The sequence below is a fragment of the Pleurodeles waltl genome, chromosome 2_1, assembly GCF_031143425.1.
Source record: "Pleurodeles waltl isolate 20211129_DDA chromosome 2_1, aPleWal1.hap1.20221129, whole genome shotgun sequence".
Lineage (NCBI taxonomy): Eukaryota > Metazoa > Chordata > Amphibia > Caudata > Salamandridae > Pleurodeles > Pleurodeles waltl.
Window position 1 is genome coordinate 552,892,781 of NC_090438.1, and position 72,089 is coordinate 552,964,869.

The window sequence follows — 72,089 nt, forward strand, 5'->3', positions numbered from 1 at the left end:
AATACATCCTGCTGACAAACAGTTAGCCAACAAACACTTGCTCAGCCAAGGAAAAAAAACAATGCCAAAGTTTTCACCAACAACCGTAGGTTGTCACATTAGTACACAAAATAGTCACAGACAACACAACACAACTACTGCCATCAAAGATACGTACAACAGTGCCTCCCACATCTAATTGATACCATTCTGTGTTTCTCTTTCAGCTGATCAGGGGTATGGCATCCAGCCTTGGATAATGACACCATATGGGAACCCAAATACTGCTGCTGAGCGGGCATACAATGACGCCCACAAGAGGACACGCAGCATTGTGGAGCGGACCTTTGGGATCCTAAAGTCAAGGTTCCGCTGCCTTGACATCACTGGCGGTAGCCTACTCTATTCCCCAGAGATGGTCTGTAAGATCATACTCACTTGTGCCATATTACACAATATTTGTGTAAAAAGGAATATTCCCCTTCTTGACCTGGACCCAGACATGCCTGAGGATGACGAAGAGGAGGATGCTGGCCTGCAACAGGAGGGGGAACAACCTAACACAGCAGCAGGAGTGCGTAGGAGCCAACAGCTCGTCAATAATTTTTTTTCATAATTTATTATAATCACTTGTATTCCACACTTGTAAATAAACACAGATAAGAGACACCACATCATGCTTTGGCCTATTCATTTCTGACCACCTTTAGTTTGAAATTGCTGAAGAAGAATGTTGTCTCATTGAGCAAGAATGCTATAACATTCATCACACCAAAAAAAAAACATCACAAATGTATGCACAGAGGGTAGGATGTGACATGATACATTACCATACACAGAGCCCAACAGGAGTACAAATGTGGCAATTACACATGCCGGATCCAAACAACTGAAACAGTCTCTCATCCAGCCCAAAATTGGAGGTCATTTGAAAGTCACATCACACGTGTTCAGAGACAGGGTGGGACCATCCATGTGTACGTGACCATGTCATCAATGGCTTCTCTCAAGTGTGTGATATGAGCAATACACAATAGGTACAACATCAGCTGCCACTAACTCAGGAGGAGACCTTGAAGTCACAGTGACAACATACACCCAGACAGGTGATAGTGGATCCACATTCCAACACACATGTCCACATATGTCATACAATCAACCTAATATTTGAAAGTAGACCATCACAGTTGTGTCCCACTTTGAACCTAGCAGGAAGATTGTAACATGCCACTAAACCAGTTTATGCAGAAAGGGACACAGACAACCACAAAAATATTCTCATTATCACATCGGGAACCCTGAGAGTCTTGCAAACATAGTCATTGGAAAATGGTATGCAAGTTTGCTCCAATTCATCATTACTGCAAACGTCAAATGGGCTAATGAGATGAATGAATGGTCAACAGTCATTCATACCATATGGCCTTACATTAACCTGCTGCTGCATGTTTGCCATGATATAATAAATATACTCCATGGATACAGTAGCTATTCTGGATGGTCAAATCCTAGGGTGCTGGGGGCCTAAGTCCACCTCTACCGCCCCCAAAACATACAAGAATCTTGTACTTGTGAACTAAACACATGCATAAGGCACATGTGTGGCCTACATGTCATAAGTCCAACACAAATCTGAAACACAAAATCATAATGGGACATGGTTAGCCCCATAAAAACTGTAAGTGACTCTTCCACTCCCTGTTAGGACTACAGATAAAATCATCACCATCATAATTGTGGACACATTTTGGAGAAGGAATACATCATGGTATCCCATCCATCATTTCAAAATAGCCATCAGCAATTAACCCAAATATGTTGACAAATATGGTCAATACATTAGTTAACGTATCCAAAACATTACAGTGTGAATGCCTTCTATACATACAACAACGGACATGTGTCATATCCAAACACAAATGTTTATCACATCGCACCGTTTGACCATGACAAATCACCTTTCCAAAGGTAAAAACATGAAGACTTAAGGAAAAAATTGCTCCAAATTCTACGCATACAGCATGGGCCTCATAATTTGTTCACGTACATGAGTGCACAGAATGCAGAGTCAAATAGAAATGTATCCAAAAGTGTCACATATTTAGCCATCAAAGTATAATTTACATCATCAATTTTTTTGACTCAGCATCATGTGCACTACTGTACGTTGAAAAAAAATGACACCCATGATGTATGCGTGGTAAAATTGACGCTACATGGACAATATGTTGTTCATCTCATGTACTTAAAAAAATATTAATATTCATATCATATTTTTTGACTCAGCATCATGTGCACTACTGTACGTGGAAAAAAAATGACGCCCATGATGTCTGTGTGGTAAAATTGACGCTACATGGACAATATGTTGTTCATCTCATGTACATTAAAAAATATTAATATTCATATCATATTTTTTGACTCAGCATCATGTGCACTACTGTACGTGGAAAAAAATGACGCCCATGATGTATGCGTGGTAAAATTGACGCTACATGGACAATATGTTGTTCATCTCATGTACATTAAAAATTATTAATATTCATATCATATTTTTTGACTCAGCATCATGTGCACTACTGTACGTGGAAAAAAAATGACGCCCATGATGTATGCGTGGTAAAATTGACGCTACATGGACAATATGTTGTTCATCTCATGTACATTAAAAAATATTAATATTCATATCATATTTTTTGACTCAGCATCATGTGCACTACTGTACGTGGCAAAAAAATGACGCCCATGATGTATGCGTGGTAAAATTGACGCTACATGGACAATATGTTGGTCATCTCATGTACATTAAAAAATATTAATATTCATATCATATTTTTTGACTCAGCATCATGTGCACTACTGTACGTGGAAAAAAAATGACGCCCATGATGTATGCGTGGTAAAATTGACGCTACATGAACAATATGTTGGTCATCTCATGTACATTAAAAAATATTAATATTCATATCATATTTTTTGACTCGGCATCATGTGCAATGTAATGCGTCAAAAAAAATGACGCACAATTGTGTATGCGTGAAAATATGACGCATAACGGGAAAATAAAAACGGCGGCCATTTTATGCAGGAAGTGATGTAATAGGATATCCTGTTTACCAAATCTGTACTGGGAGTTTACTTTCACTTTCACTTTGCAGTCTCAGATTTATCTAGACTGTGTGGTTGTGTGAAAGGTGTTGTCCTGTGTTTTACTGCTTTAGTGTCCTGTGTGCCTTGTATTTTGTCTTTTTGTCAATCTATTCTTGTTGTATAACATTGTCTCAGTCTGTGTAGTCTTGTTTTGTCTATTCCTGTGATAGTTTGTATTGTATGTGGGAGTCTGTTGTGAGTAGCATAGTTTGGGGGGTTAGTTGGGCTATTTTTCTACTTTTTCTTTTTCTTTCACACCTCTACCTTTCCCCATTTCCCACTTTTACTTTCATATTTCATTTTTCCATTTTTAGAGCTGTCAATATGTCAGGTAGGCCTCGCCTGTCCAGGATGGGTGAAGATGAATTGGGGGGATTCATATGGCTAGTTAGCCATTTCCTCCCACTGATGCTGGAGGCTGGGGGCCGTGTGATACAGGGGTATCACACGGAGGCTAGGAAAATCCGGTGGGAGAAGGTGCGCCATCACCTGGTCCGGGTCTACGAGAGCCTGCGAAATGTCCATCAACTCAAGCACCGCTGGGCAGATCTGATCACCAGGGAACAGGACCTGCTGGACCACCTGGGACTCCGGATTGGTGGCCAGGTTGGTGAGTACAAATCAATTACATGGGAATAATAGAAATCTGTGTGGGAACATGTGATGATTGTTAGCCAATCTGCTAAATAAGTAGCTGACTGTGTGTAATGCTAGGGAAACCTAGGCCCATGGTTATACACATATATCCCCATTTTTGCAACACTTTTTCACGCAATAACAGCAGAAAATTGCAACATCTATCTGTATTTTGCTAAGTAGCCCCCTCTCTGCATAACAAAATGATGCAAATGATGCGCTACAAAGGTATACATATGTGCCCTAATGTGTATTTGTTGCAGAATGTGTATAAAGACCAATGCTACCAGTCCGATGGCTCATTTTTGCAACACATACCAGATGACTGTAGCTGTATGTAATGTAGTGTTGCATTTGTGTCAGAAAAGCAACACGTGAACGGCTCTATTTGTACTCTACTGGTCTTAATGGCCAGTGAGTAAGTCATGTAGAAACAACATACCTACATATGTAGACGCCATAGCTAGACAGAAATTTAGAAACACATGATGATGCTATACATGTGTGTTGGCTTCACGTCACATGAAGGTCGTTATGTTGTCCACACATATGTCACATGTGTGTGTGGTTGCTGTGTGTTGAACATGTCCACCTAGCCTGTTTGATTGTGAGTGGTCATGTAGTCCTCATGGAACCAGTTTTGGAATGTCTCTCTGGGAAGCACATGCTGAGATGTATGGATAACATTATTGGTGGGGCATACTAATGGAGGATTAACTTGGCCGACACATGACTGTCCTGGACACTGCATGTGTGTAGTAGGGTGTGTAACTGTAGCAGGAGACTCATCCAATGATAATGTTGAATACAAAGTCATCCATGCAGTATGAGCATGTCTGAAAGTCTATCATTACCATGTCATATTCACACAGTGTCATTGTAACTGAAATTATTTGTCAGTTCACCCAGTCTGAGTATATTCTTCCTTTCATGCTTTACAGGTGGACCAGCCCCGTACACCGTGGGAGAGGTGGCACATTTTGACGACCCCGATACCTACAGTGAGTGTCGCCTGAGTGCTATTTTCATTGTTTGGTAATGAAGCATGATGGATTACTGTGTGTTCAAGAGAATCCATGATTTGATGCGCTGGCCGTTCTTTGGCATTGTTGTTTTAGTGTGATATCAAATAGGACTTCTGTTTCTGTAAAGCAATACCTAGCCATCTCTCAGTTTGAGGGGCTGTAGGTCATTCCAGTTGGGCGGCAATGGGGAATGGGATGACTCATTTGGAATACACTGGTCAATGTTAGACTTGGTCAGGGACTTGCCATGAACTGAGTCTGCATATCAGACTGACAGTCTCCCAGATAGCTTAGGCACATGGCTTTGATGACAAGTGCTTCTTCCTAGTTGAGGATGGACTGTGTACACTGTAGGTCGGATCTTCCGGGGGCATGTACTTCCACAAGGTGAACTAGAAGTGTGTGTGACTTGAGTGCAATGGCCTAGGTGTTCTGTCGAATCATGAGAATGGGTGTTCTACCTCCTCTGTGTGTGTTGTAAAACATGCCTCACTGATAGTATGTCATGTTGGCCTAAGTCATTTCATTTTGACATGTGTGGACCTGGGATGTGACAATGTTTGGCTGACTACAACGTGTTGCTAGCCCTTCATAGGTGTTGTGTGTGAAGGCACATACTTGTGGAACTTTCTATACACTCCTGGGTGTGCATTGAACATGGGATTGTTGGTTGTTCTTCCCACACCACCCACAAAGACTGGGATGTTACTGTGAAACAGGGTACCTAGGACTGTAGCAACCAGTATGTTACACGTACTTGACACCTTTTGTGACTTGAGTGAGTACCTAGGGCCAGATGTAGCAAAATGTCTACACGTTGCAAATGGCATAAATTTCTGTTTCTGAGTTGCAAACGTCTGTTTCCTATTCCAAAATGTATTTGGTGGTCATGAACATATTAGCAAAATGCTTTGCAAATTGCAAAATATTAAGGGGTTTACCAGACCTACTTGCAACTCACAGTGGTAGGCAATCCCATTTGCAACCGAGTACGTGGTTGCAAAGTGAGTCGCTGTTATCATCCACTTGAAGTGGATGGTAACCCACTTGCTAACTGGACGGGGTCCCCATTGTAACCCTTCACCTTTGTGAGTGGACCGAAATAATCCTGCACAAAACAGCCAGTGGTCTAAGGGACCACTAATTACCGTGAAACAATCCAAAATTGAATTTCTTGTGATTTTTAACTAATTGCAGCTCATTTTCCTTTCAGGTAAACGGCCTACACTTGGGGGAAAATAACCTGCTTTATTTAAAAGCAGTCACGTCCATGGAGGTCTGCTGTTCCTAGCAGGCCTCCATCCCCGTGAGTGCCCATAGTCGCTAAGGTGGCGCAACATGGAACCCACATCATTGATGTTCATGAGGTGGGTCTTAGGGACCCCATGGCGACTCGCAGACGGTGTCAGAGACACCGTTCTGCATTGCAAATTGCTTGTTGCATTTTCCAAATTCCGACATCTGGCCCCTAGTGTGGACATTTGATTCTGGCCCAGGGGTTCAATCTTAGCACACAACTAATTCCAACTGGCATTGAGTGAGGAGTGTGATTGTTATCACATAGATTGACATATGTAGTGAAGTCAGTATGCGGAAGAGGTGGTGCCATAATGTCAAATGCCTAAGGTATGATTTGGATGAGTAGTTTAGGGTGATGTCATCCATCATGTAGAGACATGGATATGCTAGGTGTGATATGCCCTTATGTATGCATGCTTCACATGTACTTCCTCTGAGCCTTTCCGTGAACTATGTTGTAACAATTGCTGCAACCAATACATTTCTACTAATGGACAAATGACCCATTGTGGTATTCCACCCACTGCAAATCCAAAGCTAAATATTTGCCTTTTCTCTTCACAGCTGCAAACCTGAGTGCCGCAGATCGCAACCATTTTGAGCGCCGTGCAATGAGATACAGGCACATCCTGCAGGTGTAGTGTGGGTATCGGAGGATGGCCCGCAAGAACCATTCAGATCGGGCATCCGGGGCGTGGTGGGCCACACCACAGGCTCCCCCAACGGTGCCACCAACAACCACCGACACTACATCCACCAGGTCTGCCCAAGTGGACCCAGCAACGGACCAAGCATCTTCCTCCAGACCTGGACCCAGCCGTGTGGTGGTAGCAGGACTGTCCCGTGGCCACACAACTCCTGCCACAACATCCACCTCCACTGGCACGCAAACCAGCACTGACCCTCCTGTCGACCCAGCTGCCTTCCAGGCATTGTCCCGAAAATTGGACAAGTTGATTAAAAAGGTGGACAACCTGAGGGAGGACATGAATGATGTCAAAAAGAAGGTGCGCTCCATCAGGCGCACACTACGGAGGGCAAATCTGTAGTACTTTTGCCCTCCTGAACTTTTACCCCTCCCCTCTCACCTCTTTCCTATTTTATACTGTTAGTTGGGTTTGGGGGGTTAGTTATAGGATAAGTATAGGTAATTAGCTTAGTTAGTGTTAGGTAAGAGGGTGGGGGGTCCTTATTCTTTCTATCTTATATTTTTGTGTGGGTGGGTGGGTGGGGGGCAATGTTGGGATTCCTGTTTAAAAAAAAAAAACAAAAAAAAAAAAATATATTTATAAATAAAAAAACAAAAAAATTTATGTTTGTTTAGGATAGTATAGTATGTGTGTAGGTTAGTAAGTGTTGTCCTGCATGTGTCTTGTCTCATAATGGTGGGTGGGGGGTTGATGTTTAGATCGTTTCGTTACATGTGTAGAGTAAGTTTAGCTTAGGTTAGTTAGGGACAGTTGTGGGTTAGTAGTAGTCAGGTTAGATTAGTGTAGGTTTAACTTTCCCTTAGTTGCATCTTTTATTACTTCTTTGAAATAAAAAATTTGTTAACCCTTTACATGATGCGTTAGGTGCTACATTATCATGGCCTTGACATCAGTGTAGCAGAATGTTTTAGTATGACATTTGTGTCCTATGCTCGCTATCCCCAGGCTATTGAGGTTTAACATGCCAGCTACCTGTGTGCTAACTTGGTAAGTATCCACCATGTGGGAGACCCACCATTGGTAGTGTGCATTGATCATCAAGGTTTTGGGTTGGCATATATCCTACTTCACAAAGAGTGCTTCCAGACTTGTTATTGTAGGTAAATAGATAGGTCGGTCAGCAGTGTGAAGTTCAGGGAGATCTTTGTAGATGAGGATTTGTTCACACTCTTGTCTTGTTGCTGTCATTGCTGACCTACATCATGTGTGTACTGATTCAGCATGACTTTCCTTCATGGAAGTATACTCCGTAAGGGTGATTGATGCAGTGTAATTTGTTTATGATTCCTTACATTTTACAACATTATTTCTAATTTTAGTATTGCATGGTGCCTACATTTCTCAGCCACCATTAGGTGTCTAGAATAGCTATAGATGGTGCATCATTCTGTCCAACACAGCATGATTGTGTGTGCTTAGTCCCTTCATCAGTTATTTTCCTCAGTATAGTAAGGCTATGATGCAATCCTGGCCACTGCACAGATGTTTCTGTATACATGAAATCAGGACAATAGTATAGAGAATCTGCATGGTTGCCACACAGCCACTTTGGAGTTATGTACTGCACAGTTGAAGTGTGAAATAACACAGAGACACAATAGGTGTGCAAGTGATATTTATTTTTAGGTGGAGTAGTGCAAAATGTCCATTCACAATGTTAGCTGAGTCCGTTCTGGTGCATTCTTACATGGTGAACCTACAGACGGGGTGTGGATGATGCTCCTGACATGCTGGGGTGATGTCACAGACAGTGTAGAGGAACAGGAATTGCCAAATAGTAGGAGAGAGACATTCACTGGCAATGGGGACAAGTCATACAGTGGATTGCCGAACAGTCATTGAGTGTAGTTGTAGTGAGACTGGCATTTGTCAAAACGTAGGACCTTGGTCAGAGTAGGCCATGGTGCAGGGACTAGGGCTTCCGGGTACTCTTGCGTGTGAATGTTATCTGTTCCATGTCTTCTTCTTCTGATGTGTGTGTTGCCTGGTGTGTCCTTGTTGTTTTTGGTTGTGAAGGGGCAACACACACCTCAGTGTTAGAAGACATGGAGGCAGACATCCCGGGGGCTGCTCCCTGTCGAGTAATGAAGGGCAGTACTGCAGCAAGGAGGGCCTGCTGGTTTTTCAGAATGGCAGCCACATCCCGATGGTAGGCAGCCAGGTCGGCCCTGAGGGGTTCTATGTTGCATTCGTGCACATGTTGACTGGCTTGCAGTTGGAGTTGTTGTGTCAACTGGATGACAGCTGTGCAGATTTCCTTCTGTGTTTTTAAAAGTTCCTCCAAGAGCGTTGTTCGGGCTTGCATTGCAGCTGCCTGATCAGCAGTTGACAACATGCACGAACGCACCCCCTCAAGGCTGGCTGCCATAGTTTGCATCCTCACCCGCACCTCCTTGGCCAGCTCCCGCTGGACCCCAACGACTGTTCTTTCGAAGCTGGTGCCAGTGTCGTCAGAGTCCTCAGCTGTGTTGGAGCTGGCAGTTCTTACAATTGGGGTGGCGGGTGGTTCTCCTGTGGTGGCTGCTTCTTCTGTGCTCCTCCTTGTGACTGAAGGTGGGGTTTGGAGGCTTTCAAGGACCATTTGAATGGTCTCTTGTGGGAGGTTGATGGTCTTGTCATCCATGTCATCAGGGAACTCATGGACAGGCATATCGGCAGGAGATCCGTGTTCCTCTGCAATGAAACAGGGTACAATTAGTGTGTCTGTGTTGTGACAATTTTGCACTAAGATACAAGCCTTTGGATGGCTTAACTTTGTACTCTGTGTTTGTCTTGGTATCTGCTGTCCATCATAGGGCATTGTTGTAGGCCTATGGCCCACCTGTTTGTCACATGTATGATATGGAGCTATCAGACATGTCTGCCAGGTCGCCTCTAGGTGTTGCTTTGTAATTATTTAGGAATAGGCGTTTTTTTGTCCTACTCCTCCCTCGGTGTTTAACTATTGTTATGGAGGGACATTTTGTTGGGTGGGCTCTCATTATCCTACATGTGATTCTTGGCTTTCTAGGCAGCAGGATAGCTAATGGTGTGGGGGACTAAGTCTGACCCACTTGTAAATAACTCTGTCACCCTGATATTTCATTTTGCTCAGACTAACTAGCAGTGCCTCTGGTCTCCCACATCAAAGGAATGTTTAGACATCCGAGCGCATGACATCTTTGGAACTTCTCAGGGAAGTCGTGGTCACTCGGATCCGACACAATTATGTCTTTTCCGGTATGTTCCCATACACAAATGACAAAGACAGTATTTGTTTAATATGAGGTTTCCTTGTACAACTGACTTGTAGAAATTTAGGTGTGAGCCCCAATAACCCAAACAATACACACTGTTAGAATTGAAATAGTCCGCAGGAGAGTAATAAATTAGTACTAAGCTATCATGGTGCCTAACAGTTTCTACTCTCCCTCTGCTTGTTCTATGTATAGCACAGCATGTTAAGTTTGGAGCTTGCCTGTCTGAATCACAGGGGAGACTTCATCCCTCATATCAGAGGAATGGGCTGTGATCTGGTTGTGCATCAGCAGCAAGGCAGGCAGCATCTAGTTGTGATTCTCTGTTTGGAAACTCCCTCTTGCGTGTCTTGGGACAAGGAAGTGATTTTAAAAGTCATATGTCATGGTGATGACAAAGTTTCCCTACGCAGGAATGCCAAACCTTAACCCCTACCACATCTATCAGCAACGTACCAGACTGTATCCTTGACTGGGGCACAGAGTGAATATGTTCTGGCAACCTCCAGTGCAGAAGTGGGCAAAACAGTGTGATTTGACTAATTGACAACACCTTAGGACTGGCTATTTGCTACATTAACTGATAGGAAGGGCAATGAGAATCATTTAGTGCAAAGTGCTCTGAGGCTCTTAGATGTGAGCAAATGAGTATAAGTACATTCAGGGTAAGATACACAAAGGCCTCCAGCCTGAGGCTAATGCGCAAAGTATACGTTTCACTTGCCACAATACACTTTGACTGACTGTGGGTGTTGTGACTGCCCTGGCAGCACACTTGCCTCTCAGGCCCTGCCCCATACTCTTTTTATTCACATTGCATGAACTGTACATGTTACGTGGCATTTCCTATGCATGTCAATGTTAGGATGTGGTATGGATGTAAACATTGCTGATGTTTGAAGATGATGTTGGGTCATGTGTGTCTTACTAGATTGGCCTGTTTATCGTATGAATGTCCTATTTGTTTGTCCAACTTTGCAGGTGTGTTTCATTGACCAGTTGCCTGTGTCCCCTCCTCAATGTTGTTGTCTGAGCAGTATGACATTAGTGATGTAGCCTTGTTAGCCAGGCACGTGAGGGACCCTGACGTATGCAGCATGTGTGTGTCCTTAGTGCTGTGTGGCTCCTATTGCTGGTTACTTAGGCTTATGTATGTGTCAGGTATGGACATTCGGCATTTGAGTGTACTGGTGCCTTTGTCTTATTTCTAGGAGTAGTTGCGGATGTCAGCCTCACCCCCTAATTTAGGTATGTATGTTCCAGGGGGGGGTTCCTGCCATTTGGTACTATAGCTGCACAGAGATGAGAGGTGTTATTGTCAACTGTTGTGGCAGTTACATTGCAGTTGTAGTTTTTACTACTGCATTACAGATAGGGACCTAGTTGATGTAGAATAGATTTTGCAATACAAGTGCCTGGATGTGGATTTGAGGTAGTGGCCTTCCCACCTGTCACTGCTTTCCCTTGGCTCTATTGTTGTAATTACAGGATGTCCCCATGGGACTGTTGTTGTTGCTGTATTTTGTCGTGCCCCAGCTTCGGTCAGTGCTGGGCATGCCCCCCTGCCGTGCCCCTTTACCCATGCCACTTCATATATGTGCTGACTTACATGCATTGTGTAGTAGGTATCCCCCCCCCTGCTTAGAGTCCCCATTATTGCATTTGAATTCCCCATGCGACTTACCCTGCATGTGCGTTGTGTCGTGGTAGTCTGCGCTGTCCAGTCCTTGAATCCCTGTGACGATCTCCTCCGGGATGACGGCTGCGACCATCTCCTCCATGAGGTCCAGGGCCTCCTGTTGTGCTGGACTCCCCCCTCCAGTCTGCATTGCTGCCTTCCTGTTCCTGGCCATTTTCTCTTTTGTCCTACGTTTGCAGTCATGCCAGCGTTTCTTACACTCAGTGACTGTGCGGCGTTCTTCAGCCACACTGTTGATCTTTTCCACTATTTGTTTCCATATGGCCTCTCTCCTACTGAGTGGCAATTTTGAGGAGATGAAAAGTTGGTGCTGGTGTTCCGTCACCTCTTTCACCAGGATTTCCTGCTCCTCTTCACTGAAGCGACACTTTCTTTTTTTTTAAAAAATGTCCTGGTTCCTGTATGGTTCCTCCTGGCTGGTTCCTGGTCTGCTCTCATCCTCCTGGGGTCTGTTGGGGCATCTGGGATCCATTTTGGCTCTCCTCTGCTGAAAGGGCAGTTTTTGCGCAAAATTTTAACGCAATAGCGTGAAAAAAAACGGCATTTTCACAATTGCGCTGTCGTAAATCGACCCACAGTGATGTGCGTCGCATTTACGTTGGTTTCATTTACGAAAGACCGACGATGTGTGCGTCACGAAATAATGACTCCCAGCTGTTGGTTGTGCCGCCGTACGTCAAAGTATAAATTTGACGCCCGCATGGCGCTTCAAAATGGCGTTAGACGGCGCTAATTTTTTTGACGCAAAACTGCGTTAGCGCAGTTTTGCGTCAAAAAGTATAAATATGGCCCTCAATGTTTCTGTCTCTTTCGGGTAAGGTGTCATTACATGATTACATGCATTGCAGCTGCTGGTCAACGCCATCCAGTCTGGTCTGAAAAGTTCAGACCTCTTGCCTCATCAATTTCACTTCATTTGTGAGGTCAGACATCTTGGAATCCATTGCAGATAGATGCATGTCAATGCCCATGATTTCCTTCAAGAGTAAATCTATAATGGTGTCTGGCTGCTTAGAAATGCTTGGTGCCTGCCCTGACTTGGAACCACTCATAACCTCTGTGTGTAGTAATTGGCAGGCCAACAGTTTTGTTAAGCTTCATGTGGATCAAAGTGAGGCCCTCAAGCTCTGTGGTAGAATGAGCAGGGTTTGTGAGTGGACCCCCGAAGGACTGGAAAGTGCACTCTGAGGGAGAGAGGTCAACAGCAAAGGTCAGCTGCCCGACTACACATAGGGCAATGATCAAGGTAAAATCAGTTAAGGAAATAACATTGCCCTTTACATATGACTTAATTAGAAGGACCACTGGATGCAAGATGGAGTCCACATATTTGGAGAGGGGTTCTGTAGTTGACCCAATTGTAGTTACTATAGGTGTATATGGAGAGTCTCCTTGGTCCTTGTAAATTTTGGGTACCATATAAATGCTTGCCATACGTGGATTTGTCACATTCAAGAATTCATGGTCTTTATTACACATAATGCCTGAATCCAAAGCCTTTGTAGTGAGTTGGAGAATCTTCTTTGCAACTCTTCTTGTTGGATGTATTTTTCACCTCCATGTAATGGTCTGTGCTATTTAACATATGTCTCATTTTCTCTTCATATTGTACTGATCCCAGCAGCACTATTCCTCTACCCTCATCACTACTTTTCACCGTGATGTCTTTGTTGACCTCAAATTCTGCAAAGCTTGATATTCTTCCTTTGCCAAGTTAGGTTTCGGTTTGGGAATATACCTCATAGCCGCTTTACGTTTTTGGAGAACTATTCTTTCATATGTAAAGGATACTCAACATATGATTACAATCATTGAGGATCTGGCTTTTAACGAACAGACAGACCGGTTAGTGACTCTGGATATTGAAGCTCTATACAGTAACATACCCCAGGAAGCAGCAATAAAAACTATAGAGCACTTCATGCAACATCATTTTAGGAATGTCCCTACTGACTTCATCATAGAATGCCTTAAAATTGTACATCAAGAAAAAACTTTTGAATTTGGATACACTCTGTATAACAGATCAAGGGAGTCAGTATGTACACTTCTTGCTCTTGGAGCGTAGCTTTCTTCTTTATGAGTGCATTTGAGGAGGTACATACACGTAACAAACAGGTTAAATTTTTCCAATAATTTAGACATTGGTCCCACTATATTGATGATATCTTTTCATTTGGGAAGGAATAAAGGAAGAACTCTTAGCATTTATAGAATGGCTCAATCTGGGAGATTTTAATTTGAAATTTACAGCTAACATCAGTTAGAAGAAGGTCGAGTTCCTTGATATTTGGATTTGAAACAACTCTGGCAGATTGGAAGTTGACCTGCATATTAAACCAACAGCATGTAACACCATATTACATTTTGACAGTTTCCATCCAAGGAGCCAAACCAGAGTATTTACTTTGGCCAATTTCTCAGGCTAAGATAAAATTGTACAAACATAAAAGATTAAGATGAACAATCAGGCCAGATGAGGGAAAAGTTTATAAGCAGAGGATACCTATACAATTTAGTGAGGGAAGCCTATAAGCCGACTAGATTCTGTGACAGACAGCATTTATTGTGCAATGAGAATCAACGGACAAATAGGAGGCTAGTCTGTGTGACCACACATTTAGTACTCAATAAGAAGGTAAGAAAAATTATAAACTCTAATAGGCATATCCTGAACACCAATTCAAGGAAAACAGGGAAAATAGAAAAAACTACGGACAGGTCTCAGCCGATCAAAGAGTACCACAAGTGTGGACAATGTATAGCATATAGCACTGCCATAGAAATGGATACATATTCATAAAATGGAGTCAGATTGTGTTTGGATGAGTTCACTAACTGCAAAACTAAGAATTGTACATATCTATTTGTGAGTCCCTGTGGAATTCGATATGTGGGAGAAACAATCTGCCCCTTCTCTGTCCAACTTATGGAACATAAATCGCCGATTAAGACTCAAAGATTGAATGCCCCCCCAGTGAGCCACTATATGGAACTTCATCATGGACATGAAATTATAAAATGGCTAATTATTGGAAGAATAACCCCAAAAGATGGTGTGCACAACACTGAGATTAGAAAAACTATGCGAAGTATTTGGTATCTTCACTCTGGAGACACACAATAGGACTGAATAATGAAATTCCCTAGGAAAATGCCATTAGGTATAAATCCTAATAGGTGAATCAGTTGACCCTTATGAGGTTGAAAGTCCTACTGCTAGGTACATTCACACTATATTAGCCCAGGGGAACTGCAAACGTGTAGTAATGGTTCAAATAGTGTCACATTTGGAATTCATACCATGTACCGTATACCACAAATAATTTTTTAATGGCGGTTAATATACAGCGATATACAGGGACATAGTAAGGGAGACAGAAAAGACAAAGAGTGGAACACAGGAACACCATGGGGGTCATTCTGACCCTGGCGGTCAGTGTTAAACCGGTTGCCAACCCGCCAACAGGCTGGCGGTCCAAAAAATGGAATTCTGACCCTGGCGGGAACCGTCAACACAGGCCGCCGCTTTAACACTCCGACCGCCACAGCGGCACAAACAAACAGCAAGGCGGTCACCGCCAACAGCCAGGCGGCAGACAATGTACCGCCCACCCTATCACGACTCACCAATCTGCCACCTTTTCCGGGGCGGGAGCCCCGCCGATAAAAACACGGCGGAAACAGACATTTCCAATGGAAAATGCTCACCTCGACACACTCCACGCGGAATCGGAACAGCATGGAACCGGAACTCCACATCCTCCCAGCCATTGCCTTCCTGCTCATCTTCCAGGATCACGAAGGTCGCCGCTGACGACAACGGTGAGTACTGCACCTACGACACAGGGGAGGGGGGAGGAGGAAAGGTTACGGGCACACACATACGACACCCACCCACCCCCACCCTCTCCCTCACCGAAATACCTACACACCAATGCAGATTAAAAAGTCAGAATGACACCCCCAAACCCCCAAAACAAAAATGCAAAGACAAAAGGCAATGATTGTAAAAATAGAACTATATTATAGCAATAATGAAGTATAGCGAACTTAGAAATATATACAGAATTATTGCACATCTAGAACTATATATATACAAGTAGCAAAAGTCCGGCACATTTTTGCAAAGTTCAAATGTCCATGGGCCAATGTGCAGCAACACATGGGCAAAGCCCACACACGAGATCGAGTCCATTGGAGAGAACACTGCTGGGGCATCACAATAATAAAATACTGGCACCTCAGGGGGAAGGGGGAAGGGGCACCTCAGCCACATGAGTCCACGACGCCAGATCCACGAAGGGCCTCCATGCCCACTGTGCCATCCTGGGGAGTGCAAAGCCACAGTCTCTCAAGTCTCTACAGTGGGTGGATTGCCCACTGTGCCATCCTGGGGAGTGTAAAGCCACAGTCCATCAGGTGGATTACAGAGTCCACTGGTCATGGAGGAGGCATGGTGGGCAGAGTGCCTCGTGAAGCCCTGCCCGACACTGAACCGGGCATGCCAATGGGCCAGCGGTGCTTGACAGGAGGGCCCTGTTCAGCGGTGCTTGACAGGAGGGCCCAGCGGAGCGGTGCTTGACAGGAGGGCCCTGTTCAGCGGTGCTTGACAGGAGGGCCCAGCGGAGCGGTGCTTGACAGGAGGGCCCAGCGGAGCGGTGCTTCTCACGGCGGGCCCTGTTCAGCGGTGCCTGTCTTGGCGGGGCCCTGTTCAGCGGTGCCTGTCTTGGCGGGGCCCTGTTCAGCGGTGCTTCTCATGGCGGGGCCCTGTTCAGCGGTGCTTCTCACGGCGGGCCCTGTTCAGCGGTGCCTGTCTTGGCGGGGCCCTGTTCAGCGGTGCTTCTCACAGCGGGGCCCTGTTCAGCGGTGCCTGTCTTGGCAGGGCCCTGTTCAGCGGTGCTTCTCACGGCGGGGCCCTGTTCAGCGGTGCTTCTCACTGCGGGGCCCTGTTCAGCGGTGCTTCTCACGGCGGGGCCCTGTTCAGCGGTGCTTCTCACGGCGGGCCCTGTTCAGCGGTGCCTGTCTTGGCGGGGCCCTGTTCAGCGGTGCTTCTTATGGCGGGGCCCTGTTCAGCGGTGCTTCTCACGGCGGGGCCTGTTCAGCGGTGCTTGTCTTGTGTTTCGAGTGAACCACACCTGGCCAATACTTCCCGCTCAGTCAGCATCGGAACTTTCCGTTGCGGGGCCCTCCTGTGATGGAGTCCTGGGGCCCTGGGTCTTCTCCGATACCCCCGGAATGGGGCTGGTGGGGCCCTCATGGCCAGGTCGGCTGCTCCCTGCCTTCAGCGCTTTGCTGCCCTTGCCCTCCTTGGCAAACTCTCCGTGGCCCTTGGCTCCCTTACCCGATGTGGCAGGTGACGGTGCAAGGCTACCCTCCTTGGGGGCAGGCGTATCAGGCCTCTCGGGCCTGCCCTTCAGTTTTTTGCTCCTCTTCCCAGGGGGGGGGCTGGCTGTGCCTTTGCTGCTGGCCAATGTCCCTGCCCAAGGAAAGGGCGGACTCCAAAAACCAGGCACGACGTTCTTGGTAGTTGCTGGGCTGGTGGTGGCTGAGGTGTTTTTGGAACTCTTACGAGATGGAGGGGGTGGGTCAGGTGAGGAAAAGATGTTCACTTTAGAGAGGAATAGTTTTTTAGGAGCAATGGGAAGGGTAGCTGGAGTGGATATGGGAGTGGAGGAAGAGGATGTGGTTGTAGGAGAGTCAAGTCTGGTGTCTTTGGGTGCAGGTGCTTGGGCTGGAGGCTGACGTGAGGTGGCTGGCTGTTGGTTGGGTGCCTGCCTGCGTTTGTGTGGGTTGGAAGCGGGGGTGACAGACACACTGGGAGAGGACACAGGGGACGTGTACATGGCAGTGGGGGTGGTGACTGCACGTGTGCGGACTGGGATGGAGGGTGTGCTGGTGATGGGTGTACTGGATGATGGTGGTGTGCATGCAGGTGTGAGTGTAGACGTCACAGGGAGGGAGGAGGGAGACGAGGAGGTGGGGGACACAGAGGAGGTAGTGGCTGTTGGCATGTCTGCATCTGTATGTTGCTTGTGTGAATGCTTGTGTGTTCTGTGGTGCTTATGTCTGGATGAGCTTCCCTTGGGTGTTGAGGTGTGTGCAGGCTGGTCTGTAGATGTGGATGGGATAGGCAGAGGAACAGGGGAGTGGGACTGGGTGGAGGGAGTTAGAAGAGGGAGGCTGGAGACAGGGACAATCGCTGCCGTCAGTGCTGAAGCCAGAGCGTTGAACGATCGCTGCTGGGCAGCCTGACCCGAATGAAGGCCCTCCAGGTATGCATTGCTTTGATGCACCTCCCTCTCCACACCCTGGATGGCATTCAAAAGGGTAGACTGCCCAACAATGATGGTCCTCAGGAGATCAATGACCTCCTCACTGAGGGCAGCAGGGGTGACTGGGGCAGGGCCTGAGGTGCCTGGGGCGAAGGAGATGCCCGCCTTCCTGGCCGTGCGGGCACAGGCCGAAGGCCGAGGGGCTGCTGGGAGGGCGGAGCTGGTGCGCTGGGTGGCGGCTGTACCTGTAGTTTTGGTGGGCACGGATGTTGCCGCCACCGCAAGGGAGCTCCCATCTGAGGACGTGTCGGTGTCACTGACATCTGCATGGGTCCCGGTGGTGGAGCCCCCCTCGCCCTCCGTCTCACTGGTCATGTCGGAGTCCATTGCATGGCCCTCCGGGGCCATGTGAGATGCAGCTCCCTCTTGCGCCGATGCCAATTCTCCTCCGCCTGATGATGCTAATGCACACATTCACAGAAAAACTAAAAAAATTGGGGGGGGTGGAGAAATAAAGACAAGTTGAGTGCATGCATTGGGGACACCGTTGGCGGAGAGGACAGACACAGAAGCCCCCTGCACTACGCTGCTCACTTGGGGTACACTACTCATTCACTGGGACATGCCCTACAAGCCTATGGGCGACAACTGCCCACACAGAATACACAGGTCCATGAATAGCGTTACTAGGCACCCTACAGAGATGGGGGGCGGGGGCACAGGACCATACCTCACGGAGGGGCCTAGCCTACAGAAATCGCCCTGGCCTAGGGATACCCACAGCCCTCCTCCCCACCCAGGCACCTCCACTGCGCGCAAATATAGCTGAATGTGCTGGTACTCACCCCCTTGTATCTGATGTGATGTCCTCAAGCGCCCATCTAAATCGGGGGAGGCCATCCCCAGCAGAGCCTCGGCGGTCTTCCTGCTCCCGCGGCAGATGTCCTCCCACCTCTTGCGGCAGTGGGTGCCCCGTCTGTTGTGGACCCCCAGGGCCCGGACGTCCTTGGCGATGGCACGCCAAATATCGATCTTCTGATGGGCGCTGACCTATGTGACATGTACAGGGGGGGGAAAAGAAACATCATCACTTTTCTGCATGCTCGATGTGAGTGGCCCCTCCTCCCCAAACTTGCCATGTGGCACATGCTCTCATCTGTCGTGCTATGCATTCGTAATTCACTCCCCTCCCCTCCATCGTACATCCACCCCACTCATCACAGGCATTGGCCACTATGCATTGGCCCCCGTGTACTCACCTGTTGGTCTGGAGGACCGTAGAGTGGCGCATACTGGGGGAGGACCCCGTCCACGAGCTTCTCCAACTCTTCGGAACTGAAGGCGGGGGCCCTTTCCCCAGTCGCAGCAGCCATTGTCACTTCCAGACCGAGGTCACAGCAGCACTTGCAGTATAGGTCCTCTCCTGTTGATGCTCAGGTCTCGTGTGATTAAGCAGAGAGAAAATGGCGGTCATCGTCATTGGCTCCTGAAACCCATAGGGTTCAATGTTAACCAATGCTGCTTTGCGCCGCGGTCTCCGACCGCCTACCGCCACGGCGTGCCACGCCAGCGCAATGACCTCACTTCACATTGTCACACTTCACAGGTCAGGCAGCCGCCATTTCAAGGGCCCACATGGCTTAATTCCTACTGCGTCACACATGGCTAGGCCTTACATCGACACTCATACAAGCCATTCAATCCAGAGAGATTCGTGTACTGTGCAGGCTGTGGGAACTTACCTGTGGGTTGATTGACTCTGTGCTCCATGTTGTCCTTCCTAGGCACCGTCCGCTGGGACTTGCGAGGAGACGGAGGAATGTTCCTGTGTACAGACCGCTGGTGGACCTGTCGACAATGGAAGAATGACATGTCATACTCACCTACAGACTCAACACTGCCACTATACATGAACTGTGTGCCCAGCTGGAGCCAGACCTGATGTCACCCATCCGCCAACCCACAGGGATTCCGCCTCTAGTGCAGGTGCTGTCAGTACTCCATTTTTTGGCTAGTGGATCATTTCAAATTACAGTGGCCATTTCATCTGGGATGTCTCAGCCTATGTTTTCAAAGGTATTGTCCAGAGTGTTGTCTGCCCTGATGAAATACATGCGGAGCTACATCATATTCCCTGAGGTGGGTGACTTGCCTACAGTGAAGGGTGATTTCTATGCCCTTGAACACATTCCCAATATCATTGGTGCCATTGATGGTACCCATGTGGCTTTGGTCCCCCCCAAAGACAATGAGCAGGTGTACTGGAACCGAAAAAGTTATCATTCGATGAATGTCCAGGTGGTCTGTTTGGCTGACCAGTACATCTCCCATTTAAATACCAAGTTCCCAGGGTCAGTGCATGACGCGTACGTCATGCGAAATAGCAGCATCCCTTATGTGATGGAACAGCTACAGAGACAGCGTGTGTGGCTAATTGGTGACTCTGGTTACCCCAACCTGCCTTGGCTATTGACCCCAGTGAGGAATCCCAGGACAAGGGCAGAGGAACGGTACAATGAGGCCCATGGGCGTACTAGGAGGGTGATCGAGCGGACCTTCGGCCTCCTGAAGGCCAGGTTTAGGTGCCTGCATATTACAGGTGGATCCCTAATGTACTCACCAAAGCAGGTGTGTCATATCATCGTGGCCTGCTGCATGCTTCACAACCTGGCTTTGCGACGCCAGGTGCCTTTCCTGCAGGAGGATGGTCCAGATGGTGGTGTTGTGGCCGCTGTGGAGCCTGCGGAGAGTGAAGAGGAGGAAGACGAAGAGGACGACACAGACAACAGGGACAGAGTGATACTGCAGTATTTCCAGTAACAAACGGGTAAGAATCTACTCCTGCATTTTATTATATCTGTAACAGTACTGGCTCTCTACTGTCTGACCTGTCACCCCAATGTATGGTAACTTAGTTGTGAATTTGCCTTCCTATTTCAGTGATCTGGTCCCCACGGAGTGCCCTCAGGTTTATTTCCCCATGGACTACCGCTGTGTGACACTGGTATGTTGTCATCACATTGTAATTGGACCTTTTTGGTTGGTTATATTGAATACATTTGGTTTAAAAAAATAAATAGCAGACTCCAGATGGTTTTTGTGCAATAATTGTGTTTATTGAAGTGCAAAAATTGGTGTATAGTTCAAAAAGGGTGATGGGTGATGGTGGAGGCATGTCCATGGCAGAGTCCAGAGTCTCGTTCGCACAGGTGCATTGTCCATATGCCTGTGGAAGGTGGAGCAGGGGCAGTTCAAAGTTGGACAGGGTGAACAAGTGGGACAGTGGGATGACATCCGGGTGGATCCGTGCATGGCGGGGGTCTTGACATCCTACTCTGTCTTCTTCCTAGGTCTCAGGCCTTTCTTGCAGGGTGGTTCATGTTCTGCAGGGGGTGGGGTCCGGGTGGCCCGTTGCTGTTGTGTCGGGCCTCCTGACCACTAGCGCCGGCGGAGGTGGTGGGCTGTTCTTCCTCCATGCTAGTGGCAGGGGCCCTTTGGGGGGCCACATGGTCCCGCAATGTGGTGACAATCTGGTTGAGTGCCACCACGATTGTACCCATTGCGGAACTGATGCTGCGCAGTTCTTCCCGGAACCCCATGTACTGGCTCTCCTGCATGGCCTGGATCTCCTGGAACCTGGCCAGGACCGTCGCCATCGTCTCTTGGGAGTGGTGGTACGCTCCCATGATGGTGGTGAGGGCGTCTTGGACAGTGGGTTCCCTAGGCCTGTCCTCCCTCTGTCGCACAGCAGCCCTCCCAGTTCCCCTTTGTTCCTGGGCCTCTGTCCCCTGGCCGGTGTGCCAACTACCACTGCCCCCAGGTCCCTGTTGGTGTTGGGGTGGTGGGTTGCCCTGGGTGCCCTGTAGTGGTAGACACACCGCTGCTTGACCTGTCCTGGAGACAGAGGCATGGGCCCGCTGGGTGGGTGCTGTGCTGGGGTTTCCAGAGGGGGGTAGGTCTGCTGTGGCCTGTGGCTGCCTGGGGGAACCGACTGTCTAGAGGTCCCCGATGGTCCGGGCTGGTCATCAGGTTCTAGGTCAACAGAGCTGCTGTCATCACTGGGGGCCTGTTCTGGGGGTGGGATGGACATTTCTGGACCCTCCGGGCCGGTGTGTTGGCGTTCGGGCCCTGCAGGGGTAAAAGAGAATGGTTATTGCTTCTGTGTGTGCCATGGCGTGCGATTTGTGGGTGCCCTTGTCCCCCAGTGCTGGCATTCCCTTGTGGGAGGAGTTGTGAGGGTGGTTTGGGGGGGGGATGGGTATGTGCAGTGGTCATGCTTAGGTGATGGGTGTCCATGGTTTGTGTTGGCATTCAGGGGTTGGTGTTGGTTTGGGTGGGTTGTGCTGGTGAGACATTAGCAGGGAGGATATGTGCTGGGGGGTTGGGGGTGAGGGTGGGGGTGTGGGTTGGCATGCTGGTGGTTGGGGGGGGAGTAGTTAAGATTAGACTTACCAGAGTCCATTCCTCCACCTACTCCAGCGAGGCCCTCAGGATGCAGGATGTTCAAGACCTCTTGCTCCCGTGCTGTGAATTCGGGTGGAGTGAGTGGGGGTCCGCCGCCAGTCTTCTGCACAGCGATGTTGTGTCTTGACACCATCGCCCGCACCTTCCCCCGTAGGTCGTTCCAGCGCTTTCGGTTGTCTTCCCGATTTCTGGGATGCTGTCCCACAGCGTTGACCCTGTCGACGATCCTTTGCCATAGCTCCGCCTTCCTGGCTATTGTGGTGTGCTGCACCTGTGTGCCGAAGAGCTGGGGCTCTACCCTGATTATTTCCTCCACCATGACCCTGAGTTCTTGGTCCGAGAACCTGGGGTGTCTTTGGGGTGCCATGGGGTGGTGTGGATGAGGTGTGGGGTGGTGTTTGTGGTGATGAGTGTAGTGGTGTGTGGTGTTTTGTGCATAGATGTAGTGTGGGGGATGATGTTGGGTTCCTGTGTGTGTTGTGGTTTGCGTTCCCTGTGCTCTCTCTCTGTGTATTGCGCCTTGTCTCTGAATTTCGATTTGTGGGGGTTTGTGGGTGATGTGGGTGTGTGTTTTATATCGTATTGATTGTGTGGGAGTGGTGTTTGTATGTGTATCAGGTGTGTGTATTTGTAATTGTCCAATGTGGCAGTGTTTTGTAGATGTGTGTGTATTTTGAGCGCGGCGGTGTGTACCGCCAATGGGATACCGCGGTTGAAAGACCGCCGCGTGGATTTGTGGGTCGTAATGGCATGGGCGTATTTCTGTTGGCGTGACGGTGGAGGCTTGGTCATCTCCAGTTTATCGCTGACCGCTGATGTGGCGGCCTTCAGTGGAGGTCGGGTTTTTGGCGGTTTGCCAGTTGTGGGTCAGAATGACCCTGGCAGGTTACCGCGGCCGCGGCGGTGTTATGGCGGTCTTCTGAACGGCAGTAACTGCCTTTTACCGCCGAGGTCAGAATGACCCCCCATGTGTTTCAAGATGGCCAACTGGCTCCTTAAAGGCATAGATATGTAGGATAAACATAGGGATATCCCAGAGTGTCTACCATCGTGAATATGACTCACAAATTATAAATCAGAAGATATACAGAGGAGGTATGGTAGTGATGTATACTATTATAGGTGGCTCCATATCTACACCCAATTTTGAGTATTCCAACAGATAACACAGATATAATATGTCTGTTCCAATATGGCGGTTAGAATTCGATTGAGGAAAATGTGTGCACCATGATATGACACAGTTGTGCTTTTGGGAGAGAATGGACTTTTTCATGAGCAGGGAACAAGTCCGAAAATGTAAAATACTATGGAGAACGGACAAGCCTTGGATATTATACACCCGATTGGTTTTTCAAGTTAAAATCTAGCATTAGGTTGCTAACAGGGAATGCAAGTAAGAGATCACTGCTCCAACATGGCGGGTAGAGCCCAATTCAAGTAGTATTGCGTGGCGGGCACTACTTGACTCCCTCGTTGAAGCAGCATGGCCAGACAAGTGTAGCGGTTAGAAGAGAAGCACATTACAATTAAGTTACATGTAATAATCTGGAGGAACTAGATTGGGAAATTTGGGCATTTCTGGCGTAACTCCGCCATGCCATAGAAATAATCAGAGCTGTAGAAAAAAATATTTGGGGTTTGTTTCTGGAACAGACGTTGTGCCTGCTTGTGGTTTGGTGTTCCACCACATTTAAGTTAGCAAGTAGCGTTGGATGTAGCAAAGGGAATGAGAGAAGATGGGTGCAGTAAGAGTCAGGGTATTTTTTAGCCCGCTTTGTATTTATACGGTCTTATTTCAGACACAAAAGTATATAATATATTGTGTTTTGAGACTCCCTACAAGGGGTGCAGTCTAATTAGACAGGAAAGCTTCAACAATTTGTAGTCATAGTCTTTTTTACTTCCTTATAACAACAATGGGATTGGCAATATGCTGCATGTACATCATACTTAGAACAAGGATACATTACCAATAGATGTACTGGAAGATGATTTTTAATGAAGTGAGTAAAATTAGTTTGACATGTCACTATGACTGAGTAGGATGATGAAATCAGCCATGACTTTACTTATTTGATTTTTAGAAGGGGCCCTTGAGCCTTACTTAGAGCTTATGTTTGTGGGAGAAGCCTTTTTTAGAAATCTTGTTGGGATAAAGAAGACTGGCGGCCTGCATTATCTTGATGAAGCCCTGGGGCTTTTCTTTTGCTTTTCCTTTTTTGTGTTGGTAAGAGCTTTTAAGTAATTCTGAATTGCATGCTCCTAACTCACAAGGCTATGTAGAGATTAGAACACCTAAAATAGTGCATATAAAGTATCAGAGATTTTAGGATGACCACGTGGTAGTAGATAGTTCACTGTATTCACAAGACCAGGCGAATCACATTGCATGATGGGATCAAAGCATGAGGATATTGTTCTATAGTCTTAACAGACATGCCAGAGGAGAAGGAAGGACAGAAAGTGACTTTATTTTATGTGTACAGCTTAGTGAGTTTTGATTTATATTGTTACAAGTCAAGATATCACAATTACTGACGACTGAGCATTGTGACACTCCTGAGGAAGGGGTCATGCTGAACCACACATGGAAATTTTTTTTTTTATTAAATTACATTTAAGCCACACCAATATGTAATTGAAGAAATAATTGAACTTGAGCTACACCAATGTTAGATCAAATGTATTTCAGGACATAAATGAAATGGATTTGGAGCTTGAACATCTTATTTATGTGAAACTGTATTGATATACATTCTATTTATTTCTCAGAAAGAGTTATGTGAAATGACTTCACTTCATCAATAGAGTGATTTTGATAAAGAATGTATTGCCATGTTTGCACAACAGAAATGTTTTTGATAAGATTAGATTAAATGTACGTATGATAACAAGTGAGTTTGGTTGTGCCACTATGGTTGGGTGGTTGATGAATGGACTAAGTTTACAAATCAGGGCAGATGTCTGTGAGATTGTAGTTTTGGATATATACGCTTATGATGTTATTTTTTATTGCTTTATAAATTAAAGATGACCTGTTATTTATCAATATTGAACTGCCAAATAAATAAATATGATGCTGTATGAAGCTTTACATGGATTCTTTTAAAAGATGGAAACAGTTGAGTGCATATAAATTGAGAGTGGTGGCCTGTGTGTGGGGGGGGTTGTACATTTTTCGAGTATTTTCCCTGCCACAAGAACCAGAACTCATTTTCAGGAGGTCCCTTGTTACGTACATATCTCAGCTTTTGCCTTTGTGTTGTTCATCTACTTTCATAACCTGCAATAGCCAAAGTATCAGAGACAGTAGAATGTCAATGTATATTGTAGTATAAAACATCACACATATCAATCTCCATCACATGCTGTATGTTGGAATGGGGTCTGTAAGTGTTTTAATATCAAAAGTTCATCCGAGGACCCATGGAATATGTCAACATGTAAAGGTCTGATCCAAACTAACTGCGGTATCGCAACAGGTAAGTCAGGCTAAACATTTGTCTATTGTTGGGAGTTAGAAAGTGACATGACTACAATTACCATGAGGCCCTCTTTCTGTAACTCACAACAAGAGACCAATGTGCACATGCTCAAAGACACTTGCTAACCATGTCAAAACTGATGTTCACTCATTATGGAGTTCACCATTTGTCTAGTGTTGGGAGCCAGAAAGTGACATGACTACAATTACCAATGGAGCCTCTTTCTGTAACTCAAAAAAGGAGCAAGTGTGCACGTGCATAAAGACACTTGCTAGCCATGTCACAACTGACGTTTACTCATCATGGAGTTCACCATTTGTCTAGTGCGGGGATTTTGAAAGTGACATGACTACCACTACCATGAGGCACTCTTTCTGTAACTCAAAACAAAAATCCATTGTGCTCTTGCAGAAAGACACTTGTTAGCCATGTCACAACTGATGTTTACTCATCATAGAGTTCACCATCTGTCTAGTTTTGGGAGTTTGAAAGTGACATGACTACAACTACAATGAGTCCCTCTTTCTGTAACTCAAAACAAGAGGCAATTGTGCACTTGCACAAAGACACTTGTTAGCCTTGTCACAACTAATTTTCACTCATTATGGACTGAGCAAACTACATACCATGGCTAACTCTGAGACATGTACATCTAGCTAGTTTCAGGTTGTCCTGATAACCCCAAATAACATTACTGATGCCATGAATGACACCTTACCAACTGTGTACATCAAGTAGTTGTAAGACATTAGGCTGTTTCAGCTAATCGGAAGAGGCAGATATCCTATTGACTTTACACTGCTCACATGATGCCTACTACAACATATAAAACAAAGTAGTGTGTTCACCTGTATCTTATACAAATGGGCCTTGGAGTGGTTAAACACACATGCTACTTCTGCATTGGGTTGCCTTAGCTGTTTGTTAGATGTCGTATTCATTCCTTAATCCAAAATGCAAGTTATCAGCACATCTAATGAGCTGCTTAATCCTAATAGTTTTTGCAAACTCCCCAATGTCTTGTCAACAGCTTAAATACCATGGAAATAACCCACAATAGGGAACCCTAACTATTTACATTTTCCTTAGCCTCTACCTACTGTGACACTAAACATTTGGATGTAGACTCTACACTTCACCAATAGGAATGTACTCTAGGATGAAGCCTTCAGGGATGACAATACTCCTGGACATGTCGCTCTGGATGAAAGACCTGGCACATCTGGTCAGCCTGGTGAGTCTCACTGTGCCTACATTAATACCTCCCACCCCAGCTGCTGCAACAACTCAGACAGCAATGTACCCTCCAACCTGTGTTCGTAGCACAGTCAGTACACCCTTGTGCCTCTCAGTCCTGGATCCTGAAGTGCAAATCACCACCCCTGACACAGAGGGACCAGTACCCAGTTGGAGAGGGTACCCTGGTCCAAGATCAAAGGCTCGTGGGTGAAGGGTTTATGGGAGGGATGCTGTGGGCCATGCCGAGTAAGGCAATTGGGGCAACTCATGACCAGGACACGGTCAGCCAAGTCTTGGGGGTCTATCAGGAGTCCCAAGGTGTGATGGCCAGGTAGTAATTGAACACCAGGACATCAGGCAACTATAGAGGCCAGGACACGATCATCTAAGTCTTGGGGGTCTATCAGGAGTCCCAGGGTGTGATGGCCAGGTAGTAATTGAACCACAGGACATCAAGCAGCTGTAGAGGGACATATACCAACAGATGAAGGCCCATAATTCCAACAAAGGCACCCTAACAGGGGTGCTTATGGACATCCATACAACCCTGAGCAGGGCTTTTCCACCACTATCTATCCCTTCCTGTGGTGCAAGTACATCAAGGCCATCTGCATCTGTGGCAGACACAGGAAGGGAGGCCTTCCAGAGGAAGAAACACTGTCAGACACCCCTGACTCCGCAGCAGCTGAACCCCACCCCCACCCTTGCAAGCGGGGACGTCCATGCAAATATCCAGGAGATGTGTATGGCAAGACACCCACCACTACCAACAAGAAATATCAACCATAATGTCCTCCCTTGTGTGTCAGATAGTCTGTTGACTATTTCTGGAAATTTTTCCATTCCTGATGGGTGGAGTAATTTAGACTTTGGAATTCAGATGATTTGGCATCCATATCAATGGATTCATTCACCATGACTGACTCCTTCACTATTTATTTATGTTTGTTTATGCACCTTTAACACTTAAATATATTCACAAGTCACAAACTCATTATCTGCTGTATTAAATTTCACATTTAGCAATGTAGATATGTAAGACCATGCGAACTATACAATGACAGAACAAGCTACTTGTGTAGGCATGGATATGTTGCATGTGCCTAATGTTTAGCTCAGAACCACAACCATGCCACGCCAACACATACATACTAGTGTCTTGTCTCAGAAGATTTGCATTACATTGTTTAAATCATAGGCTGTCAAGATATCAGATACATAGAAAAACAAGTATTTGCAATGCAACCGGTCTAGCATTTGCCCGAGTGAGAATTATTAGCGTTGTAAACTCCTAACCGGACTTTTCTTGCCACACAATTACAAGAAAAAAAATACAGCGTGATCGCGCTATGTAAAATGCAGCGAAATCGTGCTAAAATTGTAAATGGAAAAACCAAAAGTGATTGCCCTGCGTGGAGAATAAAAAGATAAAGAAGTCCGGAAACCATGCTGAAAACATCGAGCCTCAAATGGTTTCAGTAGTTTACCGGTGCTGTGTAGGTAGGCTAAATACCGGAAAAAGCATGACGTATGCATGCCTTTCACAAATGAAAGCAAGCGGATTTTAAAAGGCAAGCCTAGATACCAATGAACGTGACTGACATGACATGGGCATGGTTAGAATCCCAAAAAGAGATTACAGCATGGGACAGAGCTCTTTTGCCCTCACCCATAACAAACATGATTGAATCGTACTGTGTAAATAATCAAATTATAGGTATAGAGCTCCAGAACATGGAAGGAGGGGATATATCAGATTTTGTCCTGTAGAATAGGCAAAAATTAATTTTGTTGATGTCATCAGCTGGAGTCGCATCACCTACCTCACAAAAAGAATCCAACATCACATACTGCAATGTGCAGGCAGATGGCAGTAAAACAGTTCTTGATCACAGAGTCATCACAGTCCAGTGCTTCTGCATCTGGTGGTATGACACAAACAAATGTCAGTGATTTGTCACAGGCATTGTGGCCTACAATGATGAAACACATCAACAGCTACATACAGTTAGAACAAAAAGAGTGTTTAGCCAATGTGAAGTTAAACTAACATTGATTTGGCCTACAGTTAAATATGTACCACCGCATGATGACAAACATAATGCGTCATGGCCACCACACAATAAGGAACACGTCTAATGCAGTCTCCTTAATGTCCATCCTATCACTGTGCAAGCTGTCCTGGCACAGGTCTTGCACACCCACAGTCTGTGACATACATTCCCAGGAACAATCCAACTCAACTTTGTATGTCTAAACAGCTTCAAATACCTGCCAAAGTCACAGCTCTGAAATGTCCAGATGAAGATGCCATGGTGAATCCACCTAAATATACACAAAAATAAAGGGTATAGTTATGAAACCATACATGTCACACACTTCACATAGCAATGTCTGGAGAACGCAGTCCATGACAAAAATATGACATAAACAGGGCAACATCTACTAAATGTGTTTGTGTCAAAAGCTTTATCACCAAACACCCTTTGCCAGATTATTCCAGAGCTTCAAGCTCCTAACACTTTAAAAAAAATATACTCCTCACATTATTACATCAAGAGTTCATTGTACAGTGAAAGTCATGACATCATGACATGCTTACACTCATGAGGAGAATCTGTCAATGAGGTCTTGTTGCAAGTCAGCTCCTTCCTCTTCACCACTATCATCATCATTTGGCATTTCAGGATCCTTACCCAGTGGCACCCCAGGCTCTCCTTCCTCTGCAATGTATGGTATGGTCCTTTGCAGGTTGAAGTTATGAAGCATGCAGCAGACCACAGTAATCTTCCTGAGTAAGTACAGGAGGGTTCCCCAGTCTTGTCCAGGCAGCAAATCCTGCCCTTCAGGAGCCCAAAACCTGCTCAACCAGCGCTGTGTTCTTCTATGGACCTCATTGAAGCACACTTCCCAATGTTGGTTTTCTCAGCAGTGATAACAACCAAAGACGGTTGGGATATGCTGAGGCTCCTGTTTTGTAATGAGACATAAGAGCCACAATGATTCACACACTTCCTGATTTTGATACCTTTACGTTGCACACACAAATCTAGGACAGATGTTACTTACCAACAAGCGAGGCCTATGCGGTTGCAGTTGTGACATCAGCTGGGGTATGGTTCTCTTCTGCATTACAAAGGAATCATGGGCTGAACCTGGAAACTGGGTACAGACACTTGAAATGTACAGATCTGGCCAGCAGACAACTTGAACATTGATAGAATGGAAGTGCTTCCTGTTTTGATAGGCTTGTTCACTTGCATGTGGTGGCATTAATGCAATATGAGTGCCATCAATGGCTCCCACCACAAGCAGGAGGCAACCAAATCCACAGAAGCCAACCTTCACATTGGTTATATCCTCATGTCTGTGGAACCTGAAGAAGTTGTCAATGTGTTTCGTCATTGCTGATAGCATATCTTTTAAAGCACCACTGAAAATAGGTTGTGACATACCACCAACTATAGGCACTGTATACTGAAAGGACCCTGAGGCCAGAAAGTGTAATACTACCATGAGTCTCACAATGGGTGGTATACATGTTGCATTAGTGTTTTGAGGCAGGAGGTCTGGCTCAAACTGACACCATAGATCTTGTATAGCTTGCCTATTCAGACAGCACTGTTTTATTACATTCCTTTCTTCCAAGTGTGAAGGTCTGTAAATGGAGGGTACAGTGGAGGTTGTCATCTCCTCCCTCTCCCAGGGTAGGTTTTTGTGTAATCAAATAAGTAGGTGCACCAGTCACAGTGTTCAGAGCAACATACATGAGTAAGACAAAAGTAATGTGACACATTACTGGCTAAAAACACATTACACATGTTTCACATTTCAATTGTTGACTACCCAAGATCCAGCTATAATTCCCATTGTTGTCTACACGTGTCTACAACATATATGTGCACATCATACACCTATATGGTCCTCAAGTGCACCTTGTTATAGAAAAGTATGTTTTCTCCTCCCAGAATGCCATCATCGTCTGTGTACAATGCACAGAGTTTATATGGCATTAATGATCAGTAAGGCACTACACTGATGATTGTGTACTACAAATTACACATCAATGGAGGATTACATATGTTTATATTATCCCCTTCTGTGCCCAGGACGTAATGGTTACGTCCTGAGGCACAGTGCTGCTGTGCCCAGGACGTAACCATTACGACCTGGGGACGCAGCCACGGGGAGCGCTCCCTCTGTGGGGTTCCCCCCCACCCCCCAAGGCAGGGTTGGAAGGAGAAGCCCTTCCCCTTCCAACCGACCCCCCATCCCCCCACTTGAGGTCAGCGCGCGATCGCGCGCTGTTTGCCACAGGACCTCCTCCCTTCGCGCTGGAAGCTCAGGGATTTCATTTTAAAAAGGAAACTGGCATGTGGGAGCGACCCCTTGGGCAAGAGTCGCTCCCGGGGGGGGGCATTTTTTTTAAGGACTTTTCTGCCCCAGATCGGCCTATTATTAGGCCAATCTGCCCCCATGGGGAGCAGAAACCTCTAGGCACCAGGGATAATTTTTTTTGTTTTTGTTTTGTTTTTTGTTTTAGAGGTGGGGAGCGACCCCTTTGGCAAGGGTCGCTCCCATAGGGGGCAAATTATACTTAGGCCATTTCTGCCCCCCAGGGGGGCAGATCAGCCTATTTTAAACCTGTAGGCACCGGCAATTTTTTTGGTTGTTGTTGTTTTACAGATTGGGAGCGACCCCTTAGGCAAGGGTCACTCCCCTGGAGGGGCAAATTGTATTTAGGCCATTTCTGCCCGCTTTGGGGGTAGATCGGCCGATTTTAGGTCAATCTGCCCCCATGGGGGGCAGAAACCACTGGGCACCAGGGATCTTTTTTTTTGCACTGTCACGCAAAGGGAACTGCCCCGTAGGCAATGGTCGCTCCCCGGGGGGGCTGGTGGGCAAATTTATTTTAGGCCATTTCTGCCCCCCCGGGGGCAGATCCGCCTATTGTTTATAGGCCGATCTGCCCCCAGGGGGGGCAGAAACCTCTAGGCGCCAGGGCTAATTTTTTTTTTGTTTTATTTTTATTTTTTTAGAGATGGGGAGCGACCCCTTAGGCAAGGGTCTCTCCCCTGGAGGGGAAAATTGTATTTAGGCCATTTCTGCCCACTTTGGGGGCAGATCGGCCGATTTTAGGTCAATCTGCTCCCGGGGGGGGGGGCAGAAACCACTAGGCACCAGGGATCTTTTTCTTGTGCCTTCACGCAAGGGGAGCGACCCTGTAGGCAAGGGTCGCTCCCCGGGGGGGTTGGGGGGCAAATTTATTTTAGGCCATTTCTGCCCCCCCTGGGGGCAGATCGGCCTATTGTTATTAGGCGATCTGCCCCCGGGGGGTGGCAGGAACCTCTAGGCGTCAGGGCAATTTTTTTTTTTTTTTTTTTTTTTTGTTTGTTTGTATTTTTAGAGATGGGGAGCGACCCCTTAGGCTCCCCTGGAGGGGCAAATTGTATTTAGACCATTTCTGCCCCCGTGGCAGAAACAACTAGGCACCGGGGATCTTTTATTTTGCGCCATCACGCAAGGGGAGCGACCCCGTAGGCAAGGGTTGCTCCCCGGGGGGGTTTAGGGGGACAAATTTATTTTAGGCCATTTCTGCTCCCCCTGGAGCCGGCTGAGCTAGAGGCCAAAATCCACAGGTAGGCACTTTGCAAAAAACACCTCTGTTTTCTGTGAAAAAAATGTGATGTGTCCACGTTGTGTTTTGGGGCATTTCCTTTCATGGGCGCTAGGCTCACCCTCACAAGTGAAGTACCATTTTTATTGGGAGACTTGAGGGAATGCTGGGTGGAAGGACATTTGTGGCTACTCTCAGATTCCAGAACTTTCTGTCACCGAAATGAGAGGAAAAAGTGTTTCTTTGGCCAAATTTGAGGTTTGCAAAGGATTCTGGGTAACAGAACCTGGTCAGAGCCCCACAAGTCACCCCATCTTGGATTCCCCTAGGTGTCTAGTTTTCAGAAATGTGCTGGTTTTCTAGGTTTCCCCAGGTGAGCTAGAGGCCAAAATCCACAGGTAGGCACTGTTTTCTGTGAAAAAATGTGATGTGTCTACGTTGTGTTTTGGGCCATTTCCTTTCATGGGCACTAGGCCTACCCACACAAGTGAGGTACCATTTAGATCGGGAGACTTGGGGGAACGCTGGGTGGAAGGAAATTTGTGGCTGCTCTCAGATTCCAGAACTTTCTGTCACCGAAATGCGTGGAAAATTAGTTTTTTCAGACACATTTTGAGGTTTGAAAAGGATTCTGGGTAACAGAACCAGGTCAGAGCCCCACAAGTCATCTTGGATTCCCCTAGGTCTCTAGTTTAAAAAAATGCACAGGTTTGGTAGGTTTCCCTAAGTGCCGGCTGAGCTAGAGGCCAAAACCTACAAGTAGGCACTTTGCAAAAAACAGGTCTGTTTTCAGTCAAAAAATGGGACGTGTCCACGTTGTGTTTTGGGGCATTTCCTGTTGCGGGGGCTACGCCTACCCACACAAGTGAGGTATCATTTTTATCGGGAGACTTGGGGGAACGCTGGGTGGAAGGAAATTTGTGGCTCCTCTCAGATTTTAGAACTTTCTGCCACAGAAATGGGAGGAACATGTGTTTTTTTAGCCAAATTTTGAGGTTTGCAAAGGATTCTGGGTAACAGAACCTGGTCCGAGCCACACAAGTCACCGCATCTTGGATTTCCCTAGGTCTCTAGTTTTCAGAAATGCACAGGTTTGGTAGGTTTCCTTAGGTGCCGGCTGAGCTAGAGGCCAAAATCTACAGGTAGGCACTTTGCAAAAAACACCTCTGTTTTCTTTAAAAAATTTGGATGTGTCCACGTTGCGCTTTGGGGCGTTTCCTGTCGCAGGCGCTAGGCCTACCCACAAAAGTGAGGTATAATTTTTATCGGGAGACTTGGGGGAACGCTGGGTGGAAGGAAATTTGTGGCTGCTCTCAGATTCCAGAACTTTCTGCCACAGAAATGTGAGGAACATGTGTTTTTTTAGCCAAATTTTGAGGTTTGCACAGGATTCTGGGTAACAGAACCTGGTCCGAGCCACACAAGTCACCCCATCTTGGATTCCCCTAGGTCTCTAGTTTTCAGAAATGCACAGGTTTGGTAGGTTTCCCTAGGTGCCGGCTGAGCTAGAGGCCAAAATCTACAGGTAGGCACTTTGCAAAAAACACTTCTGTTTTCTTTCAAAAAATTGGATGTGTCCACGTTGCGCTTTGGGGCGTTTCCTGTCGCGGGAGCTAGGTCTACCCACACAAGTGAGGTATCATTTTTATCGGGAGACATGGGGGAACGCTGGGTGGAAGGAAATTTGTGGCTCCTCTCAGATTCCAGAACTTTCTGCCACAGAAATGTGAGGAACATGTGTTTTTTAAGCCAAATTTTGAGGTTTGCAAAGGATTCTGGGTAACAGAACCTGGTCCGAGCCACACAAGTCACCCCATCTTGGATTCCCCTAGGTCTCTAGTTTTCAGAAATCCACAGGTTTGTTAGGTTTCGCTAGGTGCCGGCTGAGCTAGAGGCCAAAATCTACAGGTAGGCACTTTGCAAAAAACACCTCTGTTTTCTTTAAAAAATTTGGAAGTGTCCACGTTGCGCTTTGGGGCGTTTTCTGTTGCGGGCGCTAGGCCTACCCACACAAGTGAGGTATCATTTTTATCGTGAGACTGGGGGGAACGCTGGGTGGAAGGACATCTGTGGCTCCTCTCAGATTCCAGAACTTTCTGCCACAGAAATGTGAGGAACATGTGTTTTTTTAGCCAAATTTTGAGGTTTGCAAAGGATTCTGGGTAACAGAACCTGGTCCGAGAAACACAAGTCACCCCATCTTGGATTCCCCTAGGTCTCTAGTTTTCAGAAATGCACAGGTTTGGTAGGTTTCCCTAGGTGCCGGCTGAGCTAGAGGCCAAAATCTACAGGTAGTCACTTTGCAAAAAACACCTCTGTTTTCTTTCAAAAAATTAGATGTGTCCACGTTGCGCTTTGGGGCGTTTCCTGTCGCGGGCGCTAGGCCTACCCACACAAGTGAGGTATCATTTTTATCGGGAGACATGGGGAAACGCTGGGTGGAAGGAAATTTGTGGCTCCTCTCAGATTTCAGAACTTTCTGCCACAGAAATTTGAGGAACATGTGTTTTTTTTGCCAAATTTTGAGGTTTGCAAAGGATTCTGGGTAACAGAACCTGGTCCGAGCCACACAAGTCACCCCATCTTGGATTCCCCTAGGTCTCTAGTTTTCAGAAATGCACAGGTTTGGTAGGTTTCCCTAGGTGCCATCTGAGATAGAGGCCAAAATCTACAGGTAGGCACTTTGCAAAAAACACCTTTGTTTTCTTTCAAAAATTTGGATGTGTCCACGTTGCGCTTTGGGGCGTTTCCTGTCACGGGCGCTTGGCCTACCCACACAAGTGAGGTATCATTTTTATCGGGAGACTTGGGGAAACGCTGGGTGGAAGGAAATTTGTGGCTCCTCTCAGATTCCAGAACTTTCTGCCACAGAAATGTGAGGAACATGTGTTTTTTTAGCCACATTTTGAGGTTTGCAAAGGATTCTGGGTAACAGAACCTGGTCCGAGCCACACAAGTCACCCCATCTTGGATTCCCCTAGGTCTCTAGTTTTCAGAAATGCACAGGTTTGGTAGGTTTCCCTAGGTGCCGGCCGAACTAGAGGCCAAAATCTACAGGTAGGCACTTTGTAAAAAACACCTCTGTTTTCTTTAAAAAATTTGGATGTGTCCACGTTGCGCTTTGGGGCGTTTCCTGTCGCGGGCGCTAGGCCTACCCACACAAGTGAGGTATAATTTTTATCGGGAGGCTTGGGGGAACGCTAGGTGGAAGGACATTTGTGGCTCCTCTCAGATTCCAGAACTTTCTGCCACTGAAATGTGAGGAACATGTGTTTTTTTAGCCAAATTTTGAGGTTTGAAAAGGATTCTTGATAACAGAACCTGGTCCGAGCCACACAAGTCACCCCATCTTAGATTCCCCTAGGTCTCTAGTTTTCAGAAATGCACAGGTTTGGTAGGTTTCCCTAAGTGCCGGCTGAGCTAGAGGCCAAAATCTACAGGTAGGCACTTTGCAAAAAACACCTCTGTTTTCTTTAAAAAATTTGGATGTGTCCACGTTGCGCTTTGGGGCGTTCCCTGTCGCGGGCGCTAGGCCTACCCACACAAGTGAGGTATAATTTTTATCGGGAGACTTGGGGGAACGCTGGGTGGAAGGAAATTTCTGTCTCCTCTCAGATTCCAGAACTTTCTGCCACAGAATTGTGAGGAACACGTGTTTTTTGTAGCCAAATTTTGAGGTTTGCAAAGGATTCTGGGTAACAGAACCTGGTCCGAGCCACACAAGTCACCCCATCTTGGATTCCCCTAGGTCTCTAGTTTTCAGAAATGTACAGGTTTTTTAGGTTTCCCTAGGTGCCGGCTGAGCTAGAGGCCAAAATCTACAGGCAGGCACTTTGCAAAAAACAGCTCTGTTTTCTTTCAAAAAATGGGATGTGTCCATGTTGTGTTTTGGGGCGTCTCCTGTTCAGCCGCTAGGCCTACCCACACAAGTGAGGTATCATTTTTATCGGGAGACTTGGGGGAACGCTGGGTGGAAGGAAATTTGTGGCTCCTCTCAGATTCCAGAACTTTCTGCCAAGAAATGTGAGGAACATGTGTTTTTTTAGCCACATTTTGAGGTTTGCAAAGGATTCTGGGTAACACAACCTGGTCCAAGCCACACAAGTCACCCCATCTTGGATTCCCCTAGGTCTCTAGTTTTCAGAAATGCACAGGTTTGGTAGATTTCCCTAGGTGCAGGCTGAGCTAGAGGCCAAAACCTACAGGTAGGCACTTTGCTAAAAACAGCTCTGTTTTCTGTTATGTGTCTACGTTGTGTTTTGAGGCATATCCTGTCGCGGGCGCTAGGCCTACCCACACAAGTGAGGTACCATTTTTATCGGGAGACTTGGGGGAGCGCTGGGTGGAAGGAAATTTGTGGCTCCTCTCAGATTCCAGAACTTTCTGTCACCGAAATGTGAGGAAAATGTGTTTTTTTAGCCAAAATTTGAGGTTTGCAAAGGATTCTGGGTAACAGAACCTGGTCTGAGCCCCACAAGTCACCCCATCTTGGATTACCCTAGGTCTCTAGTTTTCAAAAATGCACAGGTTTGGTAGGTTTCCCTAAGTGCCGGCTGAGCTAGAGGCCAAATTCTACAGGTAGGCACTTTGCTAAAAACAGCTCTGTTTTCTGTGATGTGTCCACGTTGTGTTTTGGGGCATATCCTGTCGGGGGCGCTAGGCCTACCCACACAAGTGAGGTATCATGTTTATCAGGGGACTTGGGGGAACATAGAATAGCAAAACAAGTGTTATTGCCCCTTGTCTTTCTCTACATTTTTCCCTTCCAAATGTAAGACAGTGTGTAAAAAAGACGTCTATTTGAGAAATGCCCTGTAATTCACATGCTAGTATGGGCACCCCGGATTTCAGAGATGTGCAAATAACCACTGCTTCTCAACACCTTATCTTGTGCCCATTTTGGAAATACAAAGGTTTTCTTGATAGCTATTTTTTACTGTTTATATTTCAGCAAATGAATTGCTGTATACCCGGCATAGAATGAAAACCCACTGCAGGGTGCAGGTCATTTATTGGCTCTGGGTACCTAGAGTTCTTGATGAACCTACAAGCCCTATATATCCTCGCAACCAGAAGAGTCCAGCAGACGTAACGGTATATTGCTTTCGAAAATCTGACATTGCAGGAAAAAAGTTACAGAGTAAAACGTAGAGAAAAATTGATGTTTTTTTACCTCAATTTCAATATTTTTATTTTTCAGTTGTTATTTTCTGTAGGAAACCCTTGTAGGATCTACACAAATTACCCCTTGCTGAATTGAGAATTTGGTCTACTTTTCAGAAATGTTGCAGTTTCTGGGATCCAGCGTTGGGTTCATGCCCATTTCTGTCACTGACTGGAAGGAGGCTGAAAGCACAACAAATTGTAAAAATGGGGTATGTCCCAGTGAAATGCCAAAATTGTGTTGAAAAATTGGGTTTTCTGATTCAAGTCTGCCTGTTTCTGAAATCAGGGAAGCTGGTGATTTTAGCACAGTAAACCCTTTGTGGATGCCCTTTTCAGGGAAAAAACCACAAGCCTTCTTCTGCAGCCCCTTTTTCCCATTTTTTTGAAAAAAACAAAATTTTGACTGTATTTTGGCTAATTTCTTGGCCTCCTTCTGGGGAACCCACAAAGTCTGGGTACCTCTAGAATTCCTAGGATGTTGGAAAAAAAGGATGCAAATTTGGCGTGGGTAGCTTATGTGAACAAAAAGTTATGAGGGCCTAAGCGCGAACTGCTCCAAATAGCCAAAAAAAGGCTTGGCACAGGAGGGGGAAAAGGCCTGGCAGCGAAGGGGTTAAGATTATAAAGAAAATGTTAATATATTTGTTGTTTTTTTAGTTTCTGTTTTCTTTGCATTTGGTATGTTTTTTGATTTACCTACTTATGTTCTTCCAGTAATGGTTTCTAATTTTGCAGTGTCTGTGTATTCTTTACTGTAATTCTTTCCTCTTTGAAGGCGTGTTCTTTGATGTTTTATGCTGTGAGGGAAAGTAAAAGAGGTAAGTAATCGGCACAATTAGAATGGTAATTTTACCCCCACTCACTGTCTAGTACCTTCCCTGAGGTAAGTACTTGACAGAGTTAGAATATTAAGGCCCATATTTTTTTAGTGCCACATTTGCGTCATTTTTTTACGCAAAAGCAGCGCAAACTTACAAAAGACTATTATATTTTGTAAGTTTGCACAAATTTTGTGTAAAAAAAAGACGCAAACGCAGTGCTAAAAAAGTATAAATATGGGCTTAAGTTTGCTCCTCAGTCACTGTTCAGCACCTTCCCTGAGGTAAGTACTCAGTGGATTTAGAATAGTAATTTTGCCCCCAAGTCCCTGCCAACCACCTTCCCTGAGGTAAAAGGTATTCAGCAGAGTTAGAATACCAATCTTGACCCCAGTCACTGTTCAGCACCTTTCCTGAGGTAAGTACTCGTCAGAGTTAAAATACTAATTTTGGACCTCAAATAACTATCCAGCACATTTATTGAGTTGGTCATATGTATGAATTAAATTACATTTTTCCATAATCTTATATTGTCAATAAATGTTGTTAGCTTACATTGTTGGAATTTTAGTCAATGTATCCAAACTGTGGTCTAAAGATAACCTTGACAATGTTTGAAAAATGAAAAACATTTATGTTTAATTATTTGTTCTTGTAATGTACTTAGTCAATTTTTGAGGACGCTTGATGTTACGGTTATACTTACTTGTGCGGGGAGATAGCACCTCTAAGGTACCCTCTGGGTATATAATAACTCCAATACTGGTATCAGTGTGTGTTTATTATTCTGAGTTGTTTGATACCAGACAATCCAGGGTTCATGTATATGGAAAACTCGTAGTGACCAGTGTCCAGCACATGCATTTACTATGGCTTCCCTGTACACTTACTATATCTTAGAACTCAGCAAAGACACATGCATTATAGTGCACCCTGCTTTAGGACTGTAAGGCCTGCCAGGGGGGTGACTTACTATATTGTATGCAGTGTTAATGAACATGGCACTCTTGGTGAGTGCCATGTTGAGGCTGAAACTGTGGAAACACCTTGTCATGCACTTGCAATAGCAGTCTGGATGAAGCTGGTGTGAGGCCTTTCGGAGTGACACAATTGGTGCTGCAGTTGTGAGGGGCCCTCTTACTAGGGACTAACAAAAGTGGTTGAAGTGCCAAACATAGTACACCTTTGGAGAAATAAATCTGGCCCTTGGAACCTGTTAGGCACAAGCACAAGTCATTTACACTTTGAAACCACATCTCTTTCTGGGCAAAAAGTGGGGAGGCTATAGTGTAAAAAAAGACCCTTTGCCACAAAGGATGCTATAGTTAGTTTCTAAATTTACATGCAAAAAAACACAGAAATACAGCCGTTATAGTTAGAGTTATTTCAAATAACTATAACTCGTGACTTAAGGTAATTATAACCTGCAACCCAGACATGCACAGTTTTCTCATCAATAATTTTATTTCAACTTTTGCAGTGATAATATCAATGATTACATAGGAGATGTCATGAATGTTGGAATATTTTGCTTAATGAGCTGCCCATGGCGAGGGCACCCAGGTAGGTTTTATATATATATATATATATATATATATATATATATATATATATATATATATATATATATATATATATATATGTATATATATATATATATATATATATCCATATTTTAATGATCACCATAGCAAACCATCACCATCACCAATGTGTTTCGACTATCACAGTCTTGATCATTGTACGTGAGTGCATTTTCTATGTCACCTATATATAGTGTCCCATTCTATGCCCTTATGCAGCATTCTGGGAAATGTGGTTCATTATTGAAAAACAATACAAACACATATTAAATATACAATTCCTACATACTTGTAAGAATTCACCATAAGAGATGCTTTTGATCAGATTCTTAGGGTTGCTGCTAGTGGCGTGCAGGAGAGCTTTACCTGCTGTAGTCTTTCTATGTAGTTTTGTTGTTAACTTTGTATCCTTTACAGTCACTGTTACATCCAGGAAGTCTAAACTTGTATTACTAATGTTCCCTCCCAACTTCAGATTGAAATTATTATCATTCAATTTATCAACGGATTGAAACACCTGCTTTTTACCTCCCTTCCATGTCACAAACAGATCATCAGTGTGTCATAACCAAAGTATCACCTTTGCACTGAATTCAACCATGGTCTTGGACACCTGCTACTGCCACCATGCTATCATGAGATTCACATAAATGGGAGCAAAACTGGTGCCCATTGCCATGCCCTGAATCTGCCTGTATAGTTGATTATTGAATGAAAAGAAGTTAGCAGTTAGACAAAACTCAATCATTGATATTATCATGTCCGTGAGGGAAAGAAAAGAAAGGGAGCGCAGATTTAGAAAGTGTTTGCATACCTGCACGCCATCTTTATAGTGAATGCTCATATATAGTCTGCAAATATCTAAGGTTACCAAAAGGTAGTCTTCCTCCCAATGAATGTCATAAATGTGGCATAAAAAGTCCTTGCGGTCCTGAGGAGATGACATAAGATAAGACACAAAAGGTTCCAAAAAATAGGTGTTTTCCAGGAGTGACCCAATGGAGGAAACAACTGGTGTCCCTGTGGAGCAGATGGATTTTTATGCAGTTTGGGCAAATCAATACAACATGGAGATCCTGGGATGCTTATTGAGGAGGAAAACATATTCTTCCCACTCTATGAGCTCCTGGTCCATCCCGTCTGTCACCATACCATGATATCTAACTTCTGCTGTCCGAATCTCCTGTTTGGAAACCAACTCATATAATTCTGGTTTATTCAGTTGTAACAATTCCTCTTTTAAATATGCTTATTTAGACAGGATGAAAACATTTCCACCTTTTTCTGAAGGATTAATGACAATGTTGTTGTGCATATATAAATTGAGCCTCAAAATGGCTGCCAATATTTCCTGGTTGACGTGTTGGCAGCCAATAAGATCTCTGCACACAACTGGGAATATTCACAAAGCCTTCACGCTTTAATCAGGGAACATGTGGGAATGGAGAGTGGTAAGACTTTGACAAAATTTGAGCTCATCCTGTTGGAGGACGAGAGGAGATCACGGGTGGAGGGGAGATCAGAGGCTGCCCTTCCCCCCGTGGACAGAGATCAGAGGCTCTGCGGTTTGGTGCCCTTTCGCTGCGTCAAGCCTCCAGCGGTGACGGTCGGGCCACAGGCCCCACTGGTGAGTGAGCAAATGAGCTGGAGGCTTGTGTGTGGGCCATGGAGCAGTGTGTGCTACCTGCACAGCTGCAGGCGGTGGGCCTGGGCCCATTGCGTTGAGTGCCCCCCATCCTCCTAGAGTGGGAGCGGCCTATCTGGCGAGGGGCCACTGACTTGTTCTGGTTCCCAGCGAACACTTGCTTGTACTGTGGCTATTGGGGGCGGCGGGGTTGTTGATGGGCGAGCGCCCCCCTCCTTTTCTTCACCTGATTTCTGGTTGGTGCCCTTTGCTGACAGAGCGGGCCAGCGACATCGGGGGGTTAGTTGAAAGGGGGTGGTGCTGTGTGTAAATAATCACCTGTGTTTGCTTGGGGAAGTTGGACATCCCCCAACCCCTGGTTGGCACAGCTGGCCATGACGGGGTGGTGCCTAGCGGGCGTTTAGGTGCTTCATGAGCGTTTTTGATAAGATGGGGAAGGCGGACCAGAAGCAGCCCAAACTCACGTTTGAGGGAAAAAAGAAATGCAGCCAAGCTGACAGGTCACAGGACTATCTGCTGCAAGAGGAAGACACTCAGTCGATCTCAGTTAAGGCTATGTTCTTGGATCTTAAGCATAGTTTGGCCAGCATTGATGCCAAGTTAGATCACTTGACCAAACAAATGGATCATTTAAAAAAAAAGGGTGGATGGCCATGATACTCGCCTTGAGCAGGTTGATTCTCGTACCTCTGATCTGGAAGACGGTCGGCATGGAGACGCGGAGAAGCTACTCCAAATGGAGCACGTACTAGCGGTAATCCGGAGCAAGAACAAGGACCTTAAAGCCTGCTCCCGCCGCAATAATATCCGTATTTTGGGTCTCTTGGAATCGACAGCCCTGGAAAGCATAGAGGACTATGTGGGGACTATGTTGTCTGTGCTCTTCCCTGGTGAGCTCTCCCAGGTGCTGGTGGTGGAGCGGGCCCAAATGGTCACTGTGCATTTATTGAACTATAGGGATAGAGACACAATACTTCGGCTAGCTAGAGAATGCCGGCCCGTGATTTATAACAACAAAGAGCTTAACATCTTCCCAGACTACACCCCTGAGGTGCAGGCAGCTCGCAGGGCGTTTCTCCCGGCTAAACGCACTTTGAGCCAGGCGGATGCCAAATATTCCCTCATTTATCCGGACAAATTGCGGATACAGCACAAGGGCAAGCTACATTTTTTTACTGACCCAAATATGCCAAAACTGTCCCCAAAATGGTGACCCCAGACTGCTTGCAGGCTACTGGCAGAGGTGGCGACACTCTTACTGATAACAACTGAAAGCAATTTGTTTTTGGAAGACGCCTGTGGTCCTGAACTGCGATCTGGCTCCTGTCGGGCCTTGAGTGGAACTCGGTCTTTGGTGCAGCCTGACTCGTAGTATAACTGGTGCTGTGAGGGCTCCTGCGCACCCATCCAAACCAGGGTGGATAACAGATGGCCACGATGATGCCCCACTGGATGATTCAAATCAAGTTGTTTGTTGATATATTGTGGGGGGGTGCCTCAATTGGGGGATCAGCGTGGGCAAGGAGTGGTTGTTGTCTTGTTGATTGTTGCACTCTATGCTTTCTCTTTACCTTCTCTTTACCTTTGTCTCTGTATTTCCATGTCCTCAATGCTGTTTCGCATTGTGACTAGGTGTGAAATGGCCATGGTGCAGCTAAGGCGTTTGCTATGATAGCTCCTAGGGGGTGACATATGTGAATTGTATGACCTGGAATGTCCGCGGGCTGAACGATGGGTGAAAGATGCGATTGATCTCTGCCTACGTGCAGCGGCATGCAGTAGATGTTTGTATGCTTCAAGAAATTTACCTGGCTGCTGCCATGAAACACAGGGTAAGGGCTGGCTGGATTGGTGAATGTCATGTGGCTGCATATTCGAGCTATGCACAAGGGTTTGCCATTTTGGTTAGAAAGGGACTGCAATGGCGTACTGACCCGCAGGGTCGTTATGTCCTTCTGCATGGTGCACTTCATGACAGACCATTTCATCTGGTGTCCGTATACTGTCCCAATGAGGATGACTTGCAGTTCTTTGAGGGGGTGTGGCACTTGATGTGCTCCGGGTCGATATTGTGGGGTGGTGACTTCAACGTGGTTCTGGATGCAGTGGCTGATTGTGAGAGTCAGGTGCAACCTCAGCACGTGGTGGCCTGTCGGGGCACTCGCTCGAATCATGACGGATAGTGCTGTGGTGGATTTATGGAGGGTAAAACATAGCGCTGATAGAGAGAGAATATGTGTTAACACAGTCCATAATAGCTGGTCATGGATTGATAGATGGCTTGGTACCAGAGACGTTGAGCTCTGGTCAGAGACTATTGAACACATGCTTCGAACCATGTCGGACCATTCTCCGCTTCTTCTAAAGTTGGGAATTCCCCAGGGCGTGCGTCATAATTTTTTTGGGAGACTACCGCGTAATGCATTGAAAGATCCAGTCTTTAGAGAGGAGGTGCGAACGGCTATAAAGGAGTACTTTGTGGTTAATAAGGGCTCGTTTCATCGGATGGCACCTTATGGGGGGCATTCAAGGTGGTGATCCGGGGGATTTATTTTGCTAAACAACATGGCGTGCTCAGGGCGATACGCCGGGAATTGGCAGATCTGCAGGCCCAGCTGATTGTGCTGGAGAAATGACTATGAGCTGGCATGTCTAATCCCCTCATAGCTGAGTTACCGGAAAAGCTGTCGGAGTACGAGGAGGCGGCGCTTCGTGAGCGCTGCTTTCTGGGTAGAAAGGCTAAAGCTAGACGGTATGGAGAAGGCAAGCGGACTGGCACAACACTGTTGAAAATGCTGCGTCGACCTTGGGCTGGAAATTATATTGTGGAACTATTGGACTCCACTGGTGACCGTCGGGTGGGTGCGGATGAGGTCAGTCAGGTGCTGACTGAGTTTTATGTTTCCTTTATTCTGCTTCGGACAAGTCGGGCACAGAGTCATATACAGAATATTTTGAGAATGTCAGCCTGATTTGGCTGGAAAACACTCACCAGCAGTATCTGGACTCGCCATTCTCTGTTGAGGATATAGTACAGGTCATCCGCAGCCTGCCCAGCGATGAGGCCCCTGTCCTAGACGGTCTCAGACTTGTTGACCCCATATTTATTAGATATGTGTGCCGAGGCGCTTGAGTGTGGCACCCTGCCGCCGTTGTTGCGTGAGGCCCTCATAGTTACTATACTGAAGCCGGGTAAGGACCCATGCTCTTGTGACTCGTATAGGCCACTATTTTTCATAAATCTGTATAATAAGATATTAGCAAAGCTTATAGCAATACATCTGCAGCCTCTTCTCCCATCTTTGGTCCTCCCGGATCAGTCCAGCTTCGTGCCTGGTCACTCGACCTTGTATAATGTTCACACCTTCTTTGCAGTAGCTCAGATGGTGACTCCTGAGGACCGAGTCGCAGCTGATTTTTGGATGCCACTAAGGCGTTCGACTCTCTAGAATGACCATATTTGTTTGGCCTGCTGGCAAGGGTGGGCTTGAGCCCCAGATTCATTCAATTAATCCATCTGCTGTATTCGGCTCCAGTGGCGCGGTTGACAATTAATGGGATGAAGTTAGATCCTTTCCCTGTGTCCAGGGGTACTCGGCAGGGCTGCCCCCTCTCGCCCCTGCTCTTTGCGTTGGCAATGGAGCCGCAGGCTGCGCATTTGTGACAGCATCATAATCAGAAGTTTGGCATTTAGACAGCGCCCAATCCTGGTCTCTATGTACGCTGATGATGTTGCTCTATATGTACGGGACCTGCGGGACCACCTCGACATACCTCTGGATGAGATCGCACATTTCGCTCAGATCTCTGGGATCACTATAAACTGGTCTAAGTCCGTGGTCTTGCCTTTATCGGCTGTTCCAGTACAATACCGTTCGAAATATCCTCTGCGCTGGGCCGATATTCCGATCCGTTATATGGGCATCCGGGTGTGCAGGGAGCTAGGTGAATTATAGTCAGGCCATAGGGTGGCTGGAAGACAAGGTCAGGGTGAGGCATTCTTTACCACTTTTGCTGACTGGCCGTATAGCCATTGTGAAGATAGTGGTCCTGCCCAAATTTCTATTTCTGTTCATCAACATCCCTCTCGTGCTCAGTTCCAGCTTCTGGAGAAGACTTAGGTCTCTGCTGACATCCTTGGTTGGGGCCGGTAAGCCGCCCAGGATATCATGGGAGACGCTCACGATGCCATTTAAACTGGGCGTATTAGATGCTCCAGATTTGGAACTCTATTATAATTGTGCACAGGCCCATTATGCGCATTTCTGGACGCACCCCATAAAACATTTACCGCACTTGGCTCCAGAACAAGACTCGATTTGGCCCGCCTGACTGTCTGGAGTGTTATATGACAGGCCCAGCTCTGGGTCACGGGGCGTGGATACAGTGGGGTGCACGGTGCAGGCCTGGTAGGTGCTTTTGTGGCTGGCTGGAGTGGAGGGGCTGTTTTCTTCCTTGGTGCGGGTGCAAGACGTGCACCTGCTTATCTTAGGAGGTGGCCGGCTAGATGGGCATCTGTCCGAACTGCAGCTGATGACTCTGAGTTCTTGGTATCCTAAGAACTCATTTATTTCTTCCAAAGCTGCACTTTGTGTGCCATGTGATACCATGCAGTATCAGATCACTTACCTTCAGATCAGGGAGTTCCTGTGATCCAGGTACCCTGATTTCCCTACGGCACCTCCGACAAGCGACATCTTTGAGTTACTGTATAGGTCCTCATCTCCCTGCGGCCTCATTCCAAGCTTGTATGTGTGTAGGCAAACTACTACACCCGTGCCATCGTCTAGGGCAAGAGTGACATGGGAGTTGGATGTTGGGAAGATCCTGTCAGATGATGTATGGCGATATTGCTGTGAGCACATGTGGGAGCTCTCCCCCAATTACAAGGCTACGCTTATTGATTTCTAAATTTCTGCACCGCTTGTATTACACGCCGCATTGCTTTAAGAAGATGGGCGTGCAGTCTGATGACAGACGCAAAAGGTGCGCGGTGCCAGAGGCAGATTTCATGCACCTGGCGTGGGGCTGTGGGGTGCTGTGGGGCTTCTAGATGAATGTGCTGAGTGCGCTGGAGGAAATGGTGGGGCACCGAGGTCCCCTAAACTTGCTATTTTGTTTTATGTTAGAAAGATTCCCCCTGAGAACAGGAGATTAGTGGGATTACTTTTGGTGCTGGCAAAGCTCTGAGTGGTGATGTGCTGGGGGAGAGGGCAGGCACCTCGTTGCCAGGATTGGTTGCGGGATGCTGCGTACTGCCAAGAGCAACTAGCAACTGACTGGGAGATGATGCCGCCCAACTATCGACCAAGGCATGTGTGGTCTCCTTTTTGGACCTTCCTTGAATGTGGGCAGCAGAATGATGTGAATGCAACTGGTGTTTAGTACTGCACGTTTTGTTTGCCCCCCTCCTTCCCCTCCCTCCTTTGTTCCAATGAGAATACGCTTGGCTTGCTCGGATTGGCTCTGATAGATGTGAGGACTTCCTCCTTTCTTCCTGTTTCTCTTTTTTTCTCTCTTCTCTGGCTATCTTTTCTCATTCCTTTGTTTCCCAATGCTGATAGTGGCATGCATAATTGGGCTATTTGCCCCTTTTCTGCCTTCACTTTGTTTGCATGGAAATGTATTGCATGTACATCACTGATGCGAACGATGTGACTGTTCATCAGGTTCTAATGTTTGATGTGATTTTTATAACTTGCTTTTTGGCCATTCTGCCTGATGCATCAGAGTTGTTTCTTGTTCTGTGTCATACTACTTTGAAAACACAATAAATAAAATATAAAACAAATAAATAAATATTTCAAAAATACTAAAAAACACTCTTTCTGGACCAAGACTTACATTTCTGCCAAATTTGCTGTAAATCTTTCTAGCAGATCGGGCTGTACTCATGTCTAAAATCCATATGGGAATTAAAATGTGAAATTCCCTTTTTTTTACACCCCTCCCCCTTTTTTCTGAAACTTTCCCATGCACAAACAGCTTCTCTGGAACACTTTTCTGAGGAACTTTTGTGAAGCTTCGTCAAACTGTGTCAAAGATGTTGATATAATTAAATATCTGTATGTGGGGGGTGTGGGTGTGTATATAGATATATCTATATATAGGTATCGATTTAGATATAGATATAGACATCATAATAAATTGATTATTGTTAGAAATGGGTCTCTGGTTGGCAGTCAGATTGCACTCTGTCCAAGCAGAGACCCTCCCTCTAGTCAGGGCAATGAAGGTACACACTCAAGATAACCCCTACTCACCCCCTTGGTGACTTGGCACAAGCGGTCAGGCTTACTAACACACACAGAAATGGAGTGAAAGCACTACAAAATGGGCACCACACAACTAGAAACCAACTTACACAAGTCAAGGTATGAATTTTCAAAAGAAAAAGGCCCTCATTACGACCCTGACGGTCGGTGATAAAGTGGCGGTAATACTGCCACCAGGCTGTCGGTAACTACCTCCAAATCATGACCATGGCAATGATTTCTCCGAAAGACAGCCAATGTACCACGCTGACTGACAGGTAGGAAACAGGCACCACGGCGGTAGCCGCCTGCAGCAAGGCAGGAGACAAAGTACTGCCCACCATACTATGACATGCCAAACCGCCATCTTTTCTGGGGTGGTACCAATGCTATCAAAAACCTGGCGGAAACAGAGCTCAGAAGTCAAAGAACTCACCTTTGGAGACACAGGGAAGAACTACACTGCCATGGAACCAGAACTGCAATTCTTTCCGATGATCTTCTACATTATGCTCCACCTGGAACACCAACGCCGGTGAAGACGACGAAGGTGTGTACCGCCGCCTAGCACACAGGGGAGGGTGGGAGGAAAAAGAGAGTGACACACACACGCACTTTACACATCCCAGACTGACACACCATACATACAACCAGCTGCACCAAAAAACAGTTTATCCCCATAAATCGGCTGAATAATACAAGGACAACAGGAATTGACTAAAGTGATTGTAATAAGATCAACATCAAAATTTATAATTGGATTTGGCAATGCAACAGATATGAACAAATGTACAAAAAAGGGACACTGACCAGTCCTCAGTTCACAGGGGCCACATGGCAACAGGGCAAAGTCCAAGGCCCCACTCGTTCCCTGCACCAAGACGGAGAGAACACTGCAGAGGCATCAGTTGACAAATAAGCAGGCACCTCAGGGGGATGGGTGGCACCTCAGCCGGATGCAGAAACAAGACCACTGGTTCTGGAGGGGGCAACATGCCCTGTGCTTGGTCTTGGGGAGTGCAAGGCCACGGATTCCCCGAGTGGGTAACTTGCCCACTGGTTCTGGAGGGGGCAACATACCCATTGCTTTGTCCTGCGGAGTGCAAGGCCAAAATCTCTGGAGTGGGTGACTTGCCCACTGGTTCTGGAGGGGGCAACATGCCATGTGCTTCATCCCGGGGAGTGTAAGGCCACAGTCTGTCAGGTGGGTGACTTGGCCATGGTTTCTGGAGGGGACAACATACCCACTGCTTTGTCCTGGGGAGTGCAAGACCACAGTCTCTAAGTGGGTGACTTGCCCACTTGTTCTGGAGGGGGCATCATGTCCTGTGCTTGGGCCTGGGGAGTGCAAGGCCACAGTCTCTCAGGTGGGTGACTTGCCCACTGGTTCTGGAGGGGAAACATGCCCTGTGCTTGGTCCTGGGGAGTGCAAGGCCACAGTCTCTCGGGTGGGTGTCTTGCACATTAGTTCTTGTGGGGGCAGGCCCTACAGCATCCTATGAAGGCTGGATCATATGGCGTCCGCCGGTGGTAACAGCAGCACTTTGGTGGTGGTGGCTGTGGGAGGCTCCTGCTCAGCCCCTGCACACTCCGATGGCTGCACTGTGGTGGTGGTGGTTGTGGGAGGCTCCTGCTCAGCCCCTGCACACTCCGATGGCTACACTGTGGTGGTGGTTGTTTGAGGCTCCTGCTCAGCCCTTGCACCCTCCGATGGCTGCACTGTGGTTTTGGAGCTTGTGTGAGGCTCATGCTCAGCCCCTGCACTCACTGATGGGTGCACAACCACAGCTGGCGGTGGGGGCTCTGTGACAGCTGGTGGTGCAGGCTCCTTCCCCTTTTTGCTGCCTTGTGCAGGCTCCTTCCCCTTTTTGCTGGCTGGTGCAGGCTCATCCCTCTTCAGTATTTAAATCCTGGAATCCTTTCCACCACGAGTAGGTGCTGATGAAAATGGGCCCATGGACTGTTTGGCTGAGGTGCTTGGCTGGGTTCTTGATACCCTGGTAATACATGCAGGACTGGGGGGGGGGGTAGGGAAGAGGTGAATGGTGGAAAAGAAAAGCTTTTTAGGGACATTGGGGTGGGAAGAGGGAGAAGAAATGGGAGTGGAGGATGAGGGAGTGGTTGTTGGTGGTGTTTGTCTGCTGGATTTGGGTGCATGTGCATGGGTTGTATGCTGTTGTGAGGTGGATGGCTGTTGGGTGTCTGAGTGCTTGCATTTGTGTACTTTAGGAGGGGGCAGACACGATGAAAGAGGACACAGGGGACGTGTGCATAGATGTTGTGGAGGTGTCTGCCAGTGAAGTGTGTGTTCTGCTTGGTGTGGTGATGAAGCAGGTAGTGCATGATGATGTAGTGCATGCAGGTGTGAGTGTAGACGTAACTGGGTGGGAGGTGGAAGAGAAGGAGGAGGGGGAGACTGTGGAAATAGTGGTTGTTGTTGTGTCTGCAACTGAATGGTGTTTGTGTGAGTGCCTGTCGGATGAAGTGTGGTGCTTGCGTTTGCCTGTGACACTCTTGGGTGTTGGCCTGTGTGCATACTCGCCTTGTTGAAACAGGGACAAGGGCTGCCATCAGAGAGGAGGCCAGAGCCTCGATCGATCTCTGTTGGGCCACCAATCCAGTGTGAATGCCTTTCCGGAATGCATTAGATTGCTGCATCTGGGCTGTCAGCCCCTGGATGGCATTCACAATGGTTGTTTGCCCTACAGAGATGGATTTCGGGAGGTCAATAGCCTCCTCACTCAGGGCAGCAGGGCTCACTGGGGCAGGGCCTGAGGTGCCTGAGGCAAAGGAGATGCCCACCCTTCTGGGTGAGCGGGCACGGGCAACTCGCTGAGGGGCTGCTGTGAGGGGGGTACTGGTACTGGGGTTGCAGCTCTACCTGTAGCTAGGGTGGTCACAGAGGTGTTTACCACCACCAGGGAGCACCCATCGGAAGAAGTATCTGAGTTTGTATTCTCCCTTCCAGTCTCCGCCGTGGTACTCCCCTCTCCCTCTGTCCCACTGGTGCCTTCAGCGTCAGTGGACTCTGCCTCCAGGGTCCTGTGGGATGCAGCTCCCTTTGTCCCCAGTGCCTCTGCTTCTCTGCCAGATGATGCTAATGCACATAAGACAGGATGACAAAAAGGGGGAGAGAGAGAGACAAAGGATACACTGGATCAATGACTGCCCCAACACCACCGTTGGCATACACAGCACCCTCACACACAGGGATCAGGCCTACGCACTATGGCTTGCACTACCAGTGATATTGCTAGCCACCAAGGCATGAGGAGGAGCACACACTGCCAACTGGAGAACACTTGGGACCCACGCAGCCCTGACCAGTAGTAGATGCTTACAAGCTAGGTTGGCAGTATTTCCCCTTCAGACCCTTAGCCACCAGAGGACCCACGCTTCTATGTCAGGCTGGCCTAGGGGCACCCACTGACACATGCCCACGACCCGGATACTACCCCTTCAGCCGTTTCCTCCAATGATGGCCACTGTACTCAACCCCTTGTGGCTGCTGTGATGCCCTCAAGCGCCCATCCAGCTCTGATTAGGCCACCGCCAGAATGCAGGCCATCGGGGGGCAGGATTTGATGGCCACTCCTTCTTCATTGGGAGGCCAGCCCCATCTGGGCCTCTGTGTTCTTCTGTGCCCAGTGTCTCAGGTCCTCCCACCGTTTGCGACAGTGGGTGCTCCGCCTGCCACAGACCCCCAGGGTCTGCACCTCATTGGCGATGCCACACCATATACCCTTCTTTTAATGGCCGCTGACCTGCAGAGGCAATACAGAGAGGAGAACACCATTAGACAAACAGTCCAGCCTGTAGCAGGAATGGCCCCTTATACCCGTTTCCCTCACTATTGGCACACACATAGCCCAGCACTAAATGTGTACCCAGCCAAGAGGATATCCCTCCCCATTACACAATGCCTTTACACACACCTCCATACATTCATGCCACATGCATCATGAACACTGTGTACTTACCTGTTGGTCTGGAGGCCCATACAGCAGTCCGTATTGAGGTAGGACCTCATCCACCAGTTGCACCAACTCCTCTGAAGTGAAGGCTGGGGCCCTTTCCCCAGTCACACGGGCCAGGTTAGGTTAGAGACACAGGTCACAGCAGCACATGCAGTGTAGGTCCTCTCATATGGAAGGTCAGGAAACAAGGGAGGAATCAGGAAGAAAATGGCAGTCACGTCCAAGGCGGTGCATACCTTTACTGCCGGGGTAGATCACCATTGGCCACTGTACCCCGTAAGGCCCATATTTAACCAATGATAAATTGCACGGCAGTTCCTGACTGCCTCCCACCATGACGCACTAACTCACTTCCATCTGTCCCTCCATATAGGACAGGCGGGCGCCATTTCAGGGGGGCGCAGGCCTATGGAATAATGCTGCGTCACAGGAGAAATAGGCACATACTGGACAAATCACACTGACCCATTACATGTTTAAGGATTGCAGACTACTGTTGTGGCTCCATTGTTCAGTTTGTGACAGCCTCCTCACTCTTTTGTCCCTTAGATTCAAACCACTTGTGGATGAATAGGATATGCCGACATACCCCCATGTACAGACCCCTGGTAGATTTGGCTACACTAGAGGACAGGCACATAATACTCACCTATAGACTGGACAGGGCAACAATCACAGAGCTGTGTGCCCAATTAGAGCCTGGCCTGATATCTGCTATCCGTCATCCCACTTAGATCCCCCCTCTTGTGCAAGTGCTATCAGTTCTCCATTTCCTGGCAACTGGTTCTTTCCAAGTGACAGTGAGCTTGGCAGCAGGAATGTCACAGCCAATGTTCTCAAACATGCTGACAAGAGTGTTGTCTGTCTTGATAAAACACATGTGAAGATACATTGCATTCCCCCAGGTTGAGGATTTGGCCATTGTGAAGGCTGAGTTTTATGCAATGGGACATATCCTCAATATAATTGGGGCGATTGACGGAACACATGTAGCATTTGTCACCCCCGCCAGAGTGAACAACTATTCAGGAATCGTAAGTGTTTCCACTCTATGAATGTGCAGATGGTGTGCTTGGCGGACTAGTATATCTCCCACGTCAATGCTAAGTATCCTGGGTCGGTGCATGATGCCTTTGTCCTCAGGAATAGAAGCATCCCAAATGTGATGGCCCACCTACTGAGGCACTGGGTGTGGCTAATAGGTGAGCCCTGGTTCCCACCCAGTATATGTTGGTGTATGGCTATGGTGTTGTGTATATATATATATATATATATATATACATATATATATATATATATATATGATAGTGTGTGGCTAAATATTGTCCCTCAATATTTGCAGGTGACCTAAACCTATTATGGCTGCTGACTCCTGTGACGAATGCCAGGACAAGGGCTGAAGAACGTTATAATGAGGCACATGGGCAAACCAAAAGGATAATTGAAAGGACCTTTGGCCTCCTGAAGGCCAAGTTTCGTTGCCTCCATCTAACAGGTATATCCCTGTGCTACTCACCCAAGAAGGTCTGCCAGATAGTGGTAGCATGCTGCATGTTGCACAACCTGGCCCTCTGACGCCATGTCCCTTTTCTGCAGGAGGAGGAGACTGGAGATGCCCCTGTGGCAGCAGTGGACCCTGTGGACAGTGAGGAAGAGGAAGCGGAAGCAGAGGATGAGGATTAGGACAACAGAACATCTGTAATCCGTCAGTACTTCCAATGACACACAGGTGAGACAGTGCAACATTACATTTCAATGACTTTGGTTGTATTCTGTGTGGCATTGCCATGCTGGTATTTCCCACTTATATGCCTACTTACTGTTCCCTCTGACTATTCATTTTGCAGATGTTGGTGATTTGACAAATACTCCTGGTGTGACCACAACAGCCAGCTACAGGTCATTAATTCTATGCTCATTCTAAGTGCAGTTCATTTGCAATGGTTGTACTTGTTTCAATCAATCCATATTTGAAATACATGACATACTCAAAATTGAATTTTATCAAAGGGAGTTTACTGAAGTGCTAATAAATAGAGGGGAAATTACAATGGGATGGGATGATGATGGAGGAAAGTCCAGGGTATTGTTACAGTCTGTTCGTAGCACAGGTGCATTGTCCAAGGGGACATAGGAAGGGGAGCAATGGCAGTTCAAGGTGGACAGGGTGACTGAGTGGGACACAAGGGGTACAATCAGGAGAGTCTCATTTCCTGGCAGGGGTTTTGGCAAGTGCCTCTGGCTTCTGTCTGGATGGCAGGGAACGTTGGCGGGGTGGTTCACCTTCTGCAGGGGGAGGGGTGCTGGTGGCCTGTGAGTCCTGTGGCAGGACCCAGCGGAAGTGGAAGGCTGTTTAGATGACTGGCTAGTGGCAATGGAAATTTTGCTTTTACACAAAGTACCAGGGTTCCATCAAAAATAAAGTTGCATGGGCGAGCATACATCATAAAAGTCACAGATGCATCGATTCCTTACTCGGAAATGAGGCTGTGAGTCTTTTATTCTCTGGACAGGTAGGTGGTGCGTTGTTTTTCTCCCTCGCAAGGGAGCGCTGCGCAGATTTCTGGATGGGGCACCTAGAATCAGCGGGTTCATGATGACTTTCATACCCAGCGATGATGCCTGAGAAATCTGAGTGCAAGGTGTTAGAAAACCATGCTGCATGGAGTTTACATCATTATCCACAGCCCCAAGTGGGTGATGCATTATTTCTCCAGCCACAATGCATCAATCTCTCAGCCACGAAAAAGGTAGAGAATCGATTTTCCCCGCAAAGCGGATGGTGCATTTTTTCAGCCGCGTTGCAGTTAGTGCTTCGGAAATGTCCCCGCACAGCATTCTGTGCATTGATTTCAGTCATTATTCTGCCAAGTTCACCTCTTAAGGGCCCAGAGACTGGACAGGGCACCACTTGGCAGCGCAGAAGTCTCAGTAGATAGTCCAGGTGCTGGCAGAGGAAGTCTTTGATGGCCCTGAGACTTCAAAACAGGAGGCAAACTCAGTTCAAGACCTTGGAGATTCTTCTCAAGCAGGAATCGCAGTCCAACCCAGCAAGCACTATCACGGGCAAAGGGGCAGTACTCCTCCTCCAGCTCCTCAGCTCTTCTCCTTGGCAGAGGTTCCTCTTGATTGCAGAAGTAATCTAAAGATTTGGGGTTTTGGGTCCTCTACTTATACCCCTTTCTGTCTTTGAAGTAGACAAACTTCAAAAGAAAGTCTCTGTTGTTCACAAGATCCTGCCCAGCCCAAGCTTGGCCCCAGACACACACCAGGGAGTTGGAGACTGCATTGTGTGAAGGCAGCCACAGCCCATTCAGGTTTAAGTGACCACTCCTCCCTCAACTGTTGCTCAGATGGCCCATCAGGATTTGTAGGCTACATCCCAGCTCCCTTTATCTCACTGTCTAAAGGGGATTCACAAAAAGCCCAACTGTCAGTCTGACCCAGACAGGGAATCCACAAATATGCAGAGTCACAGAATTGTTTAAGCATGAAAATGCCTGCTTTCTTAAAAGTGGCATTTTCAAACTGCCAATTTAAAAAACAACTTTACCAAAAGATATATTTTTAAATTGCATGTTTAGAGAAACAAAACACCAAAATCCATCTGCTCATAAAGGAAACTGCAATTAAAAGTTATTTAAAGGCAGCCACAGGTTAACATATGAGAGAGATAGGCCTTGCAACAGTGAAAAATGAATTTGGCAGTATTTCAGTGGTAGGACATGTTAAACACATAAGTACATGTCCCATCTTTAACATATACTGCACACTGCCCAAGGGGCAACCTAGGGCCTCCCTTAAGGGTGCCTTGCATGCATATAAAGGGAGGGTTTGGGCTGGCAAGTGGGTACACTTGCGTGGTCAAATTGGCAGCGTTAAATTGCACACACATACCCCGCAGTGAAAGATCCGAGCCATGTTTACTGGGCTACGTACGTGGGTGGCACAACCAGTGCTGCAGGCCCACTGGTAGCATTTGATTTTAGAGGCCCTGGACCTTACTACTTACCTACAAGTAAGTGAAATATGCCAATCATGGGAAAGCCAATTACACATACAATTTACTGGTCAGCAGTGTAAAAGTACCAAAAACAGCAAAAATAGAGTCCAGCACACAGTCAAACATGGGAAGCAGAGGCAAAAAAGACAGGGGAGATCACACCAAGGATGCACGGTCTAACAATTACAAAATTACAAACTCTTAAGTAGAAATATTTAATACTGCTAATTTATACTGGAGGAAAAATATTACATAATTATTCATATTTAAAATATAAATATCTATTCTGTATTGTATTCAATCTTTATAAGTCATATTTTAAATTATAGAACACAAATGTGTATTTGTAAGATGCTAAACACATAATAACAATGCTTAATATATTTAAAAACAAAATGCAATACAAAAATAAAACAAAAATATACAATCTATATAATTAAATTAAACATTCATAAAACAAACTAAAAAAAAAATGTCCAGAAAACAATAACATGTAAGAACCTAATTAGATTCCAATATTATTAAAAACATATGAAATCTAATACCAATTAAAAAACACTGCGCTAACTACAAGCCTTAAAATGTTTTGCTAAATGTATATATAATTTGGAGACAGGCAAATTAACTAATCCAACTCCAATACACAAAGTGGGTATAATAGTTGTGTTACATTTATTATATCATTTGGAGATGGGCAAATTAACTAGTCTTAATCCAGTCCATAAAGTGGATATTTTAGGGGAGGTAAACATAACATATAGGGGGAAACAAATATGGGGAGTGGGTCAGTTTCACTCTTCTAACTCTGTCTAACAAAAGCTAGGGATGTCAACATTACTATTCTAACTTAAGTCTATCAAATATTGACAGAAAGTACACTGAGGATCACATTTTCTATTCTAACTCCAGTCTAAGAAACAGCAGGGTAACTTTAAATTTTGTGGGTGCAGATTCATCATTCTGACACTAGTCCAATAAACAATGGGAAAGAGTTTGAATTGAAGGTTGGAGGAGTCAGATTTTCTAGAACAGTCTATCAAACATCAAAAAAAGTACACACATTGGCAGGTCAGATTCTCCATTCTGTTTCATCCTTTCTCATAGCTGCGGTATTTGGGCCCTGGCTTGGCTGCCACCGAGGAATACCTGCCAACACCAGACCTTTTGGAAAAGTAGAAACACAGGGGAGCCCTGGGTTGTGTGGCTTTCAAGGATCTCATAACTCACTCACTATCTCACTGTGTTTTCTTACCTGAAATGCCTTGCAAATGTGAAATATTGGCTAGAATCTCAGTTGTTCCTCACTATTCTTTGCAGTCCATGTTTCAGAGTCTGTGAGGCCTCACAAAAGCTATACCCACATTAAAGTCTATACCATTCAACATTTCCACCTTTCACCTCATAAAAACAATACCTCATTTGTGTGGGTGGGCAACACAAACCATTCAAAACTTTGACTTTGTGAAGTGTGGTGTGAATGATATATTAACATGGATACAGTAAGGGTTCGTTCCTATGAGATGTGCTGGGTCCACACATATGGTGCCAGTATTTTAATCAGGAAACACATGGGAATGGTGAGTGGTAAGACTTTGGCAATTGGTTCAAAGAGCCTGGGTTTTCTGTCACATAAATATTAAGAAAATAGTATTTTTTAGCCTTACTTTGATATTTACAGGGCATTATGGATGAAAACATGCAGTGTGAACAACAAAAGCTAATCCAGCCCGTACGCTCCACAGCCCAAATACTGCAGCCATTCTCTATGGCCAATGAAAGGAGCTTTGGCTTTCTTCCGGCTTTTTTTGACATATGGGCTGTCAGAAAGGGATACAATGTCTATTCTTCCTCTCCCCCGGTGGCAGAACTAATGCTAAGCAGTTGGGGCCTATGCCAAGAAGGTCCAGCTTTCCACGTAGTACCTTTTCTCAACTTTTTTCTATGATAGTCTGACAGGCTTTCATTCCCCCTGGGTAGGCAGATCAGTGTGTTCATATCCATTCTGCCCATCCTGGAGAGAGTCAGAGAGCCCAAGCAGTACATAATGGAAAATACTGAGAAACAGAATGGGGTATGGGGATTGCCTCTCCTGGAACTAGATTGCAGCACATAGCCCAGGGCACAAAACCATCTTTCTGACCCCTTAGGTGCAAGATTGTATGGTTTATCTCCTATCTTCCTTGCATGATGGCAGAATTCCTACTAGGCACCAGAGATTGGTGTAAAAAAAGTAATAGTGTAGGACTTTGGCACATCTTGACATATTGAACTAACCACTGGCACTGCTTAAATAGATTTGGGCTACACCCAAAAGGCTGCTCAAAACAGCTGGGAAGTATAGGTTCTTCAAAAAGGAAATGTTATCATTAAGCACAAGAGCAAGCCTAACAAAGGAACAAGCATTGGTACCTTCCCAAAAAACAAGCATTGGATCCTGAAGAAGCAACATTGGTACTTGCAACATACAAATATTGGAAACAAAAAAATAACATATTTCACAACAGTGCAGGACATCTCAAACACCAACAAGCAGAATAGGTTCTATGCTATTTACCACAGCATGTAGCACCTCTATGATAGCATGGGGCTGTCTATAATATAGCTCACAGCCTGGGTTGGGCAGGTCCTAGAGCATGCACTACAAGTGTGCTGACAATATGCTTGTCCCCTGGGTATGATACAGGGTTGAGGCTTTCCCGCTTGGACCTCTGGCTGTGACAAAGATGGTACTTGTGGGCCCTGGGTGTGATATATGGCCAGCACCTCAACCCTGAGAAGTGGTGTCTGCTTGGTCCGCTGAATATGACACAGGTGATATGCTTGTCCCTTGAGTGAGATACAGGGTTTGAGGCCTCACCACTTGGACTGCTGGGCGTAACACTGATGGTACACATGGGCCCTTGGTGTGATATACGGTGTGATTCAGATGTTACAGAAAAAGATTCAAATCTGGGAGATTAGGTGTAGCTTGTGTTTTCCAAGAAGGGCATATGGTTGTGTAGTTATTCCTTTTCTTTGCATAAACTGTTATAATCTTTGTCCTGTACTGATATTGACAGACTATCAGGTTCACTTAGTGCTGTGTACTATACAGAGCTTTCCCTGGTCACAGGATAGCATGAGCTAGGAACAGGCTAATGTATTTTTGACAAAGTCATCACTTTTTCTGTCAGTTTGTCCTTATTATAGTTGAAAATAGATGTATCTTTGATGTGTTGGTGCTGGCAAATTAGTGCAGTTGTATTTTGTCTTCACCATGCAGACAGAAGCGAACTCCCACTGGTTAGAAATAACCAGGTAGGAAATGTTCAAGATGATGAACAGGACTGAGCTCGGCCTTAATTTGATCTAGGAAAAACTGAGAGGCATCTGCCTCATGGTGATGCAACATTGATATGTGTTGGACTTAATGAGCAGAATGGACCAAGGGGTGTGTGCTAGGATTGGTAAATCCTGCTGCACGTTCATCCCAGGCAATGACATGGACAACGGGACTCTGACTTTTGCCATCGAAGCATTGCACTGTTTACAAAGAGACATGTGTGAGGAGGGAAGTGTACCTCAGGAGGAGTGGTTCACATACTGGTTGTCCAAGCTACCTCAGTGACTGACCGGTCTGTGCACATCATTGTTTCCCATTTTCATATTATTATTGTTATTGTGTGGTTTCCTGCAAGTGGGGGTTTCCTGTAATGCTTTCCTCAAATTGGTTAGAATGCAAGTAACTAGGGAAGTAGTGATATGCAAAACTGAAGAACAACAAGCCCCCAATAATGTGACTGTCATGAAGTATGGGTTAGATAGTGTAGTTGGAAATTCAACTAGAGAAGGAATAATAATATTGAAAAAGTCAATTTTGTTGTGTACAATATTGCAGTCATGAATAAAAACAAAATCGCATCACTATTATCAAATTCAGCCATCATGAATTGAGACCTAGGCCTAAGGTTACAGACTGACAGGTCACAGGTGGGGTGCCACGTGATTGGCAGTCAAATGCGCGAACAGGAATCTCAGATGAATCCCAGAATTTGGTGCACTTAGTGCTGTGTACAATACAGAGCTTTCCCTGGTCACAGGATAGCATGAGCTAGGAACAGGCTAATGTATTTTTGACAAAGTCATCACTTTTTCTGTCGGTTTGGCTTTATTATAGTTAAAAATAGATGTATCTTTGATGTTTTGGTGCTGGTAAATTAGTGCAGTTGTATTTTGTCTTCACCATGTAGACGGAAGCAAACTCCCACTGGTTAGAAATAACCAGGTAGGAAATGTTCAAGATGATGAACAGCACTGAGCTCGGCCTTAATTTGATCTAGGAAAAACTGAGAGGCATCCGCCTCATGGTGATGCAACAACGATATGTGTTGGACTTAATGAGCACAATGGATAAAAGGGTGTGTGCCAGGATTGGTAAATCCTGCTGCAGGTTCACCCCAGGCAATGACATGGACAACGGGACTCTGACTTTTGCGATCCAAGCATTGCACTGTTTACAAAGAGACATGTGTGAGGAGGGAAGTGTACCTCAGCAGGAGTGGTTCACAAACGGGTTATCCTAGCTACCCCAGTGACTGACCGGTCTGTGCACATCATTGTTTCCTGTTTTCATATTATTATTGTTATTGTGTGGTTTCCTGCATGTGAGGGTTTCCTGTAATGCTTTCCTCAAATTGGTTAGAATGCAAGTAACTATGGAAGTAGTAATATGCAAAACTGAAGAACAACAAGCCCCCAATAATGTGACTGTCATGAAGTATGGGTTAGATAGTGTAGTTGAAAATTCAACTAGAGAAGGAATAATAATATTGAAAAAAGTCAATTTTGTTGTGTAAAATGATACAGTCATAAATAAAAACAAAATCGCATCACTATTATCATATTCACCCATCATGAATTAAGACCTAGGCCTAAGGTTACAGACTGACAGGTCACAGGTGGGGTGCCACGTGACTGGCAGTCAAATGCGCGAGCAGGAATCTCAGATGAATCCCAGAATTTGGCGCAGCGACATAACAGTGGGCCAAGGAAATTAGTCCCAATAAAGCACATGTGGCCTGAGCGGTGCACGCATTCCTAAAACACCATAAAGCCAGATGCCACATGAAGTTAGTTCAGAGCACAGCACACACAGTAACACACAGTGATCATGCGCCCCTCAGGCCAGACATCTGAACATGTTGCCCACTGGCCCTCATTGTGTCCATGCAAGTTCGAGGCCCATATGCATTTGTTATCAGGGAGCTTATTTATGACTCAAAGACAGCAGCCCACATTCTTTACCTAAGAAGGAATACTGAAATTGTTTTAGGGTGAAGTTTATAAAACACTGAAAGATTAATTGTACTTTGAGACAGTACTGAGACTCTGTTTTCTGTAACTGTTCCTCCAGCCGTAGTGCTTAATTAAACTAACTGTTTTGCCTAACACCTCTTATGTTTTGTTTTTTCAAGGTAAATTCAGATTCAAGCAACAGTACTCTTGTTTAAGTGCATCCATGCACCAAAATGTCATGCAACAATACATTTCTCACAAAATATAGGCCCTCATTATAAGGTGGGCTTATAGTCATATTGGCTATGTCATAATAGTGGTGGTATGTACTGCCAGCATGTTGGCGGTACTACTGCCACTATTACACTGACAGCCGGGGTCATAATGACAACCACAGGGAGAAATAACAGAGTGGCATTTTGTATAATTAAATGTGATTTCATATAGTTATGTATAGGCAAATTATTAGGTTGCTTTTGCATACCCTACTTCCATCCCCTCTGGGGAGGGCAGATTGTGGGCAAATCTCCAAATCTGACCAATGAGGCAGGAAGAATGCTTGGACTTTAGGCTGGAGCTGCAGCGTAGTTCCAGGATGGGATAGTCTCCGCCTACTTTTTTGCAAACATTTATCCCTGGTCCTAGTGGGATTCTGCCAACTCTGCTGATAGCAGAGTGGTAAAGTGTCCCACACCCTGCCACCCCTGGAAGTGAAGGTGGGGGCAGAAATTCTAAAGGAGCACTAAGGGTGTGGGAATGTGGCCCAGATTTATGATGGGTCAACCCCACCCCATTCTTTCTATTTTAATTATCAATCCCTCTGGTCTAGTGGGCTTTCTGTCCTGCTCAGGGTAGATTGGATTGGGGTAAACCACCTAATCTGCCCTGCACAGATGGTCTGAAAGACTGCTTAGGTCCTTGTGGTCAGAGGAGTTGGCCATGCTTGGTTGTTGCTGTGTGCCTAGTAGGTAAATCCCTACTCAAAGACCATCATTCTGCAGCAGTCCTGAGCAAGGATCAACTAAAGAGAGATTTTCCCCTTTGTATCAGTACCTATGCCATGGGGATTTTCAGAAGGGTGAAATTTGCCTTAGAAAACCAATCTCACTGAAAGCAGAGGGACCCTAAATGACCCTGCTGTTTTCAGTTTTACAAGTAGTGATATCAGGAAACATGGCACCCTCTGCGTCACTGCACGTAAAATAAATCTCGAGATATGAGGGTGGTACTTTTCTTACAGCTCAAATTAAATTATTGAAAAGGAAATCCCACTCTCTCACAGAGAGATTTCCTCCCTTTAATGGGAGGAGATGGCATTCATGTGTCCCACACTATAAAATTAGGGTGGAGGATGTGAACATCTTGTCCTTCCCACTTAAAAGGGAAATGTTATCCATGTCTGACACTGGTATTTATTTGTGTACATGTGTTATTATTTTACACATTTTTTCACATGTTGAGTGGGTAATTTTTAAAATAAAAAAATTAAATGATCATAATAGATTTTAGTAGTCCTCTTTTATGTTTGTTTTTTTGTAGAGAGGTCAAAGAATTTGGTTTAAGGTGAATGTGATTCATTTAATAAACCATGGAAATTGTACTAGTCTAAAACATTTACTCCATTGTTTGTTCGGCTGGAGTTAAAATAGTGAATATGACCTTCACAATGTTTATACTTTCCCCATTTACCGATAGACTAAAGTTAAAATATTAAATAGGCCCGCCTCTCCTTTGCACTTTTACCGGACTTTTTTAGGCTGGTGTTAGAATGAGGCTTGGGTGAAATTTTAATTATGCTGTTGTAATTTGCATAACTCTGGGACGTTTGTGTTACACTTGCTACACAAAGTTTCCCTTAATTATAAATTACTCAATCTTAGTGTATCTTTTAAGCCATTTGTGGGAAAGATTTACCACAAATGGTGCATTTTGCTGTATTTTTCTATAAAAAGTTACAGCACAATCATGGGCTGGTTTTTTTTGTAAAATCCCTACCCTTTGAATGGGGTGAATCATAGATACTCCCTAAACAAGGAGAAAAAAATACTCAGGGGCAACCCTTCCCACTTGCGCAGTATATCCTGTTTACCTTACTGGAAACTATACCAAAGTGCACTTTTCAAAGAAAGATCCAACATGGAAATATCTTTCTGGTGCTTGTGAGTCAGCTGGGGTTATCTTTAGAGAAATGGGCTTCAGCTCCACCAAATTAGTTTTGGGATGAACTGCCCTTTTGTAGTGAAATGCGTGTTTTGACCACTGACTTTATGTTGCACCACTTTGCACCTGAATTAGCTGTCCAGTGTTTTACAGTTACAGACTACATTTTGTATTCAGTCTTAGATTCATTCTGCCTATTGGCTTTAGCATAGCATTAGACATTCCCATGTTAAAGGCTGCCTGTAATTTTCCACATTGAAAACTGTGCATTCTGTCTTGCTTTCATGCTTTTTCTCACCAAGGGCTTTGGTTGATAAGGATGTACTCAGACGGCAGGGAATGGCCTTGTTTTGATTTGACATCTTGGGATTGTGGGCAAACCCCAACGTGTTATTTTCAAAGCATACCTAAACTAGCCAGCATGTTTCAATTGTGAAATGATGGGTTTTTCCAGAAAGCTCCTTTTGATTTTTAAGATATAAAAAGACCCAGTGTGACAGTGAGAGTGTCAGTAGCCTCCATCAGGATTCTAGACATCGGATCCCTGATATCTTTCCTGTGAGGGAAGAGATCTCTTTCTTTTCGCAGTCGAACGGGGTCATTGTCTTGCTGGCATGAGAAAGATGAAGCACCTGACAGGCCTTACGGTGATGCAATTTTAATTCATTATTTGCTTTGCATTATGATATAAATACATATATTTGCTGTGTATTTTGCAGTGGAGAATCATTTTGGCATGTTTTCCTTTCATTGCTGTGACTATTTTTAAACATGTACTTTCAACATGTTAATCTCCTTTTAGGAACCTTGCAGTGAAATAATAAATGTCTTCTTTGAACTAAGAAGTGCATTCCAGAGATTTTTGTCAGCTCTGTCATTAGTGAAAAGCAAAACACCTTTCCCACTGGCCTGGTGCCAAGCTTGTTACAAGGTGTCTATGAAACAAAAGGTTTCTCTTCCCCAGGTCTCCCTTTCTACTTAACTATAAATGAGCAGGCCTCAACGTGATCCTTTTTAAGTTTATGAAGTTTCTAGATACTCACCAGCTATCTTTCCTGGGCTGAGAGAAGTCATTTTCCTCACCCCACAGCTTCTTGTCAAAAGGATGTAGTTCCTGCAATGAGATTAGTTTTCACACCTCCTTAATGGGTAGCGCTAATAGGGTCCAGCGGGTGGCTAATGCTGATTAGGCCACTTAAAGTTCTGACAGGCAAACTGTAGCTTTTTAAAAGTCACTTTTTCTACAATATTTCCTAAAATTATGACTTCACCTGTGAATTGGATTTTAAATAAATATTACAAATAGTAGTTTAGTCACCTCTGCAGTCTATACCAATCCAAAGTTAGCATGTACATTATTTTATCTGAACTTTAGTGCTGCTTCTAAATCATCTATAGTCCTATCATTGAAAGTAGGTTTGGGGCAAGCCAGATCTGTTCAAATAAGTGTTATTCAATTTTTTGATAAAAATCATAAAAGTCCAGCCTGATTCACAACAATAAAAAAACTACAATATGATAAGACATACAACAGTAAATCTATTGATAACATTATTAAAAGTAAATGAGGTCAAGTAAAAATATAACAGAATATGAGATGTACACTACAATACACATTTTAGCATAGTACAGTTGCATGTACAGAAACATTTCATCAGACTGTCAGATAACTTAGGCGGTCATTCCAAAAGACCGCTGCCGGCATTCCAACCTTCCCGCTGGGCCAGAGGGCGCTAACGCCGGCCCAGCGGGAAGGAGGCCTGCAACACAGAAGCCGGCTCCGAATGGAGTCGGCGGTGTTGCGGCCGTGCGACGGGTGCAGTTGCATCCGTCACGCTTTTCACTGTCTGCTAGGCAGACAGTGAAAAGCCGGCCGGGGCCCTGTTCGGGGGCCCCAAGACACCTGTTACCGCCAGCCTCTTCCTGGCGGTGACAACCGCCAGAAACAGGGTGGCGGTAAGGGGGTCAGAATCCCATGGCAGCGCTGCTTGCAGCGCTGCCATGGCGGATTCGCCCAGCCGGGGATAAAAACGGCAGGAAACCGCCGGCCCCGGTTTTCTGACGGCAGCTTTACCGCCGCGGTCAGAATGGGCTATGAAGCACCGCCAGCCTGTTGGCGGTGTTCCGTCATCCGCGACCCTGGCGGTCATAGACCGCCAGGGTCAGAATGACCCCCATAGTGTATCTAGCTCAAGTCTTCTGCTAAAAAGTGAGTCACGTACAAACAAATTTTGGTCAATGATAACAGCTGAGGATATGAAGATGCAGGTCTTGTCGCGTAGGCTCTCATTATTCGATTGAGACTACTGGATTTGAGCGGCAGAATCACTTGCGCTGTGGGAGACTGAGTCTGTACCAACTACAGGTGACATATGGTGGCCTAATCCGGGTTTTGCTACGGCTAACTAGGAGTGCCACATCTCCACCCAAGAGCTGGGATGATTGGGCAGCCGAGTGCATGACACAACTGATTCCTCAGGGAAATCGTGGTCACTCCGATCGCATCAGTTTATTTCAGTTACATTAGTCTCACTTATACCAGGGCAATCAGAGGCAGTATATATTTCAGTAAGGTTTTAATAAAGCAACTGCATCATAGATAATAAAACATGTATTGCAATAACTAGGATGTTGAAGCAAGACAGGATTAAAATTGTGACAAGGTGAGTAAAGCATAAAAATAGCGCTACCATATTGTCACTAGAATCATTAAAATAATTCTTAACTAGGCTATGTTAGAGCACAGCATGTTAAGCTCTAGTTCTGCCCTTCGGGTTCCCCTGGGAAGACAGCATCCCTCAGACCTGAGCAAGAGGCCTGTAGTCTACATAAGCAGCTGCAGCGAAGCACTCAGAGATCAGCATACAGTTGTGGTCATCTGGCTGGAATCTCCCTTTAACGTACATGGGTCAAAGTAGTATTTTTATAATAAAACAGCTGGTGTTCCAAGATAGGATCTCTGCATAAGAGCGTGTATGTTTCTATGAACACTAGAGACAAAGCGTTACCACGTTTGCCGGCAACCTATCTTACTGCAGCCTTGAGAAAAGCACAGAGTGAAACAAATGTCTTGTTAAAGAACACAGTGCTGGTCTAGGCAAAGAACAGCTAGACAGAGAGAAATAAAACAAGACTGCAAATGTGACTATTGTTAAAATAGTAAACAAAGCTGAATGAAATATATCTAGGTTAAAGTGAACAGCGGCCGGCCTAGTTCACTAGAATAACGTGTATGAAGCTATAACTAAAATGGCTACACAACAGTATAACCTGTCTAACATTCATAGCAAGAAGGGGGCCCTGATATATTTGTGGGGGAGAGAATTAAATCTAGGACAGATGAGAACAATGTGGATGGTGAGGACCTATCATACACAAACACCAGTAAGTCTGAATTTTGATACCATTACCATTAGCAAACATCAGCTGGTGAAATATATCTAGCCTAAAATAGGGCAGCAATCATCAATTGACCATCCCAAGATGAAGGGAAGGTTCAATGCCAGATACTGGCTTAACCATAATGTACTTCCACGTCGACTAATTGGTTGAGGCAGAGACCTCGTGCTCAGCTGCCTCTCTGTGAGAGAAAGCCTCCTTCAACCAGGCAAGATCTTTTTTGATGATGCAACCAGGGTCAGAAAAGAGCTCAGGTCTCCATTGGTCCTTGAAACTGGACTTAACGTACCACAACCAAGGAATGTGCAACAATGTATCCACACCCAGTAAGCCCCAGATGAGTAGCCTATTAACCTTAGCTCCTCCCTAAACCAAACTAAGCATCAGAGTAAAAGAGGAATAGAATGCTTAACATCTGATGAAAATCCTTTTCCCTGCTCTTCATGTATGATTTCTGAGGGAGTTTCCTGGGCAACTTCTAAAAGGTCTCTCATAAAAGAGTTTTTTACTACCTGAAGTGGGGCAATTGAAACATATCCCCTGATTTCATACCCAAAACTAGCTAAAGGGATGAACTTTGCTTTAATTACATCTAAGAGGCTCTTGATTATCTTTTGTCCCAAGCACCAGAAGAAGTCTTGAAGGCTAGATTTGGCTCTTTTGAGACTGACCGTATTCCTCTGAATCAGATGGCACCATATAAGACCTGAGTCAAGTGAGATACCCAGATAGGAAAAGCTATCCACCTTACTTAAGCTATGTCCACTGTCCAAAAATCTATATGATTTAGTATTCTTGGGGCCCACCACCATGATATGGATTCTTTAAAAATGTGTTGATTAATCCACACTATCCACAAAATCAATCAAAAGGTCTAAAAGGCACTGAAGACTCTTTGCCGTATGTGCTATCAAGACCGTATCGTCTGCATAAAAGAGGAGGGGTGGTGATCTTTTTGCCACTCTCAGGACATCACACCTTTGCTCACATAAGACCAGTTCCAGTTGATTAATACACAAAATACAAAGAAGCCAAGATACAGCCCTGGTGAACTACTCTCCAATTATAAGTGTTGCATGCATTTGCCTGAGGGTCCATAACTCATTGATGCCGAGAGACCTAAATGAAGATCTCTCAGAAGCAGAAGGAAAGCTGGATCAACTCCCATGGATCCCAGTTCATCCCAAAGTTTAGATCTGTTCACCCTATTAAAGACTGAGCTGAGATTCAAGAATGTCAGGTACGCCGCACCCCCCCAGCTTTTGTGTATTTAGTTATTAGAAGGTATAGATTTAAATTCTGCTCCACCGTGCCCCTGCTCAGCCTGAACCCGTACTGGATGTCAGACAGAAGATTATGCTCATTAGCCCAGACAGTAAGTTTCTCCAAGATCACCTGCCCTGAGATTTTGACCTCCCCATTGACTAGCAATATTGGTCTAAAACAAGCATGGTTTGCTCTATACCCCTTCTTAAACACTGGCATTATCATTCAATGGTGCCAACCCACTAGCAATGAGCCACAAATAGTAGTATTTATATGTTAGGTGAGGATAGGTGCCCAAAGATTGACTAAGGGCTTGAACAGGTCACCGGGAACCCTATTGGAGCCCAGGGTTGTGCCTGCTGATAATGAGAGGATAGCATTCCTAAAGTCTTCCCACTATATCACTTGCCTTGCATCCCCCTGTGTGCTTGGGGTAGGTGGCTTCACATGATAGCAGTCATATAAAGATGGAAAGTAATTAAACAAGGTCCAAGCTGGGACTGTAAGGGCACGATCTGACACGTGCTCTAAGCTAAAAAAGGAATGGTTCACCACCCTCCAGAAGACAGCACTATCTCGCTGGACACTAGCAACCTGCAAATTCTCCTACATTTCTTTCTTTAGGTCACGCTTTCTATCCTTTAATGCCCTCCAGTATAATGCTCTGGATACTTTTACCTCATTTCTGTTCTGGGGTTTCTTTTATAGGTCAGCTAGCAATTCTTTTTGTGCCCTTGAGCAATTCCTGCAGAAACACCTGAAGAGAAAGGGAGATGCAGCTGACTCGGACTTGGTAAGAGCAGATTTTATGTACCCGAACAATCGATGATGGGCTGTCAAAATACAATGATCTGAGACGTCCTCATCCAGACAGTTCTGGACTCCTGAATGACAGCCAGACAGCAATTCAGAGTTAAAGACCTCTTGTATAATTTTATCCCACTTTAATCTATGCCCCTGGTCCTTAAGGATGGCAGGCTCTAAGTTAAAGGGACATGATTCTACTGATTTCATATCCTAACGAACAGTGGCTGAGATGGCGTTATGATTACTGAGGATGTTCTAGTCCACAATAAAGTTTAACAGGGATGGAAATAAACCAGCTCACACAAAGATATAATTTCGGACCCTACTCTCTCTCAACACAACGCCCGACCAAGGAATGATAAACTCAAATAAGGTGCTCTCCCAGGAGAGAAGGGGGTTGGGACAAAATAATAAAAGAGACAAAGACTTGTATGCCCCTAGTGGTGTGTAGCTTGTTATCCTGTTCTGGAATGCCTTACGTGTCTTCTTCTTCTGGGGTGTGCAGGAGAAACAACTAAAGCTAAGGAACACACATACTATATTAGCATTGGCATGCATTAACATAGTTAGTTCAAATAACGCTGGAGCAATGAAAGTACATACACTCAGAGGTGCATATAAAAACACAAAAAATATGTGCTCCTTTAGTTCTTGTGGGATAGAAATTCCTACTCCTTTTCTGAGCTTCTGATAACAGTTCACAGTTTTTTCCCTGGCAGCATATTCAGTCATATGATCTTGTTATGTGACTGTTCTGTATTTTAAATTCTCGTTCTGTCCTTAAAAGTTTGCAAATTGTCTCTTCACATTCCAGCAGATACCCTGGGACTCTTACGCCTGGATTATTCACAAGTCTTGGAGTCTTTCTACTGTTGTAGAATTGTTGGGAGAAACAAAAGAATAGTGCACTAACCTTGTTTTCTGTTCTTTTGCTTTGTCCTTCCTTTCATCGCAGGTTACGCCCTCACATGTCGCAATGACCAAGAGGCCAGTTCCTGAAAAGCTGCAGCTGTGAAGAAAATTCCCTGTATTTGCTCACGTTTGCATTTTCTGGAATGCGGGGATTAGGGAAGTCCACTGAGCTGCTCAGATATGTCTTCGGGGGTGCAGATGTCACTGAGTCAGGCTAGGAAGCTTGGATTAGAGAGCAGAGAGTATGATGATCTAGGAGAGTAGGAGGGAGAATAAGGGATCTGTATCGGGAAAGAAAGCCAATCACCCAACTGGAGTTTGAGTAGGCATGTATAGGTAGATGGTACTTTCTAGAAGGGCATGTGAATCACTACGGAAAGGCCCTGACTGGGAAGTCTCTGTATTTGTGGCACATGAATCACTCCGAAAAGCACCTGACTGTAAAGTGCCTGTCTGCAGTCACTCTGAAAGTCCCTGACCAGAAAGTCCCTGTCTACAGGCACATGGATAATTTATAAATCACTCTGGAAAGTACCTGACTGGAAAGCTCCTGTCTGAAGGGTCATGGATAATTATCAAGCACATGAATAGCAAGGGCTTTTAGTCAAACCTAGGGATAATTACCAGCACATGGAACATTGCCAACATGAAGATAATTTAAAGGTTTGGTATAGGCAACAGTGATACCACAATTAGCGCAAGTACTTAATCTAAGGAATATGAGAATGAGGAGCAGGTACATGAATTTTTAAGCGAAGGGGGGATGTGTAGGAAAGTACCCTCTTTTTGGCATGTTACCCCCATTTTCTGCCTTATGTCAGTGTGTTTGACTGTGTTCACTGGGAACCTGCTAACCAGGACCCCAGTGATTATGCTCTCTCTCCTCTAAATTTTGTCACTTCATACTGGTAACCCGATAATTCATCCAAAATTGACATACTGGTTCCCCCTTATAAGTCCCTAGAATATTTTACATAGGTACCCCGGGCAGTCGAGTTCCAGGGGATCCCTATGGGCTTCAGCATTTCTTTTGCCACCCATAGGGAGCCCATGCAAAGGCTTCTGCAGGACTGCCATTGCAGCCTGTGTAAAAAGGTGCACCCTTTCACTGCCATTTACACTGCACCAGTAACTTATACATCACCCCTATAACAGGCCCTTCAGCCCTGAGGGTAAGGTGCAGAGTACCTGTGTGTGAGGGCACCCCTGCACTAGTTAGTGCAGGGGTGCCCCCACGACCTCCAGGACCATTTTACCTGACTTCATGAGTGGGAGGACGACATTTTACGCGTGTACTGGACATAGGTCACTACCTATGTCCAGCTACATAATGGTAACTCTGAACATAGGCGTGTTTGATATCAAATATGTTGGAATCATACCCCAATGCTTTTCAAAGCATTGGTTCTATTATTCCATGTATTCTGGGTGCTCCTTAGAAGCCCCCAGTATTGCCATTACAGCTTTCTGAGGTTTGCCAGGCATCCCCAGCTGCTGCCACCTCCCAGACAGGTTTCTGCTCTCCTGTTGCTTGAGCAGCTCAAGCCAAGGAAGGCAGAACAGAGGATTTTCTTTGGAAAAAGGTGTTACAGGCTTGGGAGGGGTAGCCTCCCCAAGCCTCTGGAAATGCTTTGAAGGGCACAGATGGTGCCTTCCTTGCATAATCCAGTCTACACCAGTTCAGGGACCCCCAGAACTGGCACGAAACTGGAAATGGAAAGTGGAGTGACCACTCCCCTGTCCATTAACACCTCGTGTGCCTGTGTGTTCTTGGAAAGTTACTGTAATTTACTCCTGCTTTCCTGGGCTCTGGGATGGGTTCTATTACTTACCTTTGGTGTTTTCTAATATTCACAGTGTACCTTTACACACTACACTTGCCTAGGTGGGTAACTGACTTTCACATTCCACTTTCTTAGTATATGGTTTGTGTTCCCCCAGGCCCATTTCTAACTATTGTGATTTTCACTATTTGAACTGTTTTCTAACAGTTTTTATAGCTATTTCT